Genomic DNA, 72,089 nt, shown 5'->3' with positions numbered 1-72,089 from the left:
TGGGTAGGACAGAGAAAAATTGAAAGAAGAGGGGGAGCTAGAGAGGAAGATAGATACCTGCAGACCTGCTTCACCACTCATGAAGCATCCCTGCTCAAGTGGGGAGCCTGAGCTAGAACCTGGATCCCTGTTTGTGTTCTTATGCTTAGTATTTAATTTCCTCCCACCCTCTGTTTTCTTTTTCTTCAATCACCACATCCCACTTTCCACCAGTCACCACATCCTAACACCATCTCACCTTCAGCATTCTCAGCAGCTACATATCTCACAACATAAGTGTTCTCTGAACTTACTAAAATTATTTCACTTCTTAAAATTCATTGCAATTACATGTAGCTATCCTTTCCAAACTCACCTAAGTGAGTTTTCTTTTGGCTTTTTCTTTGGGTTTCAAGGCACTTGTAGCCTCTTAAAAAGTGATGACTTAGGAGTATCATTTTTTCTAAATATTCTGAACTTTTAAAAAAATATTCAAACATATATCTATTCTATAGAGTAGAATGTAAAATTGGAATATTTTAAGTAAATCGTGTGCATAGGGTCCCACTATGGCTGTGGCCTAAGATGCTTGGGGAGGGTGAGATCACTCCTCTTAATAGTCTGAATTTTCACTGACCTAGAAACTTTGGAATACTTTCTACAAGACCTCTGAGATCCAGTGCTTTTCATTCTTCCAATCTTATTTCATTCAGTGTCTTTTCTCAAAGTCTGTGCTACAGTCACACTTCATCCTATACTGTGTCAGTTTTGGTTTTGGTTCATAGATTTCTTTGCCAAGATTGTTCTTATATCATTCTTTCCTGCATGACAAATGCATATGTATTCTTCCAGCTTTGGCTATACATTTACCTCCTCTCTTGAAATGTCTAACCATTCTTCCCCTGAGGTTATTGGCTCCTCCCTCTCTTGTATTCCCAATGTCTCCTTTTCCTCCAGTGTCTTAATAAATCTGTGCTAGTGAAGTTAACATTATGGTACTCATGTCCCAGATAGTGGCAAGGAGTTCATTTTAATTCCCAACTATGTGTGTTTCTGTGGATTGAGGAAAATAGTTTCGAAGTAAGACATTTCTCTGACAGAACAGTCCTTCATGTAGGATTATCTGTGAACAACTAAGTGATTTTGACTTTCTCTCATGGATGATGAGAGGTGAAAACTCCAAATGGTCATCTTCTGGCTGTTCTCCTTGTGACCACCACCAAGAGCAAACCTTTCCAGGATTTGCTTTGAGGAGCTGCTCTTTTTATCATCTCCCATGGACATTCAGAATATGTGAGTCCTTTCCCACTTACCTGTATCATTCTGTTTTCTCCTTTAATTTAAGAATGATTCTCAATGTGACCTCCTATATTTCCTATAGCTGATTAAATTTGGGAATTTATACTCTATTCTCAGAACCTAAGTGTTGACTGTAACCTATAATGGATGTTAATTGTTAGTTGATATGATGAATTAGAAACTACAGGATAAATTAAGAAACTACCATAATATATACTGCCTTCAGCATTATTGTTGGGGTTCAGTGCAATACTAATCTGACATTTTTCTTTCATTTTATTGGATAGGACAGAGAAAATTGAGAGAGGAAAAGGAGATAATAGATAGATAGATAGATGATAGATAGATAGATAGATAGATAGATAGATAGATAGACCTGAAGACCTGCTTCGCTGCTTGTGATGTGTAACTCCCTGCAGGTGAGGAGTGGGGGTTCAAACCCAGATCCTTGAGCATTTATAGATCTTAAAAGTCATGCCTAGAGAACCTAAGCTCCGTTTTAGTCTTCTTGATATAACTCCTCTTATATGGAAAGGAAAATACAAAGAGCACAGATTGAAACGCTAGTTCTTGCTTATCCCTGAACCACATGATATGAAACGAATATATTTTCGGGTGGGGAAAAAAGCATAATGGTTATGCAAACAGACTCTCATGCCTAAGTCCTAAATCCCAGGTTCAATTCCCCTCACCACCATAAACCAGAGTTGAACAGTGCTCTGGTGTTTCTGTGTGTGTGTGTGTCTGCATCTCTCTCAAAAAATAAAATAAATATATTTTTTAAAAATAATTAAAAAAAAAAGAAAATGACTATATTTTCGTCTACCTAAGGGGCCACACCTAAAATGAATGGGCATCTTTACTTTTTAATCACTCAAAGCACTTGAGAAAAACTCACTTGTCAAGCTGCCTTGATTTAGCAATACCCTAAATGACTTACTCTCCTAGATCCTAGTGTTTTCTCTATCATGTGCTTTAGGTATAATTTGTTTTTCTAGAGGAAAAAGGCTCCTTCAACTATCAACATTATAGGTGGTCTTGAAGTACTGTGTTATTCTAGCAGTATAGTTTACACAAATAATTAGAGGGTGGATCAACAAATAATAAAACCAAAAGTCAGGCTGTAGCTCAGCGGGTTAAGCACAGGTGGTGCAAAGTACAAGGACATGCATAAGGATCCTGGCTCGAGCCCCCAGCTCCCCACCTGCAGGGAGTTGCTTCACAAGCAGTGAAGCAGGTCTGCAGGTGTCTATCTTTCTCTCCCCCTCTCTGTCTGCCCCTCCTCTCTCTATTTCTCTGTCTTATCCAACAATGACATCAATAACTACAACAATAAAACAACAAGGGCAACAAAAGTAAATAAATAAATATTAAAAATAAATAAAACCTCCAATGGGAAAGAATCCATTCCTCTTGAGATGAACATAGGGAAAACACATTTTTACCAAAGAGGTAAGATTTCAACAGAAAGATAAGTAGAAAGCTAAGAAAAGCAGAAAAATATGATGCATATATTTTAAATAGAGGGATAAATGTACAAAGAAAAAAATCCCTGACCTTTTTGACAATCCCAAAATTATAAACAGAATACATTTACTTACATACATTAATACTTTATTTCTCTTTGAATAAGTTATTTTATACACTTGTGAAAAAATCATTCAAAATACATAATAGACTTCAAAAGCACATATAGAAAATATAAAGCACCAAGACCTGCATTGTCTCAAATAATTAAAATTCCCATCTGGAAAGGCCATCAGCATATTGCTTCTTGTGTTACTGCTTTCTCTTTTGTTCCCTGCTAGCAGTGTCTTCTGTCATTTTGGACTCTCATGTGCACATACTGGGGACAGTATCAATGGTGAGCCAAAGGCCTGACTGAACAGTGACTTAAATTGGCCGAGACTTCCAAAGGAGACATAGCTTCGGACTTGGAATTCCCCTATACACAAGACCTTCTGAGATGACATCATGTACATTCCGTGTTGTGATGTATTTCAAGTACATCAGTGTGAACTTTCTTTATATACAGGAAAGAAAGGAAGGAAAGTGAACTTAAGAAAACAATGGCTACATTAAAATGGGTTCGATTTTAAACAAAAGAATTCTAGTCTATTCCATATATCTACTTATATGGAATGAATGTTTTCAAGCCTTCTTGACAAACTACCTTGGATATAGTTGGAGCCCTTCTGCCTTTTATAAAGAGTTGTGTGGTGGAGTTTAGTGAAGTCAATCTTTTATTTTTTATTTATAAAAAGGAAACATTGACAAAACCATAGGACAAGAGGGGTGCAACTTCACATAATTCTCACCACCAGACCTCCATATCCCATCCCTCCCCTGATAACTTTCCTGTTCTTTATCATCCTGGGAGTATGGACCCAAGATCACTGTGGGATGCAGAAGGTTGAAGGTCTGGCTTCTGTAATTGCTTCCCTGCTGACAATCTTTTAGAGTTCCTACTTCAACATATTATAAGGAAACCAGAGAAAGTTCTCTGCTTTTTTTATAGTTATTTAATGATTTACAGAATTACAAGTTAACAGGTACAACCCACACCATTCCCATCACCAGAGTTCTGAATCCCCAATGCCTTCATTGTAAGCTATAGCAGTTCTCTTAAGGTTTCAGATATGGGTTAACTATTATTTCTATAACTATCTGTCTATATTTGTATATATTTTATTTTTTTCTCCCTATGATCTCATTCCTCTTCCTTTCCAAGTCACACATTCACCTATTACTACATCCAAATGTCATTTCCTTTTTCCTCTTCTCTCTCTGGTCCTGATGGAGTTGGAGTTCAGAGTCATTGGTTATCTTCTCTCTATAACTTCTCCCTCACTGGAATTATGGATCAAAATTATTTTTGGAGTTCAGAATGTGGGTGTTCTGGCTTCTATAATTTCTTCTCTGCTGGGCATGGACATTGGCAGGCTGATCTATACCACCAACCTGTTTCTATCTTTCTCTAGTAGGTAGGCTCTGGAAAAGTGAGGTTTCAGGACACATTGGTGAGGTCATCTTCCTAATAAAGTTCTCTGCTTTTAAGGAGCTTGTATGATTATAATTGTCACATCCAGGCAGTTTCATTTATTTTATTAATTAAATAATATAATCCTGACAAGAGTATTTGATTTCATACAGGAGAAAAAAAAAACTCAGACTGGTGTTGCCTGACTCTCAGTACTAGTTGGAGAACAAAATGAAAGTTAATTTTATTTGGCTGCAAATGCCATAATATATTCAGGGCAAAAAAAAAAAAAAAAAATATATATATATATATATATATATATATATATATATTAGGGATGGAAAAGAAGAAACAGTAAGTACTGACTTGAGATTGTCCCTATTGTGCTCATTAACGTGTTTGACCAACATCTGATCCCAACGAAGGGACATGGGAAGATAAAGAGAATAATGGCAGTCATATGGTAAAAGTCTTAGGGATTGTAGGTGTAATGAATCAATACAAAAAGTAAAGAGCTGGGCGAAGAGAAATAGCTTCCTCGACATGCAAACTCCACGAACAGGCTCTTGATTCAACCTTCCACTCTTGAGTCCAAGTGCTACATCATGTCAAAATGACCCTGTCTTGAAATGGTAATCTAATAATCTTCTTAATCCTCAGGGAAATGGAGCATCATTTATTCCCTTCACCTTCTGCTCTTAGAAAAACAGTTTTCTGAAAAATTATCTTTGGCTCTTTGAATTTCATTATGAAGGGGATAGCACCTTTCTGGTGGTTCAGGAAAGGATACATGCTCCCTGAAATTCTCTGCAGCAACAGATCCAGGCAGGCATCTCTTGGCTATTTGTGTTTAATCTTGGTGAGGTAAACTGGGCCCTTAACCTCCTTTAGAAATCATGATGGGTCTGTGAACTGGGAGGCAGTCCCCTGGAATCTGGGAATAATGTTCTTGGCTACCATCTCCATTTATTTTTACTTTAGTCCAAAGGGACATGACTTTTGTACTTCTATGAGATTTAGGAGTATTGAGGTTTTATTGCAAAAAGAAAAATTCTGTGTGGTTTTAGAATGCAAGTCACTTTGAGTAATACAAAACCTCATTTATCCAAACACAGAAACTGAAGGACTTCTTAGCAAACTGGGTCCCATGTGATAAAATTTTTGGCAAAGGTTTTATATATCTTTTCTATTCACTAGCCATATTTTTCTAGTAAATCCAATAGTTATCTTTCCCAGTCAGCCTTGTCCTGGTATTTTATCTTCATAGGTGTGTGTTTAGTGCATGTATGTGCAGGTGCATGTGCACATGGGCATGCGTGTGCATGCATTAGGTTACGGTGAGAGAGGAAAGGCTCCAGTTGTTTACTAAACTTTTAGAAAATGGGGTTCAGGAACAATTAATAGAAATCTCTACTGGCAGAAACATGCTTGTTTAGGTCTGCTTCTCATTTTGGACAATTGGAAAAGGCAATCACTCACGCTTTATTGATGCCAAAGAGTTTTTCACAGTCATCAATATGGGCTACAAAAATGAAGTTGTTGACATCTTATTTCTGGGGGTATTTTTTTTTATATAATTGTGAACCCTCCAGCATCATATATTTTGAAATAACACAGTTCTACTCTGTAACTGCACATTTTCTATGCATAACATGAATTTGATCTCACAAACATTCTGCCAAATAACAGGCCTATCATATCTACATCTATCAAGTTCATTTAGATATCCCTTCCCTAGCTACCCACGCCTGACCCTCACTCTAAGTCTAATCTTTCTTTTCTTGAATTTACTCAAGGAGATTGAGATAAACTATAAAATTCACATAGATGCTTTTAGACATTTATAATATTACGTAAATGTTTTGAGTAAGAATGTCTAAGTTACTATAAGAAGAATGTGGCTTATTCCCTGAAGTTGTATTTAATTTCAGCCTTCTGAACAATTTTAGTTACCCTCTTGGGCAAATCTAGACTGGGAGCACTGGTAAGGAGCTTGAAGATCTTAAGGTACTCATATACCTACTTAGTCTCCCAGGAAGTGCTCATCACTTCCAACAGATGCTAGTAAGATACTTTTGTCAAGAGTCAGGCAGTAGCACAGTGTGTTAAGCATAGGTGGTACAAAGTACAAGGACTGGCGTAAAGATCCTAGTTCAAACCCCTGGCTCCCCACCTACAGGGAAATCGCTTCACAAGTGGTGATGCAGGTCTGCAGGTCTCTATCTTTCTCTTCTCCACTCTATCTTTTCTTCCTCTCTCCATTTTTCTCTGTCCTATCCAACAACGGCATCAATAACTATAACAATAAAAGACAACAAGGGCAACAAAAGTGAATAAATAAATATTATTAAAAAGATACTTTTGTCTCAGTTTACATAAAAAATGCAGCTGGCCTGCTGCTCATGATGGCAGTCTTCTTCTCCTTGCATGAAAGGATGAGACAGTGTGATCAGAAGGGTCAAGCTGAGACTATGCATCCAGCTCACTGAAGATAAGGTTGCCCTCTTTGACCCCAGGGAAGTTGTAAACTCAGTATATCAAAGTAACCCAACAGGGACTTGCCTTTTACCCTTCAAGGTGAGGGAATCCAGGCTTATTTTTATGTACTGGGCACTGTTTCCCCCAGGCCACCTCTTCTGAATATCAGACTTGAGGCCAGGTACACAGGACATTGAATCATGGGTGGCCACCATGACTTCTATGCCCAGGAGGAATATAGAGAAACTCATTACAACTGTGAAAGTTCACTCCATACAAGAATATATATTTACTACCCAATGCAGGAAATGGAGTGACCTATACAATTATATTAGTCACGGAGGTCCTCCATGAATGTCACAATTCTAGCTAGACATTCTTTAGAACTAAAGCAAGTATTATAAATTGGAGGGATTACTTGGGCCATAGAAATGATCTCACTTGCTTTTTACCACACTAAATCTGAAGCCAATTTTGGAAACACAAGTGTCTCCTCGTACATTTTATTTGTGAGTTTGTGCTCTTATCAATCTCCATTCAAATCCATACACACATTACATACCCATACACATCTATTTTTTATAGAGAAAGAATTGAAGGTTAAATAGAATTTACAAGGTTAAATTAATGTTGAAAAAAAAGTCTATGGGATAGTTTAACAGATACAAAAATCTTTTCTCAAATCAGTTCCATCTATCAGTTGCCTAAATATATCCTTCTCCCTCCAAATGTGACTAGTGATGCAATCGGTCACCATGAAGAAAAAAAAAAAAAGAGAAATTTTGAATCATGTTTGTGGCCCTAACCACAGATATTCTGCCAATACATGCATAGTCAACATAGTGTTTGGATTGAGAGCTTGGGGGAAACTGGGTGGTCCAGCACATCCCAGCTGAATGTTTAAATGCTGACTTCACACAAGGGGCTGCTCTGGCCTTTATAAACTGCTGATCAGAAAGGACATTTTAAAAGGAACCATTTGTAAATGATGAGTATGGCAACTTCCTCCACTGCTTCCTCATAGATTGGCATGAGCACAAAATGATCCCAAAAAGTTTCGATATCTCCAGAAACCTCCAGTTTTTCCAATGGAGGGCTGCTCTTTGCCTTTCTGTCTTTCTATCACACATACAGTTTTTCATGTCATTGTTTCTTACCTACTCATATCCACTGAAGACATATACTATGGAAAACATCTTGAGATTAAGGTTTTAACAAGTATGTACACTCATGCATATCAACTAGATACTTGCTCACACACATGCATATGTGTATACATATATTGTGTTTTTACAAATGATAGCACCATGTAACCTGCTCCAAATCAAGTGTCTTTAGATTTTCTGTGCTTGGCTTGTTGTAACTAACCTGTCTCACAGAACTACTCTATATGACATCATATTAATACAAATCCTCTTTGTTCTGAATTTTGGAAATGAGCTAAATGGGATTTTGGCATTGAACTAGCATGTTGGATGATTTAGAGACAATTAGAAAATCTAGAAAGTATATAAGCTGAAAGCCTCAGACAGAAGAATCTGTGGATAAAAGGAGGGGAATTCAAGTGGTGGTAGAAATACAAGATCAGGCAGAAACAATAAAACCTCCATTACCAAGTGAGTGGTATTAGTAGAAGGTAGTGGCCACCTGGCACAGAGGGAGTGAACGTTGTCTCACTGTATGAACATTGGAATAATATATTTTTCTCCACTCCTTTCTATTTCCCCTTTATAATGAAGTGGTATTAACTTGGTTAAGTGAGGTTATCTTCACTGTTTTTAACACCTGGGATATTATAACTACCACAGTGAGATTTGCTGAAATGAACCATCTGTGGGAAATAAAATAGCAAATCAGTGTAGGGTTAAATAATATCAACCTCATGTTATAATCTATCAAACTGAGAAAATACCAAGAAGAAAAAGTAAAGCCTTATGTGTAGACTCTGCTTAGTTGGCAGTAACTACAGAGGATCCAGAAGGCATAAGAATAACAGGGAGTAGACAGAGCCTTGTGTGCACTTCTATTTCCTTGTAAAGATAACATGAATCTGAACTCTACTTTAAAATTTTTGTTCCACTTCTTGGAGCTCCCTTTCTTCTCTTTCCCCGCCCTTCTACATGGAGACATAAGCCATTCAACACTTCATCAGCTTCCCTGGTGTTGCACTTCAGGCCTCTTAGTCCATTTCTCTAAGGAAATGGGTGTTATCACATTTCTGGCTCAGGGCATGGCCTACTCAACATAATTAGTTGGCAACTCTATGGAGAAGAAAGTTTCTGCCAGAAAAGTTCTGAGTTCAGGGTGATCAGCTGAGTCATTTTTGAGTTCTCCATTATCTTGAGGGCAAGAGATCACAGAAATTAATATTTGGCATAATTTCTGAAGGCAATGTTCCTCTAAAGTTAATAATGAAAGAGCTTGTCAGTGGAACAGAATCTCATAAAATATAATATGAATAGTCACCCCATATAGGGTAGCTAAGTGTCAGATATTTTTTCTTGGCACATGTATGTGTTAATTCATTTGCTTTTCACAAGAACTATATGAAGAGGTACTTTTATATTACTACTTCCCACAGGTGGTAACTGAGGTTTTAGAATCCAAATAACTTGCATGAACACATAGGATGTGTAGGTCATGTACAATGTCTCAAATTTCATACTATTATATTTCATCACTCTACCTCTCCATGCATCTTTGCATTGTTCTTCACTCTTCATTCATTGAGTCCTAAATTTGGCTACATTAAGATTTGTCTCCACATGATGGTCAATTTCACTTGATTTTGTTATAAGTCAATCATGAAACCAACATCTACACTAGTGTTCACATTTATAGGGAGAAAACTGAAACTTTCTATTGAGTAGGCCAGTAATAGAAAACTGTTTAGAAAAGCCACCACTGCTTGGACTTAGAATGTATGGGTTGTCTCATTTTCCTGCTTACTCCACTATAGTTTCTCATGATCTCATGACTTCAGTGAACACAAGGTGATATGGAACTCTGCTTATGATGAAATAGAAGAGACAAGGATGAATTAAGGACCCTGGAAATCTAAACTGCCTTTAAAGACATATTTAATTCCCCCTAATAATTTGTAGTTATAAATGCTTTCTACTAAACATTGATTGTTTGCAAATCATGATTTAAGGTGAAATATTTGCCTTCTATAAGGAATTATTCTGGTAGTGTGGAGTTTGTGTCTGGCACAATGAAGAAATAATTGTTTTTGACCCTTTTCCCCAGGAATTTAGGCTTTCTTAGCTGGACACATGCAATGGCTGTATTGTACTTCAGAGTCATCTTCCTGATCTTACAAACTAATGCTCAACTATTATTTTTATCTTTATTATCTCCAACAATCACAATTTATTCTTGTACATCTTTTTTCTTAGCCCAACCATTAAAGTTTAAAATCCCAGTTTTGTGACCCTGCCTCCTAACATATACTTACTAACAACATGTTGTCTTAGCTTTTTCTGGAAATAAAATGTTTCTGGTACATCTGGAAGCATGTCCTTTCATTTCTAGATTCTTCTAGCTACATAGTTCTACCTGTGGGTATAATAATCCATAGGGAAGCTCTCATCATTAGGACTGAACTCACTGCATTTGGGAAGTTATAGCAGAATAGAGGGCCTGCGGGCCATTTATCTTGCCTTCAAGTTGCAAGCTAAGGCATCCTATCTCGCCTGGTATTTTAGGGGTCAGGTGTTGTGACACGTGATTAAGTTCACAGATTATAGTGCATAAGGACCCAAGTTCAAGCCCTTAGTCTCCACCTGCACTGGGAAAACTTCATGAGTGGTGAAGCAGGGTTGCAGATCCCTATGTCTGTCTGTCTGTCTACCTATCTATCTATCATCTATCCCCCCCCCCAGAAATTTCCCTCTGTCCCTATCCAATAATAAATAAATAAATATATTAAAAATATTCCCACATAGACATTGTTGGCCTAACAGCTACCTTTTCTTCATGTGATCCTGCATAAGTTTCAGTCTGACTTGTTACTCAGATGTGTTTTTCTATTCTATCCCTCCCACTTCACATACTGCTAGACTCCAGTATACCCCAGGGTCCCTCTATTCTGGTCACACTTTTGATAATTTATTACCAGTTGGGGGATTAATAATGGGACCAGAGAAGAAGAATATAGCATGGGGATTACTCTGTATAACTATTTTGCCTATCTCTTCTCACCAACATATGCTCTCCATTAGGTCAGAACTTAGCACACTCATCACTCTGGCTCTAATGTCTCATATGGTAGCTGAGACAGGCACCCATGCTGAAAAACTGTTATGGGGGTATGCTATCATGTGCTTAGGAAAGTACACACATTATTTCAGACACCCTCTTGCCAGTTCTATGAGGAAGGCACTATTATTATTATTTACATTTTAAAGATCAAGAAAATGAGACTTAAATAAAGGAGTGATTTATAAACCTGATTATCAGAATCTCTTGGAAAAATCTGGAAAATATGTATTTCTGAACTTCTTTTCAGATCTGAACCATCATTTGTATGATTGAAATATCTCTGATATTAAGAAGTCATTGGGAGGGAGTCAGGCGGTAGCGCAGCGGGTTAAGCGCAGGTGGTATAAAGTGCAAGGACCAGTATAAGAATCCTGGTTCGAGCCCCTGGCTCCCCACCTGCAGGGGAGTCGCTTCACAGGTGGTGAAGCAGGTTTGCAGGTGTCTATCTTTCTCTCCTCCTCTCTGTCTTCCCCTCCTCTCTCCATTTCTCTCTGTCCTATCCAACAACGATGACATCAATAACAACAATAATGACTACAATCACAATAAAAACCAACAAGGCCAACAAAAGAAAAATAAATAAATAAATATGAAAAAAAGAAGTCATTGGGATGGGAGCTTTTATCAGTGGAGTCTGAAAGAACTGAATTATGTAATTATTTAGCTGAAAAATTGAGAGAGCCAGGACTTACACACAGGTGTAACTAGCTGCAGAATTTTATACTCCTGCCAAAGAAACTTAGAGTAAGAGATGCCTGTTCTGTCTTGGCAACACAGAATAGATCACATATGAAGTCAGCATTCAAAACAGATTTTTTCCTTGGTGAGGTATTCCCTTTCTTGGGGTGCTTCATATATACTATTTCATCCAAATAGGTCATGTTGATGTCTCTTGACACTGGGGTTTAGATTATTAATTAGAGCTTTTTTGAATTGTGCATTTATGTTAATGTTGAAATATTGAACCAATATACAGAAGTGAGTGTTGTATATGAGTTTTAGAAGTTGGTTAACTGTGAACAAGGTAAACTATCTGAAGCCAACACAAGTGAGAAGTGGAAAAATTCCTCCTTTTTTTGGATGTGGCCTGACTACCCTCCCTTCTTAGGGAGCCAGGGTAGAAGGAAGTCTAAGAAACTGTTCTGCCTCTCCTGAAGAAAGCATCTATGTGTTGTGCCCAGGAGTGGTGTCAAGTTAGCTCTCCCTGAGCATAAGTATGCTGTCGGCACCTAGATTAGGAATGTAATGATAACTCCATTGTTCTATACAGTGAAGAGTCCAACAATTCCTTAGAATTCTCTCTATGTGATGATAACATTAACTATCGATTGTCTTTTTGAACCCTAAGACAGCAGGAACCTCACATCTCCACTATAGAGCCCCTACATCCCCCAGTCCTGGAACCCTTGGATAGGGCCCACTTTCCCGTATGCATCTCCCAATCCAAACCAAATAATATTGCATCCGCTGATCACAACCTAACCAACGCAACGATTGCCACCTCAACATGCTTCACCTCAGACTGTGTCCAGAGACTTCACGTGTGGAATGACAACCCTTCAGCTTCATTACTCGGGTGAGACCTTTCCTTTAATAGTACACTCTAATTTCATCTCAGGTAGTTCACTTTCTAACAAAGTCCCATAACCTAGATATACACCAGTTTCTGTGAGAGAGAGCTTATGTTCACACGTACCCATAAACTACTGCAAAATATATACCTGAAAGCAGAAGTACACTAGAGTTTGCAGTGAGTACCTCCCTAACACTTCCTCTCCACTATTCCAAGCTTGGGATCCATGATGGCTCAACAAATTGTTTGGCTTCATATGTTAACTCTCTTTTCAATCACCAGGTTCCAGATGCCACCAGGATGCTGGCCAGGTTTCCCTGGATTGAAGACCCCACTAAAGTGTCCTGGAGCTCTGCTTCCCCAGAGACACACCCTACTAGGGAAAGAGAGAGGCAGACTGGGAGTATGGACCGACCAGTCAAAGCCCATGTTCAGCGGGGAAGCAATTACAGAAGCCAGACCTTCTACCTTCTGCAACCCTCAACGACCCTGGGTCCATGCTCCCAGAGGGCTAGAGAATGGGAAAGCTATCATGGGAGGGGGTGGGTTATGGAGATTGGGTGGTGGGAATTGTGTGGAGTTGTACCTCTCCTACCTTATGTTTTTGTTCATTAATGCTTTCTTAAATAAAAAAAATTTAAAAAAAAGAATTCTCTCGCAGACAGTGAGGATGACTTGCTAGACAATGACTCCTCAAAAGGGTGGTAGAGGTGATGATATTTTAACTGGCTTATTCTGAATAACCAGAAAGTGTCAGTCATAAAAATATCTGAAGAGTAGAAATAACATGTTTGCAAATATGTGATTTTTATTGTTCCTGTATTTGAAATATATCACTATTGTGTATGCATAAGGTCTGTAAAAGGCAAAAGTGTGTGATAATTATCTTCTGCATGGCACCACATGAAGAAAAGGTAGCTGTTAGGCCAACAATGTCTATGTGGGAATATTTTTAATATATTTATTTATTTATTTAAAAAAAAGCCTTACAATCCCCTGAGGAGTGTATCATAATCACTTCTATCTTCTTCAATATGTCAAGCCTGATCTTGGTCCACTCTGAAGTTTGCAAAAGTTGCACCCATTTATATAAAGTGAGAATCAAAGAAAATAAATGATACCAAATCTGAAGCCATACCAAAGAAGCTTGGTAAACACAAGATCTTGTCTTAGCAGAAAGAAAGGCATAGAACAATAGTTATGACCTAGAGGAGGCAGATAAGATCTGGAGAGATGCCTCAGGTTGTACACAGGTGTCATTGACTACAAAGTGAGTGTCATGCAGAAGCTGGACAGCACGCCTAACTCCTTGATTTCATAATCTATAAAGCTACTTAGTACTTCAGTTAAGTATATGTTTTCTGCTATGCCTCATCTTTTATTTGCTTGTTAGAGTTTATTTCTTTGACACTTTTTATTGTAGCTTGAATATCATACTTATTCTATTGCTCATTGACCTTTTAAAAGCTATTATTGAAGTTAACTCCTGAGCTAAACATGAATGATATGAAAATTTAAAAGAATAAAATCAACAGAAATGCTGCTTTTGTGGGACTCAAAAAATCTAGTCAGGGAGTAGACAAACAGAAGTAAAATTATTACTCTAAAGTATGAATTAATAGGAAAGTTATGTACAGGTCTTAAGCTATTAAAAGAAAAAAAACACTAATTGTACCCTGTTAAGTCAAAGACTTGTTCTTTACTTATCTTATTTATCAGCAAATCAGTTCTTTTGAGAGAAGTAAAGGGGCAAGAGATTCTAGTTTTCTTCATGTGATCCTGCATAAGTTTCAGTCTGACTTGTTACTCAGATGTGTTTTTCTATTCTATCCCTCCCACTTCACATACTGCTAGACTCCAGTATACCCCAGGGTCCCTCTATTCTGGTCACACTTTTGATAATTTATTACCAGTTGGGGGATTAATAATGGGACCAGAGAAGAAGAATATAGCATGGGGATTACTCTGTATAACTATTTTGCCTATCTCTTCTCACCAACATATGCTCTCCATTAGGTCAGAAACTGGTGTATATCTAGGTTATAGGACTTTGTTAGAAAGTGAACTACCTGAGATGAAATTAGAGTGTACTATAAAAGGAAAGGTCTCACCCGAGTAATGAAGCTGAAGGGTTGTCATTCCACACGTGAAGTCTCTGGATAGAGAGATTTTGACATGTATTATCTGTTTTATTCTCAGCTAAATCTCCCTGCCCTCACCCCTCAACTACAGTTTTCTCTGGGGTTCTGTGCCAGCACTGTGAATCTACAACTTCCAGTGATGTTTTTTTTTTTTTACCCTTTTTCTTCATTTCCCCCCTTTTTTTATATGATAGGACATAGAGATTAAGAAAGGAGGGAAGGAGAGAGGGAGAGAGAGAGAGAGAGAGAGATCTGCAGATATATTTCTCTGCTCATGAAGCTTTTCACCTATAGTTGGTGTAGAAAGGGCTCAAACTCAGGTCCTTGCACATTGCAGTGTGTACACTTAACAGGGTGCAACCCAATACCACCTAGAACCCTGATTTAGGATTTTAAAGCCTCATCTTATTTGGATTTAGCTCTTGTATATACTTTTGAAGATTTATGACTGCTTTTGTAATCAATAATTATCTTTTCATTCTGTTTATGAATTTGTCTAGCTGAGTCCATTGTCATTCTGTTTAGTTTCATTGAGTAGCATTCTAGTGGGGCTGTCATTAAAGTTATCCAAAGAAACTTATTTCTACTGACCAAAGAAGGAGGGTATTATCCACATGAAGCTAATTCAATGTGCTCTTCCTAGAATTTTTGTTGGACTGAGTTAACTGGAAATGTGATTCCACTAGACTTTCATTTGTAACCTGAAGACATTGGTCTCCAGTTTATGCTCTCTATGACCCCAAAAGATTCTGATATTGAGTCTTGTCCATTAGGAAATCTATGATTCGAGATCTTATTTTGACTTTCTAAATGTAACATTCTGAAAAAAAAAAGTTTTGTTTATATGAACCACAGTTTCATTTGTCTGTGTGTTTATGTTGCTGCTCTCCAAAAATCTCCAAATGATATAAGAGACTAAGGAATACACTCTTAATTTTGGTGATATTTTCATGCAGTTGTAAGCATTGGAGAATCACATGGAATTTGCTCTGTACTTAGGAAATTGATCTGGCAGAATGAATAAGAATAAATAAAACTGAAAAGTCCCAAACACTTTTAAAACCACTTATAATCATGTCTGTGAGGTAGGCCTTGAATTATCTATGTACAAACTAGAATCTCTTGCCCCTTTACTTCTCTCAAAAGAACTGATTTGCTGATAAATAAGATAAGTAAAGAACAAGTCTTTGACTTAACAGGGTACAATTAGTGTTTTTTTTCTTTTAATAGCTTAAGACCTGTACATAACTTTCCTATTAATTCATACTTTAGAGTAATAATTTTACTTCTGTTTGTCTACTCCCTGACTAGATTTTTTGAGTCCCACAAAAGCAGCATTTCTGTTGATTTTATTCTTTTAAATTTTCATATCATTCATGTTTAGCTCAGGAGTTAACTTCAATAATAGCTTTTAAAAGGTCAATGAGCAATAGAATAAGTATGATATTCAAGCTACAATAAAAAGTGTCAAAGAAATAAACTCTAACAAGCAAATAAAAGATGAGGCATAGCAGAAAACATATACTTAACTGAAGTACTAAGTAGCTTTATAGATTATGAAATCAAGGAGTTAGGCGTGCTGTCCAGCTTCTGCATGACACTCACTTTGTAGTCAATGACACCTGTGTACAACCTGAGGCATCTCTCCAGATCTTATCTGCCTCCTCTAGGTCATAACTATTGTTCTATGCCTTTCTTTCTGCTAAGACAAGATCTTGTGTTTACCAAGCTTCTTTGGTATGGCTTCAGATTTGGTATCATTTATTTTCTTTGATTCTCACTTTATATAAATGGGTGCAACTTTTGCAAACTTCAGAGTGGACCAAGATCAGGCTTGACATATTGAAGAAGATAGAAGTGATTATGATACACTCCTCAGGGGATTGTAAGGCTTTTTTTAAAAAAAAAATTCTTTATTGGGGAATTAATGTTTTACATTCAAGAGTAAATACAATAGTTTGTACATTCATAACATTTCCCAGTTTTCCATATAACAATACAACCCCCACTAGGTCCTCTGTCATCCTTCTAGGTGTAAGGCTTTATAGCATAGTGAAAAGTAGAGACTTAAGAAAGAAGGACAAAAATGATGGTGCTGCTGAGATGATAACATAGCACTATGTTAAGAACTTATGGTAGCTATGGAGTAAGAGCCTTTTTAGATAGCATTCATAAGAAACTAGAAAAACAATAATAATAACAATAACAAAACTGGAAAACTCAACAAAATACAACCAGGATCTCTTCAGAAACTCACTAAGCCACAGGAGAGTACAGACACATGTTGTCAGTGGGTAGAAAGTCTCAGAGAGATGAGCTCTCTTGAGGAACCAGAGAGCTATTCCTGCTAAAAATGGTTATTAAAAATAACACTATTCTAAGCCTACAGATAATAGTATTTTTGTTCCTAGATTGCATTCCATTTTTCCAGCACCTCTGAACAGTTTTCTTGACATATTTAACATCTATAGTTATTTCACAAAATCACAAGTACTTATTCCATACTGAGTTCTCCCAAAAGAACTCTACAAGGAAATAAAGAGATTAGCCAGGCAACATTATGAATCTAAGGATCTACCTTCTTAGAATGACTAGATTTAGCATATATTATTATAATTTAAATAGAAAAACCTAATTATCTAGTTACCTATACCCAATAACATAGGCTTTAACTCATGTTGTTGTCTTAGATGTTGCCTATAAACAGATTTGTTGTGTTTCATAAACCATGATTTTAAAGTTTGACAAGATTCAAGAGTTATAGGGTCACCAAGTTTTGTTTTTACATTTGAGTTTATTATTAACTATTTTTAAGTTTTATCCTTTCATCCCTCTCCAAAAATTTTCATAGCACTGAACAACTCAGATTTACTTCAGAGGGATGTAATTTCCCTAGAATTATAGCTGAGGTAAGGATATGCCATTTAGAGAACATTTTGCTACAGTCAGAGATAATGTAAGGAAGATAAGTATGAAGAACAACATGAAGTTGGGAGTTCTGTCTCTCTACTAATGTTCTAATGGACTTCAAAGAATCTATATGCAAAGTTCTGTTTACTGGTGGACTCTCTCTTTGTGATCTCCAATAAAAAATCCACTCATAGTCATGACAGTCATCAGTTCTCCCAGGTCCAGAAATCAGAGTGAACTTGGTGAGATGCAGAGACCCCTTACCTGCCTCCTTTATAGAGGGAGGAAGTTCCTATTTCCTTTTTGATAAACTCTTTCTCCCAATTACTGACCTCAAGATTGACCACCACCCTTATCCTCTTTGAAGAAATCTCATATATAACTTGTTCCTCTGGTCTCCCCACATTAATCATATTATAAATTAATATAACAGACTCAACTATTATTGCTTCCACAATGGTAGCTATAGTTTCAAGACCCTATCATACAAGATTAAAGAATAAGAAGGTGTGGCCTGGTAAAAAACAATGTCTATATCACTAAACCAGTAAATCCCACAATTTATCAGCTAGAGAGGACAAAGGCAGTGGCATTTATACTTGCATCATATAAACACTAGATTTCTTTACAATAGCATATTCTTCCCCTCCTGTTCCCCTTAGCAGCAAGAGATCAAATGTTGTTCTGGGACTCCTATTCACAGACATTCCCAGGAATTTTAAATTCATGAATGCCCTTCACATTGATGTCAAGATTGCCTGTCCTTACATCCTGTCTCAGAATTAGTACAGAGACACAGACCCATTGCTGAAAGAATTTTTCCATCTCATCTCCAAGAGCTGCTTTGACAAAAAGTTCTGTACTCTATGATCTCTGGCAAAAGACAGCAACATCACTGTGTTTTCTCCTCAAGGAGATGCAAACTCGCTGTCCTCTGTGATATCTGGTCTTTTGATCATGGGTCTTTAGGGTCCATCTTTTTTTAGTGATTAATAATGATCAATAATATTGTGGGATAAGAGGGGTACAATTCCATACAATTCCCACCACCAGAGTTTCATATCCCATCCTTTCCATTGGAAGTTTCACTATATATATTTTTTATTTATAAAAAAGAAACACTGAAAAGAACCATAGGATAAGAGAGGTACAAATCCACAGAATTTCCAACACCAGAACTCCATATAGCATCCTCTACCTTGATAGATTCCCTATACTTTAACCCTCAGGGAGTATGAAACATTGTGGGATGCAGAAGGTAGAAAGTCTGGCTTCTGGAATTGCTTACTTTCTGAACATGGTTGTTGACAGGTTGATTCAAACTCCCAGCCTGCCTCTTTCTTTCCCTAGTGGGGCAGGGTTCTGGGGAAGCAGAGCTCTAGGACATATTGGTGGGGTTGTCTGTCTAGGGAAGTCTGGTTGGCATTACGGTAGTATCTGGAATCCGTTGGCTGAAAGAAGAGTTAACATATAAAGCCAAACAAATTTTTGACTAATCATGAACCTAATGGCTGGAATAGTACAGATGAAGATTTGGGGCTCTCTGTTTTGTAGATAGCTAACTAGTGGGCCTATTTTAGTTACATCCCAAAGGGCTCTGACTATACTTGTGTAATTTTTGTTTGTTTGGTTGGTTGGTTGCTTGTTTTTCTTTGTTTTGTTTTCTTTTTTTTTTTTTTTTTTAATGAGCCTGACATCTGATATGCAGGTGGTCCCAAGATACTGTCTGGGGAGATGATGCCATGGCTAGAAAAATGACCAGAAATCTGGATCATAGAAAAGAGTAGCTCCCAAATATGAGAACAGTGTATAAATATTGTTGACTGTAAACCCATTTGATTTGATCTGATCTGGAACCCATGTTTACCTTAGAAGCCTATGTGACCTTGTAGCTCAGAGCTAACATTCTGTGGTCATGAGTAGGAATGTTCCAAGCTGCCCCAATATCAGAACCCATCTTTCTCAGCTGTAGCATATAGTATGTTGTCCAGCCTCCCTTCCAAGGATGGAATATTCTCTACCGTTGCTGATCCATGTTGAGGGAAATGTCCTATGGGGACCCATAAAGGGGTCTATTTTGTTATTCCTGACAGAGATGACCAGTAAAAATGGAGAGAGGGATTTATTCGAGGTTTAGGCCCATCATGTCTGTTTGGGAATCTCAGGACTCCCAGACTAGGGCCCCAGGTGACAGGGTGGCCTGATAATGAGTAAAGAGTCATCCTTAAAGTATGCCAGTCTCTTGCCCTTATTCAGCCTATGCCATCCTTGCTTTGATAAGGCTAGCTTTGGAGTGAGCGAGAGAACTGTAAGGGGAAGTAGGTGAGGAGGGTATCTAAGGCTAACTAGACACTATTTCATTATGTACTTTATACTGACTCACTGTAGACTATTGCGTATTTTTTCAAGTATATAGTAAAGTATATATATTTGCCCTAATTTAGAGATACATGTGAACATATGCTCTATCTCATAGGATCTGGTCTATATCTAGGTTTTGGGACTTTGTTAGGAAGTGAACCACCCTAAATGGAATTAGAATCCTATGAAAGAAAAGGTCTCACTTCAAACTGAAGTGAAACATATGGAGGTGGTACTGGTTGCATTGAATAGGTTGGGATCAGTAGATGCAGTATCAGTTGATGTGAATTGAGAGAAGCGTGCAGGAAAATGAACCCCACCCTAGAGGTTCCCGCACTGGGGTGGGGGGGATATAGGCTCTATAGAGGAAGTGGGAGGATCCTGCTGTCTTAGGGTTTAAGAAGGCAGTACATAGTTATTGCTATAATCACATTATTTGGCAATTGGGTTAACTTTGAAATATCCCTTTGTTAGGATTTGCTGTATCATACACAACAGCACCATAATTTTTGTCCTTTAGCATTGTTTGTATATAGCTGTGTCACCGGTTACTACTGTTCTCCCTGGTGTAAGCTTTTAAGACAGTCAACATATGGAAGACTCAGCCTATGGTCTGTGCATTAAAAAGTTTATGACATTCAGTCAATTTTTCCCTCTCATACTAATTAAATAGTGATTTATATTACTACAACTTGATAAGAGTGTACATAAACACAATTCCCACCAACAAAAGACTGCACCATCCTGTCTCCTCCTTACCCCATGAAACTTAACATCCTCTCTCAATCTTAACCCAAGCTTTTTACTTTGGTGCAGTACTCCAAACTCAGTCAAATCCTGCTTTGAGTTTCCCTTTCTCAACTTCTGTTTATGAGTGGGATCATCCCACACTTGTTTTTGTCTTTCTGACTTAGCTCACTTAGCATAATTTCTTCTAGCTCCATCCAAGATAGGTCAGAGAATGTGGGTTCATTGTTCTTAATAGCTGAGTAATATTCCATTGTGTATATACACCACAGCTTTCTCAGCCATTTATCTGTTGTTGGACACCTGGGATGCTTCCAGGTTTTAGCTATTATGAATTTTGCTGCTATAAACATAGAAGTACACATATCTTTTTGGTTGGGTGTTATGGAGTCCTAGGGATCTAGGAGAGGGATTACTTGGTCATATGGAAGGTCCATGTCCAGGAGCCTTGTGAGAGTTCTCCAGACTGCTCTCCACAGAGGTTGGGCCAATTTACATTCCCATCAGAAGTGCAAAAGCGTTCCTTTGTCCCCACAACTTCTCCAGCATTTGTTGGTGCTGTCCTTTTTGATGTATGCCATTCTCACAGGGGTGAGGTGGTATCTCAGTGTTTTTTTTTTTTTTTTCTTTTTTTGCATTTCTCTGAAAATCAGTAACCTGGAGCAATTTTTCTTGTGTTTGTTAGTGTTTTGGATCTCTTCTGTAGTGAATGTTCTATTCATATCCTTTGCCTATTTTACTGTTGTCCTTTTGGCCTCTGTTTTCCAGCCCAAGAATGGGTTATAGGACTTTCTTTTTAATTTAATTTTTTATTTAAGAAAGGATAAATTAAAAAAACCATAGAGTAGGAGGGGTACAACTCCACACAATTCCCACCACCCAATCTCCATATCCCATCCCCTCCTCTGATAGCTTTCTCATTCTCTATCCCTCTGGGAGCATGGACCCATTTATGGTGTTAGCCTGACCACCCTCCTACTGACGGCCCAGTATCCTACCCTATCCAGAGAATCCCAGGTTGTAAACTGCTTCTTTTTAGAGCTCATTTGTTGTTTCCAAGTCACCATCTCGGCTCTGCCCTCCCACTATTCTTTTTTTTAATAATTACCTTCATTTATTTATTGGATAGAGGCAGTCAGCAGTTGAGAGGGAATGAGGAGATAGAGAGAGACAGAGAGAGAGAGAGATACCCAAAAACCTGTTTCACCATTCATGAAGATTTCCCCACATTAATCATATTAGAACTTAATAAAATATACTCAAGTTTTATTTCTTCCATAATGGTAGCCATAGTTTCAAGAACCTGTCACACAGGACTGAAGAAAAAGAAGTAGTAGCCTGGTAAAAACACTATCTATTTCACCAAGGCAGTGAACCCTATACTTTATCAGCTAGAGAATAAAGGCAGTAGCGTTTATGTTTTCATTAATGTGAGAACTGGGGGCTCAAACTCCAGTCCTTGTGTACTGTGCACTCAACCAGGTACACAAACACCCAGCCCCTGGAAGCTTCCTTATTCTTTATTCCTCTGGGAGTTTGGACCAACATTCTTTTGGGGTGCAGAGGATGAGAGGTCTGGCTTCTCTGCTGGACATGGGTGTTGACAGGTCAATCCATTCCCCTAGCCTCTATCTTTCCCTAGTGAGGTAGGGCACTGGAGAGGTGGGATTCCAAGACACATTGATGAGGTTGCCTGCCCAGAGAAGTCAGGTTGGTGTCATAATAGCATCTGCAACTTGGTGGCTGAAAAGCATTAAGATATAAAATATAACAAATTGTTTAATAACCATGAACCTAAAGATAAGAATATGATAAATTTGGATGAGGAGCTAACACCAGAGGGGAAAAATAAAAGAATATAGCATATGAGATTTGGGGTCTTTATGCTGAAAGCAGATAGGAAGTCTTTTTAAAGAATATTCCATGGGGCCCATGACTTTACTAATTTTTTTCCCTGAGCCCCACAGGTAACATTCATGTAGGCTGAAAGTATTGTCTGGGAAGGTGGTATTGGGAAGGAGTTGGGAATAGGACTGGAAAGCTTCATCAGGGCAGAGAGTATCTCCAAAATATGGGAAAATATATAAATACTGATAACATAGATCTGACCTACGGCCCATATCTACTCATATGTAGCAGAGCAGTCTGTGTAACCTCTGCATCCCTGCCAGTCTGAACTTGCATTCCATGGTCATATCTTGGTACTTTCTAGTCTGCACTCATTTCAAGATAAGTTTTCCTTGAATAGCAGAGTATGTTGACCTAGCCTCCCTTCAGAGAATGGGGAAGTTTCTAATATTGTTTTATGTTGAGGGAAAGGTCCTGTAGAGACAGCCCGTCATTAATAGTTGGCTCACAGTCTGATGGAAGTTAGGAAGATTATTGTTACCTTTTCCACTATATTTTATTTATATTTATTTGATGGAGCAGAGAGATCTTGCAAAGGAAGGAGATAGAATGGGAGAGAGAGAGGCACCTGCAACACTACTTTACCATCTGTGAAGCTTTCCCCATGCAGGTGGGACCAGGGGCTTGAACCTGGATCTTTGTGTACTATAATGTGTACCTCAGCTAAATTCACCACCACCCGGCTCCATTACCTTTTAACCTCAGGATGCACACATGCTGCCAATATGTTGTATTAGATGTGAGGAAGAGGCCAAAATATTGCCCTCAGATACCCATGTCTTGGTCTTCATTTACAAAGTGCCTTTCCTTATATGTACAGTATCTTGACCTGAGGTGAACATTTCCATTTACCTACCATTTTCATATTTCTCAACCTTAGTGAAGTGAAAGACAAGATTCATTCTCCCCCATATTTTCCTTCCATAAATTCCCTCTAATCTTTTCAAAATGTGTTTGGTATGTTTGTTTCATTCCTTAGCATCTAGTTATTTAACAAGTTTAAAAAAGGATCCTGAACCACTCCAGGGCAACAGTGATTGCTCATTTTAAATGTCTGAATCAGTTTCATTATGCATCTTTCCTTTTCTCTGTCTAATCAAATACTACAATTATATTAGATATAGAAGCAAAGCAGAGTAACTAGCAGAATGTGCTTGACTACAAAAGAACATTCCTAACCAAGAAGCACTCTCAGATAGAGGCGGGAGGGAATCCTCTGCTTCTCTCAGGTCTATCTGACCAAGATGAGGTTTGACCTTCATATTGTAGATTTTATATCCACTGGACATTTGGAAATTACTATATATGACTATCTAGACAGAATGCTATGACAGTCTGTGGTATCACTTGGAACATTAAAAATATTTCAGGTATTTAACTTACTTGAATTATTAATTTTATTCATGATAAAAATATGGATTTCAAAAAACAAACTTCTGTTCTCTTCATCTTATCACTATCAATTTTAATTTGCTCCAATATTTACAATTGGTGTTATCAAATCTTCTCTGGGTAATTTCATATTCCAACTGTGAGTCGCTCACAAAGAGTAATGGAAATGAAGAGACATCAAAACAATAATCTTGATAAAAGAATTTCAAAGTCATCAGAGCTTTGAATGTTAGGGAAAAACAAATGATATTTCGTTTCAGGCTTTCAACTAACCAGGGGTATAGTTGAAGACTTCAAATCTTTTCAAAAATAAATTACAGTCTGTTCCTCCACCCCTTTTCAGCAAGATTTAGAACATAATGGACTCAAGAATTTCCAGTGTAGTCACAGGTCTTCCCAGGGGACTTATAGAGAGAGAGTTTTAAAAACGTGTCTTTGAAACACTTTTTATGAACATTGGAATTCCAGCTGGTGGACTGCACATGGGGTCAAAATAAGCTTTCTAGCTTAAAAACAACAAAAAAAGAGACTGGACTGAATTTTGCCCAGAGCTAAAGTAGAGGTCTAATTCTGTGGCAAAAACAGCTGTAAACACATACCAGTGCAGAATTTGGGACTATCGGGGCCTTTCTCAGAGGAAAAGTTTGTTTGACCAAAGAGATTACATATTTTTATCCTCTTATATCCTCATACATTTTTCTCTCTTCCCTATATCCCATCTCCATCTCATTCCCACTAACCAGGCTCCACAAAGAGAGAAGGTAAAACATCAGGTACAACTGTGCACAAGAGGTAGAGGAAACATGGCTTTCCACTGTAAAAAAACAAACAAACAAACAGACTGAGGACCTGTTATGGACTGAGTTGCATTAATCCAAAAATCTAAAAATTCATGTTCTAAACTCATATCTCAACACTTCAGAATGTGATTGTACTTGAGGATAAAGTCTTTAGAAAGATAAGGATGCTTGAAAGAGAGGTCATCAGAGAAGATCATAATCTGGAGGATGGGTGCCTTTATAAGAAGGGGAGGACATCCCAGGAATATGCAGACAAAAAAAAAAAAGTTCAAGTTAGGTCCACAGGAAAAGCTGTATAACCTCTTAGGAGTCCCTGTCAGTCTGTATTCATAGTCTATGGTCACAGTTGGGAACATTCTAGGCAGCATTCATTTCAGAACTAGTTTTCCTTAAGTGGCAGAGTAGGATGACCCAGTCTCCCTTCAGAGAGTAGGGAAGTCCTTACCTCTGGTATTTCATAGTGAGGATATAATCCTGAAGAAACTCAAAGGAGGGCTTATAATAGCATTCCTGATGGAAGTGACCAGCAACAGTCTAAAGAGGGATCTACTAGAGATTTAGGCCTGTTGAATGTATGGAGGAATGTAAGGATTCCCTGACTAGGGTGCCAGTTGATGGAGTGTCCTGGCGGTGACTAAGGCCTTCATTAAGTGAGCCAGCAGCTTGCCCTTTTCCAGCTTTTGTAGTCCCTTATTTACCTGACTAGTTTAGGTTTTCTTCTGATTAGTAATGAGTTGAGTATCATTTATTGTATTCAAACTGATTTTAGGTTTAGGGTCTGGCCTCAAGTTAGGGAGGAAATACTCCTATTATTTTAGTGGGGTCTAAACTAACCTTGAGTTTTACTGCATTTACTTGTTTGATGATTCTAATAAAGGTTGCATAGGGGCAATAATTGTCCTTTAGTTGTTAAATATTTTTTGCCACCTTATATCTTGGCCAACTATATATAGTGTTTCTACAAAAGGTTGTCAGGTGGTGATAACAATGCAGATGGTGTCAAAAAAGATTAGGGAATGTATCTTACTTTCTTTTGTGTAACTAACTGAGCAGATAAAGTGACTGGGGGAAGTGAACTACAGGGTAGAATAGCAGATCTGTAGGTGCGTATCTTTCTCTTTTCTTCTCTAACCCCCCTCTCAATTTCTTTCTGTCCTATCCAATAAAATGGGGGGAAAGAGGAGCAGTGAAATCATAGTACCTGTAAAAAAAAAACAAAACCAGTAATAACCCTGAAGGCAAAAGTAAATAAATATAAAAATACTTAGAATAATACCTGGGACATGAAAGATATGTAACAAATCTAGGAAACACTTCTTCTCTTAGCTACACATAACAAAAATTACATCCACACCATTCCCACCACAAAAAGACTGTGTCACATCCCATCCTTCCTTCCTCCCCTCAGTGATATTGAACATCCAACTTCACCTTCCACCAAAAGATTTTTACTTTGGTGCACTACTCCAAACTCAGTCAGATCCTGCTTTGAGTTTCTCTTTCTGTTCTTTCTCAACTTCTGTTTATGAGTGGGGTCATCCCATACTCATCTTTGTCTTTCTGACTTAGCTCACTTAACATAAGTCCTTCTAGTTCCATCCAAGATGAGTCAGAGAAGGTGGGTTCACTGTTCTTAATAATGTTCTTAATTGTTTTTGTTCATCATAGTATTCCACTGTGTATATATACCACAGCTTTCTCAACCATTTATCTTTTGTTGGGTTGCTTCCAGGTTTTAGCTATTACAAATTGTGCTGCTATGAACATAGGTGTACACTTATCTTTTTGATTGGGTGTTATGGAGTCCTTAGGGTATATCCCTAGGAGAGGGATTATTTTGTCATATGGAAGGTCCATGTCTAGACTTGTGAGAGTTCTCTAGACTGCTCTCCATAGAGGTTGGACCAACTGACATTCCCATCATCAGTGCAGGAGGGTTCTTTTGTTCCCACAGTTTCTCCAGCATTTGTTGCTGTTGTTCTTTTTGATGTATGCCATTCTTACAGAAGTGAGGTGGTATCTCAGTGTTGTGGTTTTTTTGTTTGTTTGTTTTTTGCATTTCTCTGACAATAAGTGACCTGGAGCAATTTTTCATGTGTTTGTTAGTGTTTTGGATCTTGTCTGTAGTGAATGTTCTGTTCATATCGTCTGCCCATTTTTGGATGGGGTCATTTGATTTTTTTTGTTGCTAAGTTTGCTGAGCTCTTTGTATATTTTGGTGATTAGTTTCTTGTCTGATGTATGGCATGTGAAGATCTTCTCCCATTCTGTGAGGTATCTCTTTGTGTGATAGTTTCTTTGGCTGTGCAGAAACTTTTCAATTTGATGCAGTCCAATTGATTTGTTTTTGTTTTATTCTACCTTGCAGTTGGTTTTGTATCATCATCCTTTAGGTGTAGGTAATTTTCAGTCACATAAATCACCATTTAATCAGTATGAGAGGGGAAAAATTGATTGAATGTCTCATACTTTTTAATGCACAGACCATAGCCTAAATCTTTGAAATGTTGACTCTCCTGAAAGTTTAGACCAGGGGGAACAGAAGCAACTGGTAGCATTACTCTATAAGACACAGCTATATACAGATAATGTCAAAGGGCATAAATTATGGTTTTTTGTGTATGATACATCAAATCCTAACAATAATATTTTCAACGTTAAACCAATTGCCAAATGATTTGGTTATAGCAATATCTACTGCCTTCTTAAACCACAAGACAGCAGGAACCTACTGCTTCCTCTAAAGAGCCTATATTCCCCCCTTCCTGGAAACTCTAGGGTGGGGCTCACTTTCCTGCATGCATCTCACAATTCATACCAAATGAATTTTCCTCTGCTGACCACAACCTAATCAAGGAAAGGAGTACCACCTCAGTATGCTTCACTTCAGACTATGTCCAGGGATGTCAGGGGTGGCATGTCAACTGTTTGGCCTTATTACTTGGGTAATAAGGCCAAACCTTTCCTTTCTCACAGGATTCTCTAATTCCATTGGGAGGGGGGTTACTTTCTAATATAGTCCCAGAACATAGATATATACCAGGTAACATGAGATAGGGCATATGTTCACATGTATGCACAAATTAGGGCACAATATATATGAAAGCATAAGTGCACAGTAGTCTACAGTGAATCCATATATGTACAGCAAACAAGTAGGAAGATCTAAAAAGATACCATGAAGTTACTAATGAAATTGTTTCTACTTACACTTAGATAACCTCATCATCCTCTTCCTATTACACTTCCCTCACTCACTCCAAAGCAAAGCTTATCAAAGTAAGGACTACAAAAGCTGAATTAGGGTAAGACTGACTTTAAGAATGACTCTTTAGTCACTATCAGGTCACCCCATCAACTGGGGCCCTAGTCTGGCATTCCTGAGATTCCCAAACAGACATGACAGACCTAGACCTCAAATAAATCCCTCTCTCCATTGTTACTAGTCATCTCTATCAGGAACAACAAAATAGACCCCTTTGTGGGCCCTCATAGGACCTTGCCCTCAATATGGATCAACAATGATAGAAAATGTTCCATCCTAGAAAGGGAGGCTGGACAATATAATCTATGTTCCACTTGAGGAAGATGGGTTCTGAAAATGGGGCAGCTTGGAATGTTCCTACTCATGACCACAGAATACAAGCTCAGAGCTATAGGAATGCAGAGATCACATAGGCTCCTAAGCTGAATGTGGACCCAAGATCAGATGAAATCAGATGGATTTACAGTCAACAATATTTATATACTGTTCCCATATTTGGGAGCTACTCACTTCCCTGATCCAGATTTCTGGTCCTTTTTCCAACCATGATATCATCTTCCAAGACAATAACTTGGGACCACCTGCATACCAGAGGTCAGGCTCAGAAAATACACACACACACACACACACACACACACACACACACACACAAGTATAATCATGAGCCCTTTGGAATATAACTAAAATAGGCCCACTAGTTAACTATCTACAAAACGTAGACTCCAAATATTCATCTGCACTATTCCAGCCTTTAGGTTCATGATTACTCAACAATTTTTTTGGCTTTATATGTTAACTCTTCTTTCAGCCACCAGGTTCCAGATACTACCATGATGCCAACCGGAATGCCCTGGGCAGACAACCCCACCAATGTGTTCTGGAGCCCCACTTCCCTAGAGCCCCGCCCCACTAGGGAAAGAGAGAGACAGGCTGGGAGTATGGATTGACCTGTGAATGCCCTTTTTTTTTTTTCCTGGGGGCCAGGTGGTGGTGCACCTGGTTGAGTACACATGTTACAATGCACAAGGATCGGAGTTTGAGGCCCCGGTCCCCACCTGCAGGGGGAAAGCTTTTTTTTTAAAAATAATTTATTTCTTTATTGGGGAATTAATGCTTTACATTCAACAGTAAATACAATAGTTTGTACATGCATAAAATTCCCCAGATTCCCATTTAACAATACAACCCCCACTATGTCATTCATCATCTTTCACGGACCTGTATTCTCCCCACCCACCCACCCACCCCAGAGTCTTTTACTTTGGTGTAATACCCCAATTCCATTTCAGGTTCAACTTGTGTTTTCTTTTCTAATCTTGTTTTTCAACTTTGGCCTGAGAGTGAGATCATCCCATATTCATCCTTCTGTTTCTGACTTATTTCACTCAACATGATTTTTGCAAGGTCCATCCAAGATAGGCTGAAAACGGTGAAGTCACCATTTTTTACAGCTGAGTAGTAGTCCATAGTGTATATATACCACAGCTTGCTCAGCCACTCATCTGTTGTTGGACACCTGGGTTGCTTCCAGGTTTTGGTTATTACAAATTGTGTGAATGCCCATTTTTAACAGGAAAGCAATCACAGATGCCACACCTTCCACTTTCTGCACCCCATAATCTCCCTTGGTCTATAGTCCCAAAGGACTAAAGAATAGAAAAGCTATAAGAGGAGGAGATGAGATAAGGTGCTCTGATTGTAGAAATTTTGTGGAGTTGTACCCCTCTTGTCCTATGATTTTTTTCAATGTTTCCTTTTTATAAATAAAAATTTTAAAAAATAAAAAATAAAACTCACATCCAGAAAAGGGATTTTTGGAAATAAATTATCAAGGCTATTGAAAGAATAAAGCCTATGATAAGAACACATGGGAGATAAGTAAATGATTTATCTAGTAATTGCTTAGAATCTGTCTCACTGCATTGCACAGTTCTTTCACCCATATCAGGGTCCAGGAATTAGGTGATGATTACAACACACATAAATATTATATAGCTTGAGAAGAAGTAGTTGCAGAAGCTAGAATTCCCATCTTCTGCACCCCAAAAATAATATTGGTCCATACTCCCAGAGTAGAAGAAATGTTAGCGTAAAATGATCAGAGGGCTCTGAACTTCAACTCCATCAGGACCCAAGGGAGAAGAGGAAAAGTGGAAGGACATTTGGAAGTAGTAATAGGTGTGCGTGTGACTTGGAAGGTAAGAGAGGGCAAGACCACAGTGAAAAAAGGTATATATACAATCTTAGGAGAACTACTGTAACTTCCAATAGAAGGAATGGGGGTACAGGACTCTGGTGTGGGAATGGTGCAGACTTAAACCCGTGTTATCTTATAATATTGTAAATCAAAATAAAGTCATCAATAAAATTTTTGAAAAGTTATATAGGTTGAACTAGTCTCTGCTCTTATAATTGGGCAGAAACAGGAATAAGACTGATTCATATACTCAAGCCCTAGGTGCGTTATAGGAATAGGCAAGTCATACTTTGGTAAATTTAATATAAGTTCTAGGGTGGGTGGTCAGGGCATATTATGCCTTTTCAGAGTTGTAGGATATCAGTAAAAACTTCTTGGTAAAAATAATGAAATGTAACAAACTTAAGAATTGAAGAGCAGTGATGGTTAATCTTCAGGCAGAGTGGGGTGTGTGTGTGTGTGCGTGTGCGTGTGTGTATGTGTGTGTGTGTGTGTTTATGTGTCTTTATGTGTCTTTATGGGGGTATTTGGTAGGGAAAATGAGAAAAAAAGTAAAATATCCAGGTATCAAACAAGGAAGCTTAATGACTGACACTTGGAGTATATATTTTAATATTTATTTATTTATTCTCTTGTGTTGTGGTTGTTGTTTTATTGTTGTAGTTTTTATCATTGTCATCATTGTTGGATAGGACAGAGAGAAATGGAGAGAGAGGAGGGGAAGGCAGAGGGGGTAGAGAAATATAGATACCCTGCAGTTGGGGAGCTGGGGGCTTGAACTGGGATTTTTCTGTGGTCCTTGCACTTTGGGCCACCTGCGCTTAACCACCACACTACCACCTTACTCCCTGGGATCTTATCCACCACCATCACCACCACCCCACCACCACCACAGTAGCATCATCAATGGGATACTGGAATGCACAGCCAGAAGACATGTAAAACTACTGCCCCCCAAATAAAGTTTGGGAGAATTCAAAAGTTGTCCTCCCCTTTTAGCAGAAACTAACATACTCAAGAATTCTGTTTAAAAATTGTTGTTTGGGGACTAAGAGAGAAAAAAGTCACCCATGAAAAATTGAAGTGTCAGGGATGTGCACACACAGACCTGCACTCCAAATAAATACCAGTCTTCCACGGAAATCCCTATGGGGAAATTAAAATGACAGTTTAGGATCATTAAAATCCTAATACATTTTAGCAGAGCCAATGCAAAACTACTGAGAGATATTTCATAGCCCAGGGTCATGGAACACCCAAAGGGAAAGTAATAACCTAACTGAAGATGAGCTGACAATCAGAATGATACAACTTCAGAAAGTCAACCATATGAGGAAAATAGAACAAAATTATTTCAAACTAGCAAGAGTACATAAATCTAAATAGAGAAATTTATTTTTAAAATATGTTTCAAAACACTAAGAAAGTCCAGAGTATCATCATAAAGACTTAGTGTGGACATTGAGAGTCTTATAGAATTCTTTAGGCAGGGGGACAGGTGGTTGTGCACCTGGTTGAGCACACACATAAAAATATGCAAGGCCCAGGTTCAAGACCTTGGTCCCCACTTCCAGGTGTGGGGGAAGCTTCACAGCTTCACAAGTGGTGAAACAGAGCTAAATGTCTCTCTCTCTTCTTCATCTCCCATTGCAGCGCTCCCTCTCTCTCTCTCTCTCTCTCTCTCTCTCTCCATATTCTCATTTCTTAACTGTCTCCATCAAATAAACAAATAAAATAAATTTTAAAAAGTAAATTCTTTAGGTAAAGATTTGCAATTTAGAAAAAGAAAATTCAGTTGGCAGTGCTAGGCACATGCAGTTGAAGAGCTGGTTCATTGGACGTTCATTGGACGGAAGATGATAACAGAAAACATTAGAGAAAAGAGATGACGCATAGCAGTAAAATAAAAAGTCCACACACTAGCAACAGACATTGAAATTTACAGAACCAAATAGAAGCCATGAAGTATTTTTATAAATGTATATCAGAGTCTAGAGATATTTAAGTATCACCCACATCACAGTAACAATGCAGTGTAAATTAGGATTAGGGAGGGATTCTGTTTATTTATTTATTTATTTATTTATTTATTTTTGCCTCCAGGGTATTGCTGGGGCTCAGTGCCAGCACTACAAATCCACTGCTACTGGAGGATATTTTTCTCATTTTGTTGCCCTTGTTGTTATAGCTATTGTTGTTATTGGACAGGAAAGAGAAAAATAGAGAGGAGAGGAAAACAGAGGAGGAGAGAAAGACACCTGAAGACCTGCTTCACCACCTGTGAAGCAACCCCGCTGCAGGTGGGGAGCCGGGGCCTCGAACTCTGTTCCTTATGCTACCCCTTGCACTTTGCACCATCTGCACTTAACCTGTCGCACTACCACTGGACCCCTGGAAGGGATTGTTTTAATAGTGTTTTCATCTTAACAACAACTTCCTCATATAAAACCTGACTCAGCAATGTTATATCTTTTAGGATACCTGTGAGAATGGCCTGCAACTACCAAACAGGAAATGACAGTCATTGGTGAAGTTGTAGAGAAAGAAAAAATTTGTTACATTGCTGGTGGGAATGCAAAGTGGTACAATTTCTTTGGAAGAATATATGGAGAGTTTCTAAGCAAATAAAAATGAAGTTACATTATGATCCAGCAATATCACTCTTAGGCATTTATCCAAAGGATGTGTATCCAAAGGATGTGTATACACTAATTTGAAGGGATATATGCATCATAACTATGTTCATAGTGTGGAAGCAGGCTAAATACCCATAGGTAGATCATTAGACTTTATCATGTCTGAGGCTCCGAACTCTTATACTCAATTCCCAGTACCACTATAACCCACAGCAGAGCAATGTTCTGATAAAAATTAGTAAGATAGTCAGGATAGACAATCACTGGCTTCGCAGTGACTCACCTTAAGTTCTTCCCGATTTTATCCTTGTCGTGATGAGTTTACTCCTCAATCCCAAGCCTTTCTTCAACAGATTAACAGGAAAGCCAGTAATGGTGAAGCTTAAGTGGAGAATGGAGTTCAAGGGCTACCTGGTATCTGTAGATGGCTATATGAATATGCAGCTTGCAAATACAGAAGAATACATGCATGAAGAATTGTTTGGACATTTTGGGTGAAGTTTTAATAAGGTATAATAATGTTGTTTATATCAGAGGGGTTGAAGAAGAGGAAAAAATAGAGAAAAGAAAGAATAATGTCTTTTGTGTTTTATTTAAGTATATATTTCTAGATAATAAAGAGTTGTTTATTTTTCAAAAAACAAATGGGATAAAATATAATAAATTAAAGTTATGGGTTATATCAATAGAATACAAGTCAGCAATTAAAAAAGACACTACTATGTCCTTTGGAACAAAATTTTGCTCAGTAACCTTAAGATATGTAAGACAACTATAGATAGGTTCACATATGTAGAAGTTAGAGAACTGAACCACAAGAACATGTAAAAGATGAAGAAGGAGAAGGAGGGAAGAAGAACGAGAAAGAAAAGGGGGAGGAGGGGGGAAGAATGAGTAGGAGGGAGGAGAAAGAGGAGGAGGAAGAGGGAAGAAGATGAAGAAGAAGAAGAAGAAGAAGAAGAAGAAGAAGAAGAAGAAGAAGAAGAAGAAGAAGAAGAAGAAGAAGAAGAAGAAAAGGAGGAGGAGGAGGAGGAGGAGGAGGAGGAGGAGGAGGAAGAAGAAGAAGAAGAAGAAGAAGAAGAAGAAGAAGAAGAAGAAGAAGAAGAAGAAGAAGAAGAAGAAGAAGAAGAAGAAGAAGAAAAGAAGAAGTGGAAGGAGGAGGAGGAGAAAAAGAAGTGGAAGAAGAAGAAGAAGGAGGAGGAGGAGGAGGAGATGGAGAAGGAGGAGAAGGAGAAGGAGAAGGAGAAGGAGAATAAGAAGGAAAAGGAGGAGACAAGTTGTCTCTAGTACTTTGTTGAAAAGTATGGTGGTTATCTTTGGGAGGGTGGGTTTATAGAACTTAGTGGTGGATGTGATGTGATGCTATACCATGTAGTGTCATCTTAAAATCCTGTAAGCCACTATTAATCACAAATAAAAATGGCTTGATAAAAACATTTAAAGAAGGGCCAATCGTTTCTTGGCCTTTTGGCTAAGATCGAGTGAAGAGGGGGCCAGGTGGAGGCTCACCTGATTGAGCACACGTGCTACAATGAGCAAGGACCTGACTCAAGCCCCTAGTCCAAGTTTGCAGGGGGAAACTGCATGTGTTAAAGCAATACTGCAGATTTCTCTCTCCCTTTCTAGCCCCTTCTCCCTCTAGATATCTGGATGATTCTATTCAGTAAGTAAAGATAATAAAATATTTTAAAACTTAAGGAATAAAAATTCCTTAGTTATCAACTGTGGGAAGTTCTTCTGAATTGGATGTGTTCTGTCTTTCAGGAGCCAAAATAACAGTGATCTGATACTTTGTTTCAAATTTTGATGAGGTCTCAACCTAGAGGTGCAAATTTTAAAGAAAATTCTCATGGGATAGATTTCATTGCAGACCTACTTTTCATGAGAATGAGTTCATGATAGTCTTGTCAAGGCTGAAATTTGTGTGGGAGGCTTGAGTCAGAAAAAAAAAGTTTTGTCCATTCATTCATTCATTCATTCATTCATTCATTTCATTTCGTTCATTCAGGCAGTTGGCTTGCAAATATCTATCACCAATGTAAATAAGGATTCATGCAGAGCAGTCTTTTGTTATGTTTCTTTTTTAAATTTTTTTTAATTTAAGAAAGGAGACATTAACAAAACCATAGGATAAGAGGAGTACAGTTCCACACAATTCCCACCACCCGATCTCCATATCCCATGTGTTTCTTAAGTGACAGGGGTAGAGAAAAGACTGAAAATTCTGCTACCTAAGAACTGCAGTCTGAATGGGCATCTTGCGGCCCCACATGGTATGAGCAGGAAAATCATCACACAGCTTGGCGAGGTAGTATGTAGAATGAACCTTAGAAAAAAATTAAACAGACTTTTTGTCATGAATGAATGGTAAGGAACTCTGAAGTCACAAGGAATGCTGCTAGAAACAATCTTAGATCCTATGTGATACAGTTCCACTTCAGGAGCCCCGGCAGTGTGGGATGGCAAAGTTTAAGATATACCAAAGGCTCTAAACAGAAAGATGAATATGGGATGATCTCACTCTCAGGCAGAAGTTGAAAAAGAAGATCAGAAGAAAAAACACAAGTAGAACCTGAACTGAAATTGGTGTATTGCACCAAATTAAAATACTCTGAGGGTGGAGGGGAATATAGTTCTAAGAAGGACGATAGAGGATTTAAAAGGGGTTGTATTGTTATATGGAAAATTGAGAAATATTATGCATGTACAAACTATTGCAATTACTGTTGAATGTAAAATACTAATTCCCCAATAAAGAAATTTAAAAAAAAGATATACCAAAGGCTCAATCTGTGCCAGTGTAGTTCTCAGTTTCTGTTGTAGATTTCGTGGTTTCAAGTGAGGATTGAGAATATGCATATAAACTATCCATTTGTACTGATTTCATGCAAGGAAATACATTAAGGATTGGGAGATAGGACAGAGTGGTATCCCTGAGGTCTCAGAGATTCCAAGTTCAATCTCCCCATACCACCATACACCAGAACCAACCAGTGCATACTCTGGTTCTGTCCCTCCATCTCCATCTCCATCTCCATCTCCATCTCCATCTCCATCTCCATCTCCATCTCCATCTCCATCTCCATCTCCATCTCCATCTCCATCATATCCTCCTCCTCCTCCTCCTCCTCCTCCTCCTCCTTCTCCTCATTCTCCTTCACCTTCACCTTCGCCTTCACCTTCACTGTCATGCCACTTGGTCTCTTTTTTCCTTGTGATCTATGTCTGTTCCCAGGAAGCCTCAAAAGCTCCAGAAATCCTTGCTATGGTTCACCCAAGGTCTCATTCATCATGTACACTGTTCTTAGATGTAAGTCAGGTAGCTGATCCCAGAATGTCCCAGCTTTCAAAAACTTTTCAAACCTTTGTGGATTAAAACAAATACCATCTATCCTTCTCCAGGTGGGGCCCAAGAACTTAGCCTGCTCTTTATCTTTCGTTCTCTGAGTTCTTTGGTCTCTGGTTACTTTTGGAAATTCAGAATGGAGGTACTTCTCAGAAATGTCCCTCTTGACATCTGACAATAGTTTACTTTGCTATTTTATTCACACTATTAACTCCCAAACTTCAAAGACATCATATTACATGTGAATCAGAGTAATACTCACCATTTTAATTTTTTTTATTTTTATTTTTTTAGACAGAATAGAAGACTCAATCAGAGAGGTATAGTGGCCACTGCTCTAGAGCTTTCACAGTGTCCTTTAATGATCTATTATAAGACAACTCTAGCCTTTCTGCCCTAAAGTACATTGCCTCAGAAAATTTAATAAAATAGTAAAACTTATGTTTTGAGACAAAATTCATCATTTGGCAGTCTGACTTCCAAAGGAAAGTTTCAAATAATTCTCCTTCCTAACTCAGACATTCCAGGTCCTGTCACAGCTTAAACGTGCTTTTTTCTGTTTGGTCAGTATGATCTAAATTACTCTGGGCATTTTAAAGTTTTTTGAACATGAAAAAAATAAACGTTTTCAACTTGAAAAATAAATGGGAGCTATTTTTTTGGCAGTAGATAGCTCCCCAAGTGTGACCTTTCAGAGTTCATTCTGCCCAAATGGTGTGTTTCCTTGGAGGAATAGAATTTGTATGAGTTCAATCAAGTAATGTCAAGGAGAAAATGTTAAGTGATTGAGGAAGAGAAAATATTTGTAAGACAAGTAAACTTTGGAGCCAACTATTCTCCTTGATTTCCTGTAACTCACTCTGTACCTGGGTTTCAATGTTGTTGAAAATATTTTATGTCATTTTAATAACCAAAGCAATTTGGCTGAATAAATACAATGATTTGATTTAGGAAAAGTAATTAGGATGGTGGCTATAAAACTATGTTACTATAGAAAATGGGTTAATTTGATAGTTCTTGAGTAAGACATATTTATGTTGAATATTGTGCAAACAAATTCAAATGACACTTGTTCCCAGGGAGAATTCCTTAGGTAATCAACCTACCAGATTCTGGAAATGGACCATTATGCAAATTCATAAACTACAACTAGACATATTCACCTTGGGACGCTTATAATTCTTTCCCTTGGAAATAATATCCTTAAATAAAAATTTCAATGGCAGCACTCCATGAAGAATAAGACCATTAATGCTTCACTAGGCAAAAGAAAAAAAAAAAAAAAAAAAATATATATATATATATATATATATATATATATATATATATATATATATATATATGAAAGTATGGAGCTACTGAAGGAAATGAACTCAGTTCCATGGTTGAGACATGATTCTCTCAAGTACTGCATTTTACATATTTTTAATTATATTCTTCCAAATGGACATTGCCATGCTTATTGCTCTTTCTGAGCCCAGTGATGAGTGTCAGAAATTACATGAGGAATATGGAGATCCTTTGTCTCTTGTAGATCAGATATTTTATGTTCACTGGGAGAGATAGACACATAATTGAAGCATGATATGAGACTGAATGTTGTTGGTTTAATCATAGTAGCTTTCTGCATTAAAACACACTTTTACTTATTTTCATTGGATAGAGACAGAAATTGAAAGGGGTGGGGCAAACAGACAGAGAGACATCTGCAGCTCAGCTTCACACCTCATGAAGTCTCCCTGCAGGTGGGGGCCAAGGGCTTGAGCCTGAGTCCTTTTGCATTGCAATGTGTGCACTTAACCAGGTCCAATACCTCCTGGCCCCCATTCCTGACAAGTTTCCAGGTATCTGACTCTGCAGCTGCTGCTTGAGTGACCACACTGTGAGAGGCACCAATTTCAAGGAGCAACCTCATTTCAGTATTTGAAATTGAGATGTAAATTCATACAGTGATTGGATTACCAAATTGAGACTCAGGCCCAACCATGCACTACCACAACCCCTACAAGGGGGATTTACTTCAGTTGTTACAAATACATAAATGGAAGGGACTACAAAGCTGCAGGACTTTTTCTAGTACAGAGGAGTGAATGTGTAAATCTTTCTAGTCTATATATATGGAAGCGCCACAGCTAAAACTGGATTCTAAGTTTCTAACTACATTTTTCTGGGACCAGAGAGATAGCTAACCAGGTAGAATGCCTACATGATCATGTGTGCAACACAGGTTCTAGCCACTGTACCTCTCTCCAGCTCTCTATTCCTTTTCTTTTTTAAAAATATTTATTTATTTCCTTTTTGTTGCTCTTTTTTTATTGTTGCTTGTAGTTATTATTGTTGATGTTGTCATTGTTGGATAGGACAGAGAGAAATGGAGAGAGGGGTGGAGGATGGGGAAAAGCCAAAGAAGAGGAGGAGGAAAAAAGGAGGAGGAGGAAAAAGAGAAGGAGGAGGAAAAAGAGAAGGAGGAGTATAAGAAAAGGAATAGAGAGGAAGTTGGGCAGTAGCACAGTGGGTTAAGCACACATGGCACAAAGCACAAGGACTAGCATAAGGATCCAGGTTTGAGTCCCTGCTCCACGCCTGCAGGGGAGTCGCTTCACAGTCTCTTCTCTCCTCTTTTCTGTCTTCCCCTCCTCTCTCCATTCTCTCCCTCTTCCTCTTCCACCTTCATCTCAATTTCCATATCTAAATGGAAATTTGGTTTTGAGTAGTGAAATCATTCATGTGCAAGACCCCATTTTGAAAAGAAGAGGATGAAAAGAAAAAAAGAAATGGAAAGAACAAGAAAAAAAAAAAAAAAGCAGGTAATGAGTTACCTAACCAATATATAAAGAGCTCAGCAAACTTAACACCAAAAAAGCAAATGACCCCATCCAAAAATTGGCAGAGGATATGAACAAAACATTCACCTCAGAGGAGATCCAAAGGGCTAACAAACATATGAAAAACTGCTCTAGGTCAATGATTGTCAGAGAAATGCAAATTAAGACAACACTAAGATACCACCTCACTCCTGTAAGAATGGCATACATCAAAAAGGACAGCAGCAACAAATGCTGGAGAGGTTGTGGGGACAGAGGAACCCTTTTACATTGCTGGTGGGAATGTAAGTTGGTACAGCCTCTGTGGAGAGCAGTCTGGAAAACTCTCAGAAGGCTAGATATGGACCTTCCATATGATCCAGTAATTCCTCTCATGGGCTTATACCCCAAGGACTCCATAACACCCAACCAAAAAGAGGTGTGTACTCCTATGTTCACAGCAGCACAATTCATAATAGCTAAAACCTGGAAGCAACCCAGGTGCCCAACAACAGATGAGTGGCTGAGAAAGCTGTGGTATATATACACAATAGAATACTATGCAGCTATCAAGAACAATGAACCCACCTTCTCTGACCCATCTTAGACAGAGCTAGAAGGAATTATGTTAAGTGAGCTAAGTCAGAAAGATAAAGATGAGTATAGGATGATCCCACTCATCAACAAAAGTTGAGTAAGAAGATCTGAAAGGGAAACTAAAAGCAAGACCTGACTAAACTGTAAGTAGGGCACCAAAGTAAAAACCCTTTGGTGAGGGGTAGACATGCAGCTTCCTGGGCCAGTGGGGGGTGAGAGTGGGTGGGAGGGATGGGTCACAGTCTTTTGGTGGTGGGAATGGTGTTTATGTACACTCCTAGTAAAATGTAGTCATATAAATCACTAGTTAATATGAGAGGGGGAAAATTAACTGTATGTCTCGAAGGGTTTTAAAACACAGACTGAATCTTTTTAATATATAGGCAGTGTATCTGATATGCGGACTCTCTCAAAAGCCTAGACCAAGTAGATCAGAAGCAACCAATAGCACAGCTATATACAAGATACTGGGTACTGTACAGCAAAACCTAACAAAAGGACTTTTCAAAGTTAACCCAATTACCAAATAATGTGATGATAACATTAGCTATCGATTGTCTTTTTGAACCCTAAGACAGCAGGAACCTCACATCCCCACTATAGAGCCTCTACTTCCCCCAGTCCTGGAACCATTGGATAGGGCCCACTTTCCCGTATGCATCTCCCAATCCAAACCAAATAATATTGCATCCGCCAATCACAACCTAACCAACGCAACGATTGCCACCTCAACATGCTTCACCTCAGACTGTGTCCAGAGACTTCACGTGTGGAATGACAACCCTTCAGCTTCATTACTCGGGTGAGACCTTTCCTTTCATAGTATACTCTAATTCCATCTCAGGTGGTTCACTTTCTAACAAAGTCCCAAAACCTAGATATACACCAGTTTCTGTGAGAGAGAGCATATGTTCACACGTATCCATAAACTACTGCAAAATATATACCTGAAAGCAGAAGTACACTAGAGTTTGCAGTGAGTATCCCCCTAACACTTCCTCTCCACTATTCCAAGCTTTGGGTCCACGATTGCTCAACAATTTGTTTGTCTTTGTATGTTAACTGTCTTTTCAGTCACCAGGTTCCAGATGTCATCAGGATGCCGGCAGGCTTCCCTGGACTGAAGACCCCACCAATGTGTCCTGGAGCTCAGCTTCCCCAGAGACACACCCTACTACGGAAAGAGAGAGGCAGACTGGGAGTATGGACCGACCAGTCAACGCCCATGTTCAGCGGGGAAGCAATTACAGAAGCCAGACCTTCCACCTTCTACAACCCACAATGACCCTGGGTCCATGCTCCCAGAGGGATAGAGAGTGGGAAAGCTGTCAGGGGAGTGGGTGGGATATGGAGACTGGGTGGTGGGAATTGTGTGGAGTTGTACCCCACCTACCCTATGGTTTTGTTAATTTATCCTTTCTTAAATAAAAAATAAATAAATAAATAAAATGTTCCTCCCAATATTATAAGGTAAAACTTCATAGAGATTATCACATGCTTGTGCACACACACACACACACACACACACACGCTCTCACTCACACACAAATTCACAGTAACATTTGTCTTTGCTGGAATTCTGTATAATAAATGGCAATTCTAAAGTATAAATGAACAAAATATTAAATAATATGCCAAAAATATAGTACATGTGATCCATATCATAAAATGTAAAAAGCAGGTTAATTTTCTTATTATAGCAATGCACAGCTAAGTTTTATTAGATGAGATTGTATGCTTAGTTAAGTCTATTTTTTTCCATTGCCCAGTTGATTTTATTTTAATTCTCTCGTGTCTTCATTGAACAAAATTGATTCTCAGTTTGTCCATTCCTAACTCAATCATAGAGATGCCAAAAGAAATATCAGACACTTGCCAAGGTAACCATCAGAGGCTAAAACTGATGTGTATTTGTATTGTCCTCGGAGATACTAGAATAACATTCTTTGCTCTTCCTAAAGAAAAGCAAAACCTTAGAGTCATAATCCAAAAACAAATATATTTTCAAACCCAAGGATACCACAGTGGTATTGCTGCATTTTTCATCTCTATGCGCAGCTTAAGCACAGAGGTAGGTGTATCTGTGTATTCCATGTGCACTGGGATCCACTGTTGCAACTTCATTATCGAAACAGCTGTCATTGAGAATGAATTCAACTATATTGGTGGTAAGAAATTAATGAATCATAGACTGGCAGGGGGATGAAGAAATGTCAGTTTCTGATTCCAATTTCTGTAGAGGCCTTGTCTGCCTGACTATTTGCTTACATATTAGCTATACCATTGCCTTTTGGCTGACTAAACTATTGCTGGACTGAGTTTAAACTGACATATTCATGAAATAGCAATTTAGTACTACTTCCTGAAGTGTGATTTGGAAAGTTCCAATTAGGTGGAAAGGCACAAGTCATATAACCAGTTCTAGATTGGTCAAGTCACCAAGTTTTCTGAATCTCCAGTTCACAGATATAAAATATACCATGTAGGGGTCTGGGCTGTGACACACCTGGTTAAGTGCACATAGTTCTAACCTCAAGGACCCACAGAAGGATCTGGGTTTGAATACCCAGCTCCTCACCTGCAGGGATTTTGCTTCGGGAGTGGTGAAGCAGATCAACAATTTGTTCTGGTTTATATCTTAACTCTTTTTCAGACGCCAGTTTGCAGATACTACCATGATGCCAACCTGACTTCCTGGGCAGATAACTCCACCAATATATCCTGGAGCCCCACTTCCCCAGAGCTCTGCCCCATTAGAGAAAGAGAGAGACAGGCTGGGAGTATGGATTCACATACTAATGCCCATGTTTAGCGGAGAAGCAATAACAGAAGTCAGACCTCCCACTTTCTGCACCCCCTAATGATCCTGGGTCCATATTCCTAAAGGGATAAATAGGAAAGCTATCAGGGGAGAGGATGGGATATGGCGTTCTGGTGGTAGGAATTGAGTGTACTCCTCTTAGCCTATGGTCTTGTTGCTGTTTCCATATTATATATATATATTTTTAAATGATTTATTTATTCATGAGAAAGATAGGAGGAGAGAGAAAGAACCAGACATCACTCTGGTACATGTGCTGCCAGGGATTGAATTCAGGACCTCATGCTTGAGAGTTCAATGCTTTATCCACTGCGCCACCTCTCAGACCACAATAAAAAATTTGGAGAGGGACATATGGAAGTAGTTATGGTGTCATGAGTGGCTTAGAGGGAAAGAAAGGATTGAATCAGGAAAATAAGGGGCAATTATGCATAAATGTGGACAGATAGTTGTAGAGAAGACTATTGGCCCATGTCTAAAGTTTTAGGGGTACTGTAGTGGATTGCAGAAGGGAGAGTGAAGGTTCAGAACTCTGGTGGTTGGAATGGTATGGATTAAAACCCCTGTCAACATGTAATCCTATAATACAAAAATATAATAAATAAATAAAATTTTAAAAAGGAAAAATACATAAAATCTTTTAAAAAATTAAAGAAAAAATATAATACTTGTTAGATTCCAGATTCACCTGGAAAGGTCTGTGCAAGGTTTAATACTTCAGTTTGGCTACCTGAACTAAGACCTGAAGAGAGAAGTATCCATTCATATAGTAAAAGCTAATTGGGTACCAATATTGCACTAGATGCTGGGCAACATCTATGTCCAGCAGAGAATCAATTATAGAAGACAGACTTTTCACCTTCTGCACTCCATACTGATCTTTGGTCCAGACTCCAGGAATAAAGGATAGGGAAACTTCCAATAGATGGGATGGAATGTGGAATCTGGTGGTGGGAATTGTGTGAACCTGTATCCCTCTTAACCCACATTATTTTGATTATTATTAAATTACTACAAAAATAAAAAATAAAATAAAAGACCCAATCATTCCTCTTAAGAGATAAACCTGATTTAGTAAAATTTTTCAACTGTATAGGAGCAGGATTAAGAATTCCAGACCTATTAAACAAATCTGGATAAATAGACTTTCCTAGAGGGTAACTTAGAACAAATTTAGCACATGGTCTGAGCAGATCACTCTAAATAACTTGGTTTCCTATATTCTTTCCTTCCCATGTCAGGCCCATAAATACAACATCATTGTATTAAAATACTGAGCATAAATTTAGTTCAGTGATAGAGCATTGGGAGTTTGATTAGTCATAGCATAGTGTCTATATAAGTCCAGCCCCCAAACCCTTTGGAGCCAGCAGTGGTCAACCCTACAAGGACACTTACATTGCTCCTGTCCTTCAGACTGGATCGCAACTCCTACAAAGTCCCTCTATTCATAGAGCTAACAGTTACTTCCCTGCATCTTATGCTCCTGATCTTATTTAATTCTCTGTGCCTAGGATGACTTGACCAAAATTCTGTGTATATTCAGGATCCTGATAAAACATTTGAAGGTCTTCAAAGATATAAAGGGTGTGTGTATGCAGCAAAATGTGGTTCAGTGATTAGGTGCCAAGGAAAGGATGTTTGAAGAGATGCACTTTTGAGTCTTCAGCTCCCTATGACTTTGAATATATCAACTATCTGTTCCTGTAGGAAGGGATTAGCATCAAGTAGGCTCAGGATGAGTAAGGTCTTTGTTCCACCCTAACTCAACACCTTAGCCTTCCGGTTCTTCATCTTTGGATTTCTATAATACATTTATTCCACATCTGTGGAGGGTTGACCACTGCTGGCTCCAAAGGGTTTGGGGGCTGGACTTATATAGATACTATGATATGACTATTCAAACTCCCAATGCTCTATCTGAATACCTCCAAAATACAAACTATTTTTGGTGAATAACTGGGTCCAACAAAAAGACTGAAGGGCCCATTGACACATCTAGTAAGAGATGGAAGTAAGGCTCAAGGCCAGCCTCCTACCTCCCTGGCTCTGGTATTTGCCAGTATGTCCTAGGAATATTTGATGTGAATTCCCTTCCCAGACTTAAGATCTGCTGTGTAAAGGAATCTCATTTTCAGTTTATCTGGCAAATTTTTTAATTAAAAAAAAAAGTGTTTCAGTTTGGATCTATTGCCCAGATCCTGTATTTGAATCTTTATTTTGGGAACCAGTGCCTGAGCGGCTGGCTGGCTAAGGTTTAGCTCTCCACAAGGCAAGGGTGGCTGCTGCTTCCCATTGTCCTTCTGGCTGGGGGGCAGGTGATCCTATGGAGACGCCATTGTGTTCTGGGCCTGCTGCCAGGGGGTCACACTGAACAGGACTCTGCCACATCCTTACTTTCCTGGAATTCAAGGCGTAAGAATAAAACCAACTCCTTATTCCCTCCCCAATTATTTCTAGCTTCATTTTTTTTTCAGGCCCTCCCATAGCTTTGTTTTCCCAGGAACTATGAAGCAATAAAGCTATTAAAACATTCAAATACTATGCACAGACTGTTTATCAAGAAAACAATCATAGAAAAAAAGATCCTGCAAATTGACCCAGTGAAAATTTCAGTGTGGGGAGGAGAAGGGAATGGCCATGGGAAGGGTCAGGTTTCTCCCTGAAATGCTGACCAACTGGACTGGGGTTGGAAAGAAGCTCTGATAAGCACATACATGCACACACAGTGTGAGTTTGAACGTGTTATACTGTCCTTGTAGAACATGTCTAAGAACCTGAAGGTTTCATATTTCCTTTTAGATAAATGAATAACTTGATATATGAAGTTCTTTTATATACACCCACTCTCTTGGGAATGTGGCTAAGAGGGTAAAGGGGAGTTTCAAGAAATAGCCTAGCTTTTGTTGATGGGTTTTTGGATAATAGAGATATTAGTTCAGCATGATTTAATTTGTGAATTGGATTGAAGAGAGAAGCAGCAGAGACCCAGTGTGGTATATTTCACTAAAGGCAGAAAAAGACTTGGACTAAGACTTACATGGACTTAGTCCTTTCTACCATGGGGAGGCTCAGGCCTCTCTGTCATCAGAATATAAACCCAGCAGGTCTTGCTTGAGAAATATCTGGCTTTTCCAGGCATTTGCCTGCTTCACTTCTTCCCCAACTTTTTGCTTCTGTCAGCATTTTCCTTCAAATTTAAACAGTGGTGGAAATCAGGACCTACCTTTCACCATCTCAACATCTCAGCACTCTTTATTCTCATGCATCTTTCCTGTGAGTCATTCCGGAAAAATAAGGGAAGGAAAGGACCAAACTGGGTCAGGCCACTACACCAGGGCTTGCTTGATTCTGTCTCATTGTCCTCGGCCCTAGGATTCCAGGGCTCTGATCTACCTGGGTCCCTGAGTTGACTGTGACTGAGTGGGCTTTTCTCTATCATCTCTATGTTGGGTGCTCAGCCCTTGGTGATACTACCCTAGGTCTACAGCTCTTAGGCCACAGCAGAGTAAAGGCACATGCAGAGGCTGGGCAGCTTTTACTACCTCAACTGCAGAAATCAAAGAGTTCCCCCAAGGTAGAAAAGAGAAATAAAGACCAACTCAGGAGTATAATTAGGAGACTTCTGACCTCACCCACCATGGTCTGCAGCTGTCCCCATCTGGACCCAAGTGACTGGGTGGCCAGCTGCTGGTGGGGCCTAGAGAAAGTGGAAGCACATACTTCCTCTGTGAATCTCCTCAATCCTGTGGCTTCAGCAACTAAAATACTCAAACCTCTATTAGCAGCAAGTCCAGATGGCCTGTGCATTGTTCCCAGACCCTCGGGCTACACACAACCCTAGCTGCCCATTTTCCTCGTTTGAGAGAGTGAAAACATGGGATCAGAATGTCTCTGAGCTTTCTAATTGGGCCACCAGCTGATCTGCCTAGCCTTTTTACTTTTAACCAACTTGACCTTCTAGCATGAATAAGGGAAAAGCCTATTTGCTCAGACTTGTAATTTCCATCATTATAGAGCAAAAATCTTGTTTTATGAGTGCCGCTTAGCTCACAGCATAATGAGGCATCAGTTAGCCATCCAACAAAAGCAGTCAAATTTCCTTCCAGTTTGAGATGAAGGTACTATCAGAAGACAGAGCCCTAGATAGGAAGACCCCATTTACAACCTGGACAGGAGTGGGGTTCATATAAATGTATGAACTTTGAGGACGTTGGGCCAAGTGAAATAAACCATTCACAAAACAACGACAAAAGGTAAATCCACTTATATGAGACAGGATAGTTAAAATCATAGAGAAGTTCCATTGAAAGTAGAATAGTAGTCACCAGAGGCTGGGGTAAAGAAGATGTGAGAAGTTAAGATTTAAAGGATACAGAGTCCCTGTTATGCAAGATATAAAGAACTGAGGGTCAGGTAGTAATAAAATAGCTTGCCAGGCTAGTATGCTTCTTTGTAATGTGTGACACTCAGTTACAAGGCCACTCCTCATGTCATTGGAGGATACTTCGATGCAATGGTCTTTTCTCCCCTTTCTGTCATTTTGCATTTGTCTCTGTTTAATAAAAAAAATCATCCTGGAGAAGTGAAGACCTGGTGATGACTAAAAGGAGAAGAGGAAGGAGGAGGAGGAGGAAGAAGAGGAAAAAGGAGAGGAAGAATTATGATTGTTATTATTGTTGTTGTTATTATTAAAGAGCTGGAGACAGCTCACTTGATAAAGCATATATCTACGGTGTGCAAGGACACAGATTCAAGCCCCACACCACCATGTGGAAGCATCATGAAGAGGTGATGCTTTACAAAAAGTGGAGAGATGCTGTGGTATCTCTCCCTTTTGTTTCTTGACCACATTCTGTCTTTCACCCTCTACGTAGAAAATAAATGAAAGAATGAATGAATGAATAAATAAATAAATAAATAAATAAATAAATACAGCGTCCACTGGAAATAGTACAATAGTGCAGGCACAAAGTTTTAGCAAAGACCTGACAGAAAAAAAATAATACATTTGTAAATATGCCTGTTGCACACGCTTGTCACCAGGTCTGAACCTCTGCTCCCCACCTTCAGGCAGATGCTTCATAACCCATGAAGCAGAGCTGCAGGTATCTATGTTTCTTTCTCCCTGTCTATCTTCTCCTCTCTTCTCAATTTCTCTGTCTTATAAAAAAATTGAAAAAATAAAAATTGAAGGAAGGAAGAAAGAAAGAGGTAGCCACCAAGAGCAGTTAATTCCTAATGTTGGTGCCAAGCTCCAGTGAAAACACTGGTGGCAAGAAATAATTTATATGTGTGTGTGTTTGTTACTGAAAAGATAGAATATGTTTTTACAAAAAGACTTTCATGCCTGAGGTGCAAAATGTCCCAAGTTTAACCCCCAGCACCACCATAAGCCAGAGCTCAACAATGCTCCGGTTTAAAAAATAAAAATAAAAAATAAAGTTAAAATTTTGGAGATATGTTGAATGCCCTTACCACTATTGAAATGTATGTTTAATAGTGATTAAGATGTATAGTTTTATTTTAGGGGACTGGGAGTTGGTGCACCAGGTTAAGCACACATAGTTTAAAGCACAGGAACCTACACAAGAATACCAGTTTGAATCCCTGACTCCACACCTGCAGGGGGCATGGGGTCACTTTACAAGCAGTGGAGCAAATTTCCAGGAATCTATCTTTTTTTCCCCTCTCTATCTTTCCCTCCTCTCTCAATTTCTCTCTTTTCCATTCAACAATGTCAACAACAACAGCAGCAACAACAAAAAATTAGGAAAATGGCCTCCAGGAGCAATGGATTGGTAGTGCAGACACCAAGCCCCAGTGATAACCATGGGGGCAAAAATAAAAAGTAAATAAATAGATAAATAAAGCTTGGGCTGGGGTGATAGCATAATGGTGATGCAAAAGACTTCTTCATTAAAAAAAGTTTTATGTTATGTATGTACTGCAACATTTTTAAAGAAATCAGGGGTTAAGTACAGTCAAATGCTCTTTTGTAACTCTAGCTCTAAGTTTGAAGGAATCTGCTGTTATTTTTCTTCTTCCCCATGATATGTTGACACTACAAGTCCTCATTTGTCAGAAATAAATGTGAATTTGAGCCAACAAGCTGTATGATTTGAGAGGGTACATGTTTTACCACACTCACCACCCAGGCTTTAATCTGGCAAACTAAGAGAAGATTTGGTGCTATGGTGTCTTTTTTATTTTCTGTCTCTCTGTCTAAAAATAGTTATCCTGAAACAATAAAGTTCCAGAGATGAAAAAAGGGGGGCGGTTATTAATTTATAATGTTGGCTTAAAGTAAATGTCAATTATTACTATAACAGGAAATGGAGTTTGGTTAGACTATTCAGTGTTTTGGCTTTAATAAGAGCTGCTGATCATTATACATCATTCAACAAATGTTTGCTGGCAGCAGGTTCAGGACTAGCACAGGCCATGCAGAGTGTTGAATCTGATTTGAATTTACCCCATTAAAGACCGTAAACATTCTAACTTATAGCTTTTAATCTGCACATAATTAGTTTTCTAGATGAGGTTAGAGAGCAGAAAACATGTGCCTACATATGTCCCTTGAGAAGACACCAGTCAACAAGCCTTCACTTGTACCCCCACCATCACTCTGCAGGGGTAGCACGGCTGAGCAGCTGTGTCTTGGGCACCTGTCCACTTTAGGTGCCAGAGTAGAGAGAGATGTGGCAGTGCTTCCTGGCACAGTCAAAGAGGGGCATACTTGAAACTGGTAACACATGTTTAGCATAAAAACCTACTAATTCTCTGTTAACAATGACTCAGTTCAGCTATTTGTAGCCAGAAAAGCCCTGGGCGAGCTTTCAGTTGCATCTGGCATCTGCTCAAGTGAAAGAATTGCTTCTTTTAAAAAAAGAAAACATACGTGAAGTATGGAAAGCAGATTTATGCTCCCTTGTGATCTGTAAGTCCCAAAGAAGGGCAGAAAGTCTTGGAATGTGATGAATGCATTCAATCTTGTCCACCGGTGGAATAGGTATCGAACAAGACCTAAGAACCTCCACCTTTTGAAAATTTACACATTAGAAATGTTTACATTCTGTGTGACCCTCACTTTCCATTATACAAAGGCCAACTCCTGAAGTCCAAAAGTCCTGAACAATTTTTGGCAGGTGTCTTGATACAGAGAAGGAAAAGTTCAAAGTTTCTATATACTTCTATCTAGACCAAAGTTTTTGTGGGGATTCTGTTTCTTTTTCCTGGCTCAAAGAAAAATGCCTACAATACAATGCAAAATAGGTAATATAATTATGTGTATTAAAATCAGAAAATCTGGTCCAGTTAGGCTTATGCTCTGTCAACTCTGAAATAAACATGAGGAACCCTTGCTGACTTTATTTCCTCTTGGTTTCTTCATCAGCATGCTGCTGAGTCTCTCCTTTGTTTGCTTTCTTTAATTCCCCTGGCTCATCCTGCACAGGTCGAACCTGCTGCAATTAAGAGTGAACCTTGCCTTTGTCTGTAATGTGGTATGGAGGGCAGTGTTTTTCTTCTTTCTCCTACCAGAGTGGCAGGGACAGGGCTGAGTGGTGAACTGCACAACTGGCCAGTTACACACACATCAATCACCCCGTCGCAAGAGAAGTCTCACTATAACACTTCAACCAATAAATCTGACTTCACTCCCTAGCCAATGTTTGCATTAGAAAATGATGCATCGCATAATAGACAGTTATCTGTGAATAGGGATACCTAACATGCCAAACCTTCAAGGTCATCAACCTGCCACTTGACATAAAGACAATGAGAACTGAAAAGGAAAGTCACTTTGTCCAAAGTTTCTAAATTGGGAGAGTGATAAGAGTCAGGGTTGCTCTGGAGTTGTATCTCTGCCCATACTTCCCCAAGCCAATAAATCATTTTTTAAAAAATAACATCAATTAAAAAAAAACAAAAACTGGAGAAAAGCTATCTCAACCATTCAGGCACTATGAGAGTCCTCCCCTGCAATGAAAGTTGTGCTTTCTCATTGCTCCCATCTCCTTAGTACATTGATGCCATTGTTCCACAGAATCCTGTTTTAATGCCTCTTTATGTGAGTCTCAAATCTACCTCCCCTTTGGCTGCCAATTACTGGTTCTAATTAGGTCTTCAAATTGAAATGGAATAAGTACATTCTTTCTTTCATATAATTGGATATTTCTAGATTACCCTCCCTAGTCTTTATTTTTGTAGGTTAATTATATTTTTTCACTACATCTGTAGGTTTTCTGTGGTGTCTGTCTTCTCTCTCTCTCTCTCTCTCTCTCTCTCTCCCTCCCTCCCTCCCTCCCTCCCTCCCTCCCTCTCCTTTCTCTCTTCCCAATGTGTTTAAGGCTGTTGGGTTACTACTCTGTGAGACACCACAATATTCCAGATAGTGATCTGACTTGGGATTATTTAAGATGCCTTGTACCATTGGCTCATGTACATAGTTGTCAATCCCCTTTTGTTGGTTGGTTTTATCACAGAGATTTTTTGTATTTAATTATTCAGCTTTTATTTATTTCTCTGAGGGTGCTACATACTGAACCTGGGACCACTGGGAATTCAGGCATGGAATCTATTATGCCACTGCTGATGTGATTGTCCTACCCCTGCTTAACTATTTGCTAACTTTTTCACTCTTATGAGGATTTAAGATGATTAAAAAACAATGTGGGTGGTCTGGCGATAGCGTGGCGGGTAAAGGGCAGGTGGCACAAAGTGCAAGGGCCTGCTTAAGGACCTGGGTTTTAGTCCCTGGCTCCCCACCCGTAAGGAAGTTACTTCACAGGTGGTGAAGCAGGTCTGCAGGAGTCTGTCTTTGTCTCCCTCTCTCTGTCTTCTCCTCCTCTCTCAATCTCTCTGTCCTATCCAACAACAATGACAACAGTAATATTAACAACAACAGTGATAGACAACAAGGGCAACAAAAGGGAAAAAATGGCCTCCAGGAGCAGTGGATTTGTAGTGCAGGCACCTAGCACCAGCAATAACCCTGGAGGCAATAAATAAATAAAGTGGTAGTATAAATTATAAAAGTACTAAACAAAGTTATGTGTAAGGAATATTGAGGCTAGAGTAAAAGAAATATTGAAAGCCAGCAAGATATCTCATTGGGAGGGTGCTTGCTTTGCCATGGCATGACCCAGGTTGAAAATAGCCTACATACAACTAAGGAGGTTTTGATGCTATAGGGTCTTTCTTTCTCTCTCACTCTATTTTTTTAAAGATATATTTTATTTGTCTAGTTTCAATGAAAGAGATAGGGGAGGTTGGGGAGGGAGAGACACTAGAGTATTACTCAAATCCTGGCTTGTGGTGGTACTGGGGATTGAGCCTGAGAGCTCAGAGCACCAGACATAAAAACCTCTTCCTTAAGCAGTTATGTTAAGTTCCCAACCCTTCCTCTTAAGAACTCAGATCAGTAACAATGTTAATAATATATGTATATATATATACATATATATATATATATATATATATATATATATATATGGATGTGGTTCAGGAGGAAAACATTTGTGACATTCTCATTTCAGTCCCTAACATGATACAAGAAAGAAGGGTTCTTTGATCTCTTCTTTACTGACTCTTTCTTATAAAAGTAAAATAAAGTAACCTTTAAGAAATTGTTAGGGCTTTGGCAGTAGCTTAACGGGTTAAGTACACATGGCACCAAGCTCAAGGACCAGTGTAAGGATCTTGGTTAAGTATCCTGGCTCCCCAACTGCAGGGGGCTCTCTTTACTGGTAGGGAAGCAGGTCTGCAGGTGTCTAACTTTCTCTCCCCTTCTCTGTCTTCCCCTCCTCTCTCTATTTCTCTCTGTCTGATCCAACAACAATGAAATCAGTAACAACAATGATAACCACAACAATGATAAAACAACAAGGACAACGAAAGGGAAAAAGTAGCCTCCAGGAGCAGTGGATTCATGGTGCAGGCACCAAGCCCTGGAGGCAAAAAATAAAATAAAATAAAGTGGAACACTTTACCACCTAAACCTCAAGGACATCTTTGATGAAACAAACCCAACTGCAAGGAAGACTAAAGCAGAAACAAACCAATGGGACTACATCTAATTGAAAAGTTTCTGCACAGTCAAAGAAACTATCACACAAACAAATAGACCCCTCAAGGAATGGGAGAAGATCTTCACATGCCATCCATCAGAGAAGAGACTAGTAATCAAAATATACCAAGAGCTCGGCAAAGTTAGCAACAAAAAAGGAAATGAACCATCCAAAAATGGACAGAGGATATGAACAAAACATTCACCTCAGAGGAGATCCAAAAGGCTCACAAACATATGAATAACTGTTCCAGGTCGCTGATTGTCAGAGAAATGCAAAAAAGACAACACTGAGATAACAACTCACTCCTGTGAGAATGGCATACATCAAAAAGGACAGCAGCAACAAATGCTGGAGAAACTGTGGGAACAAAGGAACCCTCCTGCACTGATGGTGGGAATGTCAGTTGGTCCAACCTCTGTAGACAGCAGTCTAGAGAACTCTCACAAGGCTAGACATGGACCTTCCATATGAACAAATAATTCCTCTTCTAGGAATATACCTCAAGGACTCCATAACACCCAACCAAAAAGATATTTGTACACCTATGTTCATAGCAGCACAATTTGTAATAGCTACAATCTAGAAGCACCCAGGTGCCCAACAACAGATGAGTGACTGAGAAAGCTATGGTATATATACACAATGGAATACTACACAGCTATTAAGAACAATGAACCCACCTTCTCTGACCTATCTTGGATGGAGCTAGAAGGAATTATGTTAAGTGAGCTAAGTCAGAAAGATAAGATAAGTATGGGATGATCCCACTTATAAACAGAAGTTGAGAAAGAAGAACAGAAAGGAAAACTCAAACCAGGATCTGACTAAATTTGTAATAAGGCACCAAAGTAAAAACCCTGGGTGGAGGGTGAGGGAGGATGTTCAGCTTCATGGGGTGGGAAAGGGTAGGGAAAGAGGAGAGGGGATATGACATAGTCTTCTGGTGGTGGGTATGGTGTTTATGTACACTCCTATTCATTTGTAGTCATATAAATTACTATTTAGGTAATATGAGAAGGGAAAAGCTGACTGAATGACTCAAACTTTTTAAAGCACATACTGAGTCTTTTTAATACATAGGCTGAGTATTTGATATGTTGACTCTCTTAGAAGCTTAGTTCAGGGAGAACAAAAGCAACAGGTGGCATAGCTATATGCGAATAATGTCAAAGGACATAAAATATGGTGATGGTGTGTACTATACAGTAAATCCTAACAAAGGGATTTTCCAAAGTTAACCCAACTGCCAAACAATGTTATTATAGCAATAACTATCAATTGGCTTCTTAAACCCTAAGGCAGCAGGAATCTCTTTCTTCCTCTTTAGAGCCTATGTTTTTCCCAATCCTGGAACCTCTGGGATGGGGCTCACTTCCCTGCACGCTTCTCTCAAGTCAGGCCAAATGATATTGCATCCACTGATACCATCCTAATCAATGCAAAAAGTACCATCTCAGCATGTTCCACCTCAGACTGTGAACAGAGACATCAGGCATGGAATGCCAACCCTTCACCCTCATCACTCAGGTGAGACCTTTCCTTTCATGGTATTCTCTAATTCCATTCCAAGAGGTTCACTTCCTAACAAAGTCCCAAAACCTAGATATAAGCCAGGTCCTGTTAGATAGAGCATATGTCCACATGTATCCATAAATTAGGGCAAAATGTATACCTGAAAGCAAAAATACACAATAGTCTATAGTGAGTCAGTATTAAGTTCATAATGAAATAGAAACCACTTAGACTTAGATACCCTCCTCACCTATTTCCTATTATAGTGCTCTCACTCATTCCAAAGCTAACCTTGTCAAAGCAAGGACTGAAAAAGCTGAATAAGGGCAAGAGACTGGCATACTTTAACGATGACTCTTTAGTCACTATCAGGCCATCCCTCCAGCTGGGGCCCTAATCGGGGAGTCCTGAGATTCCCAAACAGACTTTATGGGCCTAGAACTTGAATAAATCCCTTTCTCCATTGTTATCAGTCATTTCAATCAGGAACACAAAATAGACCCCTTTGTGGGCCCCCATAGTACCTTGCTCTTAACTTGGATCAACAATGGTAGAGAATGTTCCATCCTCTGAAGGAAGGATGGACAACATACTCTGTGCTACACCTGAAGAAGATGGGTCGATACTGGGGCAGCTTGGAATGTTCTTATTTATTCATTTGTTTATTTATTTTAAAAAGGAGACATTAACAAAACCATAGGTTAGGAGGGGTACAACTCCACACAGTCCTACCACCAGATCTCTATATCCCCTCCCCTCCCCTGATAGCTTTCCCATTCTTTATTCCTGTGGGAGTATGGACCCAAGGTCATTGTGGGATGCAGAAGGTAGAAGGTCTGGTTTCTGTAATTGCTTCCCCTATGAACATGGGTGTTAACTGGTCTGTCCATACTCCCAGTCTGCCTCTCTCTTTCCCTAGTAGGGTGGGTCTCTGGGGAAGCAGAGCTCCAGGACTTATTGGTGGGGTCATCTGTCCAGGGAAGTCTGGTGGGCATCAAGCTGGCATCTGGAACCTGGTGGCTGATAAGAGAGTTAAAATACAAAGCCAAACAAATTGTTGAACAATCATGGACCTAAAGGCTATAATAGTGCAGGTGAAGCGTTGGGGGGTACTCACTGCAGACTATTGTGTACTTTTGCTTTCAGGTATATATTTTGCCCTAGTTTATGGATACGTGTGAACATGTGCCCTATCTCAGGGGATTGGTCTATATCTAGTTTTTGGGACTTTATTAGGAAGTGAACCACCTGGAATGGAATTAGAGATTACTATGAAAGGAAAGGTCTCACCCTAGTAAAGAAGCTGAAGGGTTGTCATTCCACACCTGAACTCTCTGGACACAGTCTGAAGTGAAGTATGCTGAGGTGGCACTCATTGCATTGATTAGATTGTGATCGGCGGATGCAATATTATATGATATGAAAAGAGAAACATGCAGGAAAGTGTGCCCCATCCTAAGAATCCAGGACTCGGGGGAATATAATGGAAATGTGAGGTTCCTGCTGCCTTAGGATTCAAGAAGACAATGGATAGTTATTGCTATCATCACATTATTTGGTAATTGGGTTAACTTTGAAAAGTCCCTTTGTTAGGATTTTCTGTGTAATACCCAACATTTTGTAGATAGCTGTGCCACCTTGTGCTTCTGTTCTCTCTGGTCTATTGATAGAGTCAACATATCCAAGACACAGCCTATGTATTAAAAAGACTCAGTCTGTGCTTTAAAAAGTTTGAGACATGCAAACAAATTTCCCCTCTTGTATTAATTAAATAGTGATTTATATGACTACAATTTAATAGGAGTTTACATAAACACCATTCCCACCACCAAAAGACTGTGTCTCACTCCAACTACCCACTACCGCCCTCTTGCCACCCTGGGAAACCAAATGTCCACTCTCCCCCTCACCACAGGATTTTTACTTTGGTGCCCTGCTCTGGATATAGTCAAATCCTGCTTTTAGTTTCCCTTTCTCTTCTTCTTTCTCAACATATGTTGATGAGTGGGATCATCCCATACTCATCTTTATCTTTCTGACTTAGCTCACTTAACATAATTCCTTCTAGCTCCATCCAACATTGGTCAGAGAAGGTGGGTTCATTGTTCTTAATAGCTGTGTAGTACTCCATTGGGTATATATACCACAGCTTTCTCAGTCACTCATCTGTTGTTGGGCACCTGGGTTGCTTCCAGGTTTTAGTAATTATGAATTGTGCTGCTATGAACATAAGTGTACACATATCTTTTTGGTTGGATATTATGAGTCCTTGGTGTATATCCATAGTAGAGGGATTACTGGGTCCTATAGGAGGTCTATGTTTAACCTTGTGAGAGTTCTCCAGACTGCTCTGCAGAGAGGCTGGACCATTTTACATTCCCACCAGCAGTGCAGAAGCATTCCTCTATCCCCACGGCCTCTCCAGCATTTGTTGCTGCTGTCCATTTTGATATATGCCATTCTCAAAGGAGAGAGGTGTTATCTCAATGTTGTATTTTTTTCATTTCTCTGACAATCAGTGACCTGGAACAGTTATTCATATGTTTGTGAGCCTTTTGGATCTCCTCTGAGGTGAATGTTTTGTTCATATCCTCTGTCCATTTTTGGATGGGGTCATTTCCTTTTCTGTTGCTAACTTTGCTGAGCTCTTGGTATATTTTGATTACTAGTCTCTTCTCTGATGGATGGCATGTGAAGATCTTCTCCCATTCCTTGAGGGGTCCATTTGTTTGTGTGATAGTTTCTTTGACTGTGCAGAAACTCTTCAATTAGATGTAGTCCCATTGGTTTCTTTCTGCTTTGGTCTTCCTTGCAATTGGGTTTGTTTCATCAAAGATGTCCTTGAGGTTTAGGTGGGAAAGTGTTCCACCAACATTTTCCTCTAAGCATTTTATAGTTTCTGGTCTAACCTCCAGGTCCTTGATCCATTTGGAGTTGATTTTTGTTTCTGGTGAGATAAGGTTGTTCAGTTTCATTCTTCTGCATGTTTCAACCCAGTTTTCCCAGCACCATTAATTGAAGAGAGCCTTCTTTCTTCATTTAAAGACTCTGGGGTGGGTGGGTGGGTGGGTGGGGAGAATACAGGTCCATGAAAAATGATGAATGAAATAGTGGGGGTTGTATTGCTAAATGGGAATCTGGGGAATGTTATGCATGTAAAAAAAAAAAAAAAGAATAAGTAGAAACGCAAAGCAGAAATTGACTGAGTTTGGAGTATGGCACCAAAGTAAGAAAGCAGAAGTATACTAGAGTTAGCAGTGAGTACCTCCCTAATACTTCCTCTCCACTTTTTCAAGCTTTGGGTCCATGATTGCTCAACAATTTGTTTGGCTTTGTATGTTAACTGTCTTTTCAGTCACCAGGTTCCAGGTGTCATCAGGATGCCGGCCAGACTTCCCTGGATTGAAGACACCACCAATGTTTCCTGGAGCTCAGCTTCCCCAAGAGACCCATCCTACTAGGGAAAGAGAGAGGCAGACTGGGAGTATGGACCGACCAGTCAACGCCCATGTTCAGCGAGGAAGCAATTACAGAAGCCAGACCTTCTACCTTCTGCAACCCTCAATGACCCTGGGTCCATGCTCCCAGAGGGATAGAGAATGGGAAAGCTATCGGGGGAGGGTGTGGGATATGGAGATTGGGTGGTGGGAATTGTGTGGAGTTGTACCCCTCCTACCCTATGGTTTTGTTAATTAATCCTTTCTTAAATAAAAAAAAAATACTTTGGGACCCCTTATCAAAGATATGTGGGGGTTTAGTTCTGGGCTTCAATTCTGTTCCACTGGTCTGTGTGCCTATTTGTGTTCCCGTACTAGGCCATTTTGACAATGATGGCCTTAAAATATAGTTAGAGATCTGGGAGTATGATGCCTCCATTTATGTTTCTTTTCCTCAAGATGGCTTTGGCAATTCTAGGTGTTTTCTGATTCCAGATAAATGACTGTAAATTTTGTTCTATTATCTTAAAGAAGCTTGCTGGAACTTTGATGGGTATCACATTAAATTTGTATATGGCTCAGGGGAATTCATTTTGATGATAATTATTCATCCAATCCATGAGCATGGGATGTCTTTCCATTTCTTCATATCAGTTTCTATTTCTTTGAATAGTGACTCATAGTTTTCAGCATACAAGTCTTTCACTTCTTTGGTCAGCTTTACTCCTAGGTATTTTATTGATTTTGCTGAAAGAGTGAATGGGAGTGTTTTTGGATGTCTTCTTCTTCTTCAGTTTTAGTGTTTGCATAAAGAAATGCCACTGATTTTTGTACATTGATTTTGTAGCCTGACACTTTGCTATATTGCCTAATAACTGCTAGGAGTTTTCTGCTGGATTATTTAGGTTTTTCTATGTATCCTGTCATATCATCTGAAAATAGTGAGAGCTTGACTTTTTCCTTTCCAACCTGTATTCCTTTGATTTCTTTCTCTTGCCTGATTGCTACGGCAAGAACTTCCAATATTATGTTGAAGAGTAATGGTGATAGTGGACAGCCCTGTCTAGTACCTGATCTGAGGGGGAATGTTTCAGCATCTGTCCATTGAGTATAATGATGGCTGTAGGTTTGCTATATATGGATTCCATAATCTTAAGGAATTTCCCATCTATTCCCATTTTTTTGTAGTGTTTTGAGCATAAATGGGTGTTAGATTTTGTCAAAGGCTTCCTCTGCATCTATTGAGATAATCATGTGTTTTTTTTACTTTGCTTTTATTGATGTGGTGAATGACATTGATTGACTTACATATGATGAACCAGCCTTGCATTCCTGGTATAAATCCCACTTGGTTGTGATGAACAATATTTTTATATACTGCTGTATCCGGTTGGCCAAGATCTTGTTTAATATTTTGGCGTCTATGTTTATCAGAGATATTGGTTTGGTTTTCCTTTTTTGCTTTGACCCTATCTGCTTTTGGTATCAGGGTGATGTTGGCTTCATAGAAGGTGGAATGGAGTGTTCTTGTTTCTTTGATATTGTGGAAAAGCTTTAGAAGTATGGGTATTAACTGTTTCCTGAAGGTTTTGTAGAATTTGTTTGTGAAGCCATCTGGTCCAGGACTTTTGTTGTTGGAGATATTCTTTATACTGTTTTGATTTCTTTGTCTGTGATTGGTGTACTTAGGTTTTGTAGTTCTTACTTCAGTTTTGGAAAGGGCATATGTTTCTAGGAATTCTTCTATTTCTTCCAGATTTTCTAGCTTGGTGGTGTATATTTCTGCATAGATGTTTTGTATGATTTTCTTTATTTCTATGGTGTCATTTGTGATGTATCTTCTATCATTTATGATTCTATTAATTGAATGTTCTCCCTTTTTTATTCTTTTGTTTTTTAGTGAATCTGGCTAGGGGGTTGTCAAACTTTAATTTTTAAAAGAAACATTTGGCTTCATTGATCTTTTGTATGGTTCTCTTATTTTCGGTGTTGTTCATTTCTGCTCTAATTTTAGTGATTTCTGTCTTTCTGGTTGCTTTAGGGTTAGTTTGTTCCTCTTCCTCTAAGTCCTTAAGGTGTGCTATAAGGTCATTTATTTGAGTTTTTTTCTTGATCTTTAATATGTGATCGTATGGCTATGAGTTTCCCTCTCAATACTGCTTTAGCTGTGTTTCAATTATTTTTATAGCTTATGTCTTCATTTTTATTTGTTTCCAGGAACATTTGAATTTCTTGCTTGAGTGTTTCTATGACCCAGTGGTTCTTAAGTAGTATGTTGTTTATTTTCCAAACTGTGTCTTTTAGTAATTTTCTGTTTGTAGTGAAATGTTAGCTTTACTCCACTGTGACCTAAGAAGTTACTTGGGTTGATTTCAATGCTCTTTAATTTGTTGATGCTGTCTTTGTGGCCCAATATGTGGTCTATCCTTGAGTATGTTTTGTGTGGATTTGAAAAGAATGTGTATTCCAGTTTATTGGGGTGAAGAACTCTGAAAATGATCAGGATATCTAGTCTGCCCATCTCTTCATTTAATTCTCTTGTTTCTTTGTTGATTCTCTGCTTTGTTGATCTGTCTAAGTGTGAGATTGGGGTGTCAAACTCTCCCACTATTATTGTATTACTACTGATGTATTTTTGTAGTTTCAGTAGGTGTTTGATATATTTAGATTGTCTCTCACTGGGTGCATAGATGTTAATAATTGTTAAGTCTTCTTGACTGATCCTCTAATCATTATGTAATGGCCTTCCTTATCTTTATTACTTTATTTAATTTAAAATCTATTGTGTTTAAGATGAGAATGGCTGTCCCTGCCTTTTTTTTTTGTTGTCCATTAGCCTGTATGATAGTTTTCCATCCTTTCATTTTAAGTCTGTGTTTATCTTGTTGTGACAGATGGGATTCTTGCAAGCAGTATATGGTTGTGTTATGTTTTCTGATCCATCCTCCAACTTTGTACCTTTTGAAGGGCGAGTTTAAGTCATTGATATTTATTGACATTATGGATTTAATGTATTGTAGTGCCATTATTCAACATTTTTTTTATTTTTGATATATTGCAAGTATTATAGTTATGTTCTTGTTTATAAGAGGTCTTTTAGAACCTCTTTCAGGGCCAGTTTGGTGATAGTTGCCTCCTTTACCTGTTGTCTGTCTTAGAATGTTTTGATCCCTCCATCTAATTTGAATGAAAGTCTAGCAGGATATATTATCCTTGGTTGAAACCCTTTTTCATGCAGGGCTTGATAGATATCTTGCCATTCTCTTTCAGCTTTTAGAGTCTGAGTGGAGAAGTCTGCTGATAGTTTTATGGGTTTTCCCCTGTATGTGGCTTTTGTTTTTCTCTTGCAGCCTTTAGGATCTTTTCTTTATCCTTATTTCTTTTCATTGTAACTATGATGTGTCTTGCTGTCTTCAGGTCTGGGTTGATTCTGTTTGGATTCTCTGGGACTCTTGAATCTTAATGTCCTTTTTGTTGTTCAGGTCTGGGAAGTTTTATTCTATAATTTCCTCTAGAATATTTATTTCCCCTTCCTCTCTTTCTTCCTCTGGCAGGCCAATTATATGAATGTTACTTCTTTTGAGATCATTCTATATGACTCTGTTGTTATGTTCAGTATTTCTCAATCTCTTTTTGAGCTCTTTTACTGCTTTCTTTGTTTTCTCTAGCTCATCCTCTGTCTGGCTAATTGTTTTCTGCTTTTGTTAGTCTGCTTTCCCTTCCCTCAGCTTCTTTCTTCAGTTCAGCTATTTCAGCTTTCAGTTCCCTAATTACTTTGAGGTAGCTAGTTTTTTCCTTGAGGGTCTCATCTGTTGTTTCCCTAATTCTGATAGCCCTTTCCTCCATAGTTGTCTTCATTTCTGTGATTATTACTGCTTGTATACTTTTCTTATCTATGGTTACTTCTGACTGATTTGTAGTTTCTCTATGCTCTTGTCTTCATTCATTGTAGTAGTAGTTTCATTTGCTCTTGGTTTAACCTTTTTTTTCATTTATGTGTTTTTTATTTTATGTTCTGTTATTCTTCAGTTTTTGTGTTTTGCATACAAACCTTGCTGTACTAAATACCTTTATGACAAATGCAGTCACCAACCTCGGAAATTTCAATAGTAACTTAAGCAAGGATTGAAGCAGCTTAACCAATACCAGTTAGCCAAACAATGCCTCCAGTCCAAGAAAAAATAGCAACCAAATACAAATGAAAAATAAAGAGAAAGGAAGAAAGGGATAGCAAGAATAGACAATTATGCACATCTGTTGTTCACTGTAAATTCTAGGGGTAGTAAGAGGAGAAAGGGAAGTAGAGTTGAGACACATACAAAGAGTCTACTCTGAGTCATATTTCTTGCCCCAAATAATTCACAAATGAGTATCAGTGAATTCAGAAAGCAGAAGAAGGAGGAAGGAAGAAAAGAAGACAATAACGAGAAAAAAAGAAAAGAAAAGCAAGAGCAGTGAAAGGAAAGAGTTGTTTTTTTTTTTTTCAATTAGCTAGGAGGAAGGAGAAGAGGGAGAGTAGAAGAGGAGGTAGGTAGAGTTAAACAAGTTCCTCTCACAATGGATAGGACATCCAGTCACCTAGCAATGAAAAATACACTAAAAGTTAATTTTGGTCAACCTAAAGGAGGTGAGAAAGGGACACACACACACACACACACACACACACACACACACACACATATATAGTGGTAATAATAAATTAGAACAGAGTAAAAAACCCTAACAGTCAGTCTGAAGCTTGGACAGCTCCAGAATGGCTCAGGCAGCCTGAACAAAGACAGCCAATTGTTAAAAATAAATAAATGAATAATAAAACTCCAGGGAGTCTTTCTCAGGTGAGGTAAGGCTTTGATTGGTCAGATATACTGTCACTCCAATTCAGCTTGAACCACTTAGAAAGAAAAAAAAAAAAAAGATAAAGGGTATTCAGAAAGGAAAAGGATTGGAATCATACCCCTGATGAGTCAGGAATCTTGATAAAGAAAAAAGCTCAGTGAGGAGCCTGGTAGTAGCAGCTCTCCAGCCCTCAGGGTCTGGTTAAAGGGTGGAGGAGAGGAGTGTGCTTCAGAAATAATTTTTAAAAATTCCTTTCTTTTTTCTCTGTTTTCTAACCCAAATTGAACTATAGTCACCTCCTTGGTGTCACATTTAGGACCCCTTATTCACCATCCTGCTGATGGCCAGGTATCCTACCCTATCCAGCAGTTGTTGTAGGAGCTCACACCAGAAGCTGCCTCCAAGTTGCCATCTTGCCCCCCCCCCCACTCTTGGAATGTTCTTACTCATGGCCACTAAATGTGAGCTCAACTCAAATCTAGAGGGATGCAGAGGTCACACAGGCTCCTAAGTTAATTATGGGCCCCAGATCATATCAAATCTATGGGTTTACAGTCAACAATATTTATACCCCTTTCCCATATTAGGGAGCTACTATCTTCCCTGATCCAGCTTTCTTGTCCTTTTCAGGCTCAGACAAAATAAATAAATAAATAAAAAACCCACTAGTATAACTACAGGCCCTTTGAAATATAACTAAAATATGCATACTAGCTATCTACAAAATGGAGGACCCCCCCATCACTTCATCTGCACTATTCCAGCCTCAAGGTCCATGATTGCTCAGCAATTTATTTTGCTTTGTCTGTTAACTCTCTTTTCAGCCACCAGGTAGGTTCCAGATGCTAGCAGAATGCGACCAGACTTCCCTGGACATACAACCCCACCAATGTGCCTTGGAGCTCTGCTTCCCCAGAGCCCTTCCCCACTAAGGAAAGAGAGAGATAGGCTGGGAGTATGGATTGACCTATCAATGCCCTTGTTCAGCAGGGAAGCAATTACAGAAGCCACACCTTCCACCTTCTGCATCACACAATGATCTTGGGTCCATTCTCCCAGAGGGTTAAAGAATAGGAAAGCTATCAGGGGAGGGGATGGGATACGGAGGTCTGGTGGTGGGAACTGTGCAAAGTTGTACTCCTCTTATCCTATGGTTTTGTCAATGTTTCCTTTTTATAAATAAAAAGTTAAAAAACAACAACAAGCAAGCAAAAAAAAAAGAAATTTTATAAGGCCAGTGGCCTTTTTTTTTCTTTCTTTGTGAATAAACAGAGAGAAATTGATAAGGAAGGAGTACATATAGATATTATAGGAAGGGATGTGGGAAGAAAAAGAGACACATGCATCACTGTTTCACTGCTCATGAATCCCTACCCCCTGAAACTGGGAACCAGTAGGAATGAACCAGAGTCTTTGTACGTGGCACAGTTACATGTGTGTTCTCCCGTGTGTGTCATCACCCAGCCCCAAGACAGCACTTTTAATCATTTACAAAACATAAATCAAGCATCATTCCTTTGTTAAAGTTATGACTACAAACATACTAAAAGTATTAATTATTGACAGAACCAGTAAAGGGCTCATATAATATGAAAAAAAATCCAAAGTTACAATGGCAAGTAGAATGCATTCCTGGAGACCCTGTAATTCTGTTAGAGGCAGGCCACACAATCGGTTCTGAGATTCCTAGCCACAAATGGAAAGATGGTAATAATCATGTGTCCAACAGTATATGAAGGAAGCACAGTTCAATGGTCTAGGACAATCACAGCTCTTCTTGGTGATGAAACTATACAGCAATATTCTTTATAGTCTTGACAGAGGATTCTGTGTGACTTACCCCTAAACACGATTTCTAGAGCCTGCAGTTGTATTTCTTAAGACTCTAACTACTTAAAAATCCCAAAACTGCTAGTGATTATATACTCTATCCAAAATGGTGCTCTTGAAAAGTGACTTTATAACTATATTTTTATCCCTGATACCTTTTAATATATGGTGTGATTAGCTATTTGATATGTTTGTGACGTTCGTTGTTATTTCAGAAGTTCAAAGAGAGAGGGAAAAAAGAAGGTATACCAAACCACTACTCCACATCTGTGGAGCTTTCGTTGGCTACATGGTGCTCCCAAGTGATGTTGGCACTCAAACTTGGGGTATTATGCATGGAAAGGTTGGTGCTCTACTGAGTGAACTATAATTCTTAATTTACAAAAGTAGATGGAATCTACATAGGTGCACCCACGTCCTACTGCCTGCCTCTTAGCATTTTAAGCTCTTTTATATTAGGGTCTATTATTCAACCACAGTCTTATAATATCCTCCCATTATCTTGTAATTAACGTTATTATTTTCATGAGACACTTTGAGGAAATGTTTCTTTTTAAAGAAACTTGCAGGAGCCTTTCAGTTCTGATGTTTGTTATCTTGTTTCCAGTGTCATTTCTGTTCAATTTAGGTTTGCATGTAAACCTGAGAATGTATAGGACTTACCTTTTTTTTTTTCTCCTGAAGTTCTACAACTCAGGTGTCTCCATCTAGGTTCATGTAAAAGGGATACATTGAAAAGTTTGCTTCCATACAGCATCTTGAAAAGCTTTGGTGGCAAGGAGAGATAACAGCATTGTATCAACTGTTCTATAGGTATTGGTTCCTATGTTAACTGAAGGAATTCACTAACTCTGAAAGTCTCCAGGCACTTTCACTTTCACTTACTAAGAACACCACCCCCACCCCATTCTTTCAAATGAACCATCTGGCAATGACCCTTAGGTGGTGATATCTTTGGTCTATTTAAGTGCACATCAGAATGTAGCTTTCTAATAGCTCATCTCTGAATCTTATCCTCTAGCGAATAGGATTGGCACTCTTTGTTGCCTCACTCCAGCAGAGCTTCACAATAGGAAACCAGCAAAGGTCTGTGCTACCAAACCATTGCCATCTTTGGTACCTCTTGAAACCAGCACATGCAGAAGAGGTATGGTCCATGTAGGAGAACACTTTGTCATCTCAGCATCTGCTTACTTGGCTCAGTCTGCTTGAAATATCTATATTTTTCATTTTGAAACTCTGAACCTTCATTCTTAATATACTAGCATGAGTAAGCATTTGTGTCTTCTCTCCAGTTAACTGCCACAGGTGATTAGGAGTTCTAATTATAACTGTCAACATCTCTAGATCTTTTTCCATCTCTACAGTTCCTCACAAATTGTTCTTTTCATATAGACCAGTACATTTCTGAAGAGTCTATATGTCTAGAGACTGTTTATGGAGAGGCAGAGGGGAACAGAAAAAGAGAAAGGGAATAAGATTCTTAGTTCTTGAGTTTTATACCAAATATGATATTATATATCTTATATAAAGAGCATATAATATCATAATTTAAAATATGAGGAACTGCTTTGCCAACAAATTGTCCAGCTTTCTAATGAAAGTTACCAAGACTTTAAATCACATTCTACAAATAAGGATACATAGGCACAGATCACTCAGGCAACTTTCTCAGTTGAAATAAGGAAAAATAAATAATCAGATTTACTTTCCAGTCTTAAACTTGGTTATTAAAAAACAACAAGCAATAATTATTCAAGCCAAAAGCAAAAGTAGAGGGGAGAGTGTTTATATGTACAGGTGAAACCAACTATAGTTTGAGAACTTATATTGGAGAATTCCACCTGAAATGCATTCTGATTCCTAGAATTTTGTGTACCTGGAAGATTTTCAATTAGCTTCTTCTCACTATAGATGTTTTGTCTTAGTCCTGAATAAGAAAATGAGTGCCATCAGAGTTCAGGAATGGCAACTACCTAAGAGCATTTTCTAAGTACTGAATATACAAACATAATACTTCTTGAGTTGTGAATACTCCACACATACCATGTTTCATTGACTCATCACACATTTCTGAGAGGTAGATATTATTATCAACAGTAGCAAAATATTTCACCTCCCAAATGTTCAAATAATGTAAGTTACATTTGCAATAACAGTCTTGAATCAGGTGCCTCCTATAAAATACATTTCTTCATAGACTCACCTTTGACCCTCATTTTCAATACCCAGGGACCAGACAAGGACTATCCAACAAAATTGAAGCCTTAGACACTGTTTGCTCTTGCCTTATGATATACATTTACCTGAATAGTGACCATGTTTAGAGACATCAGAACTTCCAGAAGCAGGGATTTTATTTTAGAAGAGTAAAATCTGTGACTTCTGGTGAATATCTACCTGGAATGATGAAGAAGAATAAGTGTGTGTGTGTGTGTGTGTGTGTGTGTGTGTGTGTACATACATGTGTTTTAGAATGTAGCACATTATTTGTTAATGTGTGCTGTGCTGAACTTCATCTCTCAGTGTACAGACTTTCTAAATGTTATTAAGCATTCATTTTATGAATCTTTATCTCTGTACTCTGCAAACCCACTGAGGGCTTTTCAATCTCCATGCCCCACTGAAATGTCAAAGTATGACAGGAAGTCATGGTGTCTCTTGTTTGAGAGGTTAAATTGAATGAAAGATGTATGCCAACCAGCAGAAGAATTACCTAGATTGTCACGAAAATATGTAGATGTTTGCCCAGTATTACTTTTTTTCCCAGAAATGATTTGTAGTTGTGTGTTCAGCACTTTGCTCTGATATGTGTGCTGTACAATAAAAACCAAATCTAATATATTTTTGAAAAACAAAACAAACAAATAAACAACAGCAAAAAGAAACATGCCTAAAGGAAGCAAGGCTTAAGTTGTAGGCGAAAGCTTGTATAAATATGTTAAACTGTGGTATCTCCATGGATTAGCCTATGTTACAGATCTCCTCTCCTCTATGTGTGGGTAAGTGTGGCTCCAACCCCCTCTTCCTGGGGCTCTACTCCTCAGAGCAGCCATTGTAGTTTGGTGACTTGATCACAGATCGGCACATTTGCACCACATCTTTTAATTCCGCCCCTACAGCTTTCAAAGTCAGGAAGAACTTTGACTGGAATTTAAGCAGATCACTTTAATAACTGCTTTATAGATGAGTAAAATTGAGGCATAAACATGTATTTCTTTTTAAAGTAGAACAGAATAATTGTGGGAAGCATGAGAAAAATGACAACCCCAAAATGGATGTTGAACTCTGGAAATAAAAACAGAGGTCAAATTAATGAGCAGAGTGGTTAAAAAAAAAAAATGAGTTAACTCTAAGCAAGGTGATGACCTCAGAATTCACATGCATTTTTCCCCCCATGGAAATTGAGAGCTAAGTGAACAAACAGCCAGACAGCAGTCTTGACTGACTAAACAGACATTTGAGAGATAATGGTGCTTGAAGGACCAAGTAGGATAGAACTGGCTGTAGTTGGATATCATTTGAGCCAGGGTGGATGAAAGATAAGAACACAGAGTTGGCATTTGCCAAACATGGGAAGCATGTGGAGAAGTGACCATGCAATCTGACTGAGATGAATGTAGTGTTTCCCAGCTAAGGGTTAGCTGGCATCCCAATGGGACACTATCTATTTTCATTGTAACATCTATAGCAGCGGGTGCCGATTTCTATAGTAGATAGAAGACAAACATGACAATGTTTAAGCAACTTCTTATAATATAATATCACATAACAAAGCATTTTAGACATAAGTATAAGTAGTCAAGAGGAAGCCAGGCAGATGGTGGCACACTGCAGCTGGTTAAGTGCACATGTTATCATGTGCAAGGCCCAGGTTTGAGCCCCCAGGTCTCAATCTGTAGGAGAAAAGTTCATGAGTGGTGAAGTAAGTAATATAGGTATCTCTCTGCCTATCCTCTCAAATAAGTTTTTTAAAAGGGTGGGGTGGGAAATGGCCACTGAAACTGGTGGATTTGTTTTGCAGGCAGTAAACTCTAGTGATAATCTTGATGACAAAAAAAAAAAAAGCAGTTTTGCCACTAGGGTTATCACTGGCACTCAGTGCCAGCCCTCAAATCCATTGGAAGCCATATTTTTTTCATTCTATATTTTTATTTGTCAGGGCAGAGAGAAATTGAAAGAGATAAGGAGATAAAGAGGGAGAGAAGGGGGCTGGGAGATGGTGCACACACTTAAGCATTCACAGTACTACAAGGATGAGCTCAAGGATTCGGGTTCCAGCTTTTGCTCCCCACCTGCAGTGGGGACACTTTGTGAGCAGTGAAATAGGTCTACAGTTGTCTGTCTATCTCACCTTCTCTCTATCTACCACTTCCCCTATGTCCTATCACATTAAAAGTAAAAAAAAAAAAAAAAAGATGGAGTGGAAAATACTAAGACCTGCAGCACTGCATAACCAGGTGTGCCACCACTCAGCTGCCTTATTGTCTCATATTATGTACAGTCACTTAACATTAAGTTAGGAAGGTCATAGCATAAGGAGAGAATAATCTGAAGGACTCAAGCTGTATATTAAACAACATTTTCCCCAAGTTTTCCCATCCTGTCACTCCCTAGGGCTGTAATTTTTAGGGATTTTAAAACTTCATCTCATTTGAACCTATTTAAATCATACCCCAATCTTCATGGCAATCAGCAGAATGTCTGGTCCTTGAAACCTATTTTAGAAATGTTTGTAAAATAGCAGTGGTCACTGAGTGTGGTCTAAAGCTGAGTTTCCAGGTACTCATTTCACTGTGTTTAGCAATGGCTTGGGGAAAAATCAAAAAACAAAAACAAAAACAAACAAACAAACAAAAAACCTCACATGTTCTTTACAGTCCTGAATCTATGGAAGGAAAGTCTGAATCCTGTTATGAGATTTCCCCCCATCATTTGAGACTAAAGCCCTACTCTCTCTCTCTCTCTCTCTCTCTCTCTCTCCCTCTAGTCACTGAGGGGCTCAGTGCCAGCATTATGAATCCATTACTCCTAGAAGCCATTTTCTTTCTTTCTTTCTTTCTTTCTTTCTTTCTTTCTTTCTTTCTTTCTTTCTTTCTTTCCCTCTCTCTTCCTTTCTTTCTCTCTCTCTCTCTCTCTCTCTCTCTCTCTCTTTATTTCTTTCTTTTATTAGATAGGATAGAGAGATTGAGAAGAGGAGGAGACAGAGCAGGAGAAACAAAGATAAATACCTGCAGACCTGCTTCAGTGTTTGTGAAGTGACCCCCACCCCCTTGCAGGTGGGGAGCTAGGGCCTCCAACCCAGATCCTTGTGCATATACTTGTGCTTAGTACTATGTGAGTTTAACTGGGTACACTACCTGGCCCTCAAGTATTTTCTCATCTTTATGGCTTTAATATTCTGACTGAAACAGAAAATGTCACATTCTTCATGCATCTAGCCTCTATTCCCCAGCCCACATACAAACATGTCTTGTGTGCTCAGTAACTAATAGTAATACTCCATAGCATTGTCCTAAGGAATCCAAAATGGTGTGAAGAGTAAGAAACCATACCTTTCTCTCTCTGTGTCTCTGTCTCTGTCTCTGTCTCTCTCCCATAATTTCTTACGTAGGTGAGAGCCATGGGTTGGTGCATAAGTCACTATGTGAGATGTTTGAAACGTTATAGAGGAAATATACACAGATCATCTGTCAGAATAGAGAGAAGGATTTTACCCAGACATGGCTGAAGGGGAGAAGACAGAGATATGTGCACTAGTCTTAAAGAAGGCACAGAAGGTGTGATTTAAAGAAGGCACAGTGGAGTGATTTGTGTCAAAAATTTCTTTCTTTACCTAGAGAATCATGGTCAAGAAAACAAACTGCAATGTTCAGTTTGCTGCGAGGGCAACCCAATTATTTCTTTTCATGGCTCTTAAATTCTCCAGGAACTGTCAGCTGGAGATTGAAAGCAGTGGCTGAAATGTGTTGAACTCAAGAACCACAAGACCCTCCATAGTCTGAACATGCCCCAACCAATGACCTCTTTGATAACGTGCCCCTTCTAATTTCTGGACATGTCAGGATATTCCTGACACCTTGGCCCACCCTGTGTGTCACAAGAAATATGGCTAACTTTGTAAACATTAGAGTTTAGGCATACATTTGCATAATTAAACTTCCCTTTCATTCATTTAATTTTTATAAGTATGTAATGACTGATGAATAAACTTTCATTGTTGGCAAAGGTGAGAGGTACAAAGTTGTATTTATTTTTTTTCAAGAATAAGTTTGTGCCTACCAAAAGCACTCATGTGTTTCAAAGAAATATTGAATCTTTCCAAACTCCACTAGTGTTCAGCTTTTAATGGTGTTCCTAAATACATAGACTGCTATGGAGCAGAGGGGATATTGGAGTTCAAAGAGACACAGAAATCAGGTTGAAGATGGTAAGTGATCAGACTCATAAGGGAATAAGAGCATTTCCTCATTTTTGGACTGGAGCAGAAATGTCTGTAATCCAGATATTTAAAACTTGTCTGGGTGAATGGAGGTGGGAGTAAGGGGTATACACAGAACAGCCTAGAGCAGGTCCCTCAGGGATGAACTTGGATGTGATCATAAAGGTCATATCTAACCCCAGAGCTTCGGATTCCATGATAGCACATCTGCTTTTGATTCTGCGGGTTCTGAACACTGGGCTTAGGGCAGGACGCCATCTGAAGGAGGAAATACTAAGCCTGTCTGCAGGTTTCCATGTTCCCACAATGGGGGATCAACTAAGCCCTGTGGCTGCACGAAAGACACTAGAGCATTGTCTCTGAGGCCCCACACATAGAGTACTCTGTAGTCCACAAGGACCTCTCAGAACAAATGAAGTGGGACTCACAGAGTTGCAAAGGCAGGGGAAATGAACTCAACAGGATACGGAGATGACTTTTTAAAGGTTCAGAGTCAGTCCCCCATGCAACCATTCCTGTAACACCAGTCAATGGCCCATGCATGACCTTAGGAGGTTCACCCACTCCCACTTTCTAAAAGGAGGGTTTATTGAGATACTATACACAAAGCCTTTAGGATTGTGCTAGAACTTCACTTTCAAACACGTTTGGCTACTATTTTATTATTTAACTTAAACATCCTCCCACATAGTAGATGAAATGATTCTGAATGCTTTGAAATTTAAAAAGAAAGAAAGAAAACCCACCACCCCGATGCATTGTTTAGAATAGTGGAAGGCTTACAGAGGGAGCAGCACTGGCTTCCTGCTGGGCACAGATGTGAGGGGCAGACTCCTCTGCAAGTGCACTTGCTACCCAGTGAGAGAAAGTCAGGGCCACCACATCATGTGAGCGGACGCTGTGAAAGCTGCAAAAACACATGTGGCGGGAACAGGCTCAAGGAGGCAATGCTGGCCCCAGGAGGTCCCCAGGCTGCATGGGACAAGGGTTCCTTGGAAAGCTGCAGAGGCAAAGACTATGTAAACAAGAGATCAAAACAAGGCCATGCTGGCCCTTCAGTGTGATAAATGTTTGTCTCAAATGTGCAACAGGAGTCAGACCACCACCATATTTTTTGTAGTTTGAATTTTAAGAGGACCAGAGAGAAAACTCACTTGTGTGGGTGAGGAAGAGCCTTTCATCTGGCTTGTTCTACTGAAGGTGGACCCACCTTTTGGGGACAGACAGCTTCCTGCATTTTTAAAGCTTTATCAGCCTACAGGAGGCCTCCCAAGCCAGGAGTCCAGAGAAAGGTTGCTCAGAAACTTCCCTCAGCCCCGCCTCCATAGCGTGGGAAAAGGGGGCCACCTAGTCAAATTATATTCACAGACCCAGGACCACCGAAGAATTGTGACTGTGAGCTCCAAAAGGGGGAGTTTATGGGAAAGAAAACAGTTCAACCAGGTGTGATCAGGGTCATAAA

General features: G+C 38.9%; 1 pseudogene; it reads left to right on the top strand.

Moving 5' to 3' along the window:
* The first annotated feature begins 33,244 nt into the window (after positions 1 to 33,244).
* On the top strand, positions 33,245 to 36,305 carry LOC103107984 (small nuclear ribonucleoprotein F-like; annotated as a pseudogene).
* Positions 36,306 to 72,089: the final 35,784 nt, after the last annotated feature.

The sequence above is a fragment of the Erinaceus europaeus genome, chromosome 1, assembly GCF_950295315.1.
Source record: "Erinaceus europaeus chromosome 1, mEriEur2.1, whole genome shotgun sequence".
NCBI classification, from domain to species: Eukaryota; Metazoa; Chordata; class Mammalia; order Eulipotyphla; family Erinaceidae; genus Erinaceus; species Erinaceus europaeus.
This window is presented reverse-complemented; position numbering and strand designations above follow the sequence as displayed.